Consider the following 72,089-nt stretch of genomic DNA (forward strand, 5'->3'; position numbering starts at 1 on the left):
ATCTATAGTTTCCCATTATTGTTTCATAATTTCCCCATATTATTTCCTTTCAGAAGAAGGAAACAGGCTGCAGATGGGACACCTATTCACCCCTAATGCAAGTATGACTGTGAGTTGAAGGCATTTCTCCCAAATGTAGCTTGCTGGGCATCTGGTGGGCACTGGGAAGGATATATAAGGCTGTATGAGTGTGTCCTGCACAAAGGTGTCTGGTGACGGGCAAGTTAGGGCTGAGATCCAGCCAGAGTTCTGCTCATAAGACACACTCCTCTGGCCTGGGGTGGTGTCCAACCAGAGGAAGGGACACTTTTTTCTAATGCACACACAGGTGTCCCAAGGTCTAGCAGCAGACAAGAGGAGGTGGGTGGAGTGGGTGATAAAATAAGGGAAAATGCCAACCCAGGAATATAGGAGCTGGGAAGGGTGACTTTTATCTGGCCTTTTCCTGAAGGCTTGTATGCTTCAGGCCTCCCCGGGAAGACAGAGCACAGGACTGACTCAGACCCAGTGCCTTCGTGTAAGAGCTCTAGTCCAACACAGGAAACAGACACCCAACCAACCTTGAGGAAAAGCTGTGGGAGCTGGGGGTCAAGGGGTGATCTCCAGATGCTCCCCAGCTCCAGGTTGTGAAGGATCAATAGGAGGACATCAGGTAGGAGGGCTGGGGTGGGGTGGGAGGCCTAGGCAGCATGGTGACACTGGAGAGTAGAGAGTGATTCTCAGCTCCCATGCAGGGCTCAGGGTGAGGAAGGCCTTTAGCACCCATTTGATACACGAGTAAGTACTGAATGCAGGTACAAGGGTGCTGTGGGGGAACTGGAGAAAGGTGAAGCTGGGGAGGTGGGCAAGGCCTGGATCTGCAGGGTCCCCTGGGCTCTATGTGAAGACGCTCAAATGTTTCTCTTATTGGTGATGGAGAGCGATTGAGTGACTGATGAGATCTGTTGGAACGATCATTCTGGCAAAGGTGTGGAGATGGCTCAGAGGGTTGAACTGGGAGCAGGGTGGCCTCAGCCACATGTGCTGCCATGGCTCTGAGCAGGGTGAGTAGGCCTGGGCAGAGTTTGGTGCAAAGCCCTCAGAAGGCTGAGGAAGAGAGGGCTGCATGGATGCAGAGGGACTGTGCGTGTTCCCCAAGCCTGGCTCTCACAGGTGTGCGGCTCCTTCTCTACCAGCAGCAGTGTTTCTTGCCTGGACCCTGAGCCTGACAGTCAGAAGCAGCATCTGGTATCTCTCCCAGGTTGGACATGAGCTTGGAATGCAGGGACCACCTGAGTCAAATCAGCAGCTCTGACCCCAATTTCAGGCAGGGGGTGACGTCACACCTCTTGGGTTCTGTGGAGGAGGAGCTGGAGGTGATGGGGTGAACATAGAACAGAGAGCAGACAGTAGGGCAAGGCAGTGGGGGGCACTGGGGTCTGAAGAATAAGAAAGCCTGGGAGAAGAGGATGCTGTTTGAGCCCAGCTCTGCCAGGTGACTGTCCAGGTCACCACTCCCAATCCTGCCCGTGGAGAGAACTCATAGAACATCAACCCAAGAAAGGGGTACAAGAACCTCTGCAGCCCCTTCGTTTTTCTGATGGGGACCCTGATGCCCAGGGTTTTCTAGCCTGCTTTGAAGAGGCATGTTTAGAAAAGGAGAGACTCTGACACCCATAGAGGGCCGTGGGGTGGGGGTGTACTGCAAGTGACTGGGGGTACGCAGTGCGCGCAGGAGACTGGGGCTAAAGCTGAATGATTGTTCTTTCCTCCGTATTTCCTGTGGCTTGGCATTCAAGACCCTTTCTGTTGAGTCCTCTCCTGTTTCTGTGTCTGCTTCTCTACCTTAAACTCCTCCTCCCCACACCCCCTGGATCCCGGCTCCTCGTTCTTCTCCAAGCAACTCCCTCCCTCTTCTGCCTCCACCTGCTGCACATCCTGTGTCCCCGCAGCATCCTTTCCCATCTGCCCTCAGCTCAGGTGCCTCTGTCCTGGCTGGCCTCCCTTGCCCCGTTGCTGCCCTCTCTTCCTGCTTCAACTTCCAGCCTGAGCCAGGTCTCACCCGCTTCTTTTAGAAAACATTGTTTCACCTTGAATTGTCATTGTGTTTGAAGCCCAGCTCTGAAGAGTGGTGTAAATTTGGGTGTGGTCCTTAACCTCCTCATGACTCTATTTTCTCATTTCTAAAATAAGAATATGGGCCTCATAGACAGGGTGTCCATCTGTCATGGCTTGCCTGAGACGTCCCAGTTTCCGCCTGTTGTCTCTGTGTAATTATTAATAGTGCACCCTTTTACTCCCAGAAGTGTCTCAGTTTGTATGATAAATTATATGTTCACTCTACTCCTAAAGCTCTTATGAAGATCAAATTAGATGATACCATGAGATAATCCATGTAAAGTTTCTCAGCAGAGTGCCTGGCATAGAGTAAGTGCTCATTAAATCTTTACTTTTGTTATTTCTCTCTCCAGCAGACTGAGCTTGTTGAGGGAGGGACTATGTCTGATTCAGTTACAATTACCAGATGAGAATGGCCAATTATGAGAGAATTCAGAGTACAATCAAGCCCAATAAATGCCACAGTGATGCTGAGGGTGATTTTGTCTCTCTTTCATGACTGAAAAGCATTACAGCAACTTTATTACCCACCTCCTCTTTGCACTGTGCTGTGGCCCAGGAGCACTGAGCAAGAGAGTCACATATCTTGTGTACCTACTGTGTGCAAAGCTTTCTTCTTTCTGTCATTGAGTCCTCACATTCAGCCAGAGAGGCAGGTCTGGTGCTAAGAACTTTATGGCCATTAAAGAGCAGTTCTTTTTAGGATTATAAGAAATAGGACTGGGAGTGGTGAGAGGTGAACCTGGGGAGTTTGCAGGGAGCACATGGCTCACGGCTTGTGAACCACAAGAAAGGAGCATGTGCTGTTCTTTGAGGACAAAAGCCATGGAAAGGTCTTAATCCAGCAGTGACATGGCATAGTCAGATCTGTATTTCAGAAAGATCTTTGGGCCGAGTGTAGGGGCGCGTGCCTGTAATTCCATAATTTTGAGAGGCCGAGGCCAGGGGGATTGCTTGAGACCAGTAGTTTTGAGACCAGCCTGGGTAACACAGTGAGACTCCGTCTCTACAGAAATTTTAAAAATCAGCCAGGTGTGATGGCGTGTGCCTGTAGTCTCAGCTACTCGGAAGGCAGGGGTGGGAGGATCACTTGAGCCCAGGAATTTCAGGCTTCAGTGAGCTATGCTTGTGCCACCACACCCCAGCCTGAGCAACACAGTGAGACCCCATCTCTAAAATAAAGAAAGAAAAATCTGGTGTGGGATGAACTGGAGAGGTGTGAGGCCAGATGGGAGATGACCATCATAGTAATCTAAATGGGAGATAATAGGGGTGAGGCAAGTGAGCCAGAGAATTGTTTAAGATATTGGCTCTCATAGAGCTTACCACCATGCCTGGCACACATGTTGTTAATATTGATTAATAATATTCATTATGAAAACAACAGTAAGAAGAATACTTACGCCTATTTATTGAGTCTTATAACACGTGGTATAAAGTACTTTATCCACACTATTTTGTTTAGTCTTTGTAAGTATCCTATCAGGTAGATGCTTTACTATCCCTATTTTACAAATGAGGAAACTGAGGCCCAGATAAGTTAGGTGCTATGCCAAAGGATTCATACACAACTGGAGAGAAAGAAAGGCACAACTGTCCAACTCAGAGCTTATGCTCTAATGAAGTCACCACACCAGCCTTCTTGGAGGTATTTCTTGGGTAGTCCTGGACACTGAGGAGAGACCCAGCAGGAGAAGCCTGTGTCAGGCTGGCTTTAGAGGAGAGAAGGAAGGGGTAAATTTATTGTGTAATGGGGTCTCTGAGTGAGAAGAGCTCCTGTGGAATTTCCAGGGCAGTTTCTGTACCTGGAAGTTTCCTCCCACTGATACAAGCCAAAGCAGACCTAGGGGAGGGAGAAACAGGCAGGGGAGGGATCCGGCAACCTCCCCCCACCCCAACAGGTGTTGGTTCCCTGGTGCTTCTAGGATCATCTCTCTTCTGGTACCAGCTCCTTGCACAGGAGCCATCTTGTTTCCTCCAGAGACCACCATCTCTCTCCTAATTGGTGGAAAATTGGTTGCTAACTGTCAGGAAATTGCCGATTTTCCATCCATTACTGGGAGGACCAGGGCTGTGTAGCTGTGGGGGACTCTGGGTGGGAAGCAGACGTTGATTAGGCCTTGCAGTTAACGATTAGGTTCGTGGACCTCCTCAGGCAGTCCTCCCAGGCTGCTTATTAACTCCCTGTGAAGACCCATTGGGCAGGAGATATTGGTTAAATGGAACGCAGAGCCACAAAAGAGTTACTATTCATTAGGCCTTGGTTGTGGGGAGAGGGGAGACCGGGGAACAAACTGTGGCCTCAATCCAGGAATGTTAAACAGCCCCATAAGCTGGCAGAGAACTTTATAATTGCTTCTATTAAAATATATGTATTTATATAGGTGATTTGTTGGAGGAAAGAATTTCAGCATTCGGGTGAGATCCCTGCTACGATTTTACTGAGGATTAAGTTGTTAGGGACTAGATATTAATTAAGGCTGAGGGCCCCAATCCTTTCCTAATTAGCTCATGGAGTGTAATTTGCCTGCAAATGCTACTGTTACAATCACCTTGAATTTGTCTGGAGCTCTCCTCCAGCTGCATGGGGTGGGCTTTACCCCATTACGTGAGCAGAAGGGGGGGGGGTCAGGAGACCTGGGCTCCACTCCCAGCCCCTGCTCCTGACTCATGAGGAAGGGGTCTTTTTCTGGCTTGTCGCCTACAACGAAGAAGTACTTAAGGGAAGGAATAGGATATGTCTGAGTAGCCCTTCTCAGCCGGGACACTCTGAGACCCACGGTGTTGGTGAACAGTCAACAGAGGACTGAGGATGAAAATACCTTAATGCCCACGCTCTTCTGAGTTCTCCACAACCTGAGATATCTAAAGGACTTGCCTAAGGGAAGTCAGAGAGTTCTTCTATGGGGCTTTAACTTCAATTGTCCACAGGGCTCCTTTCTGAACAGCAGGAAATGAGGGCTTTTGTCAGTTTCTGTGACAGGTAGAACTGTGCACCCGGCAGTTCTCACCTGCTAGTAAACCCCAGGTGGGCTCCTCTGTCCTCTGACCAGTCCATCTCTATTTCCTGAAAACCATGTGGCCATCAATATTGGTTCATGCTCTACCTGCTCTAGAAATTCTTCTCTTCTGCTCACCACCTTTTCTGCCTAGCAAATTCCTACCCATCCGTTAGCACCTGATTCAAATGTCCCTTCTTTATTAATCCTTTCCAGATTGTCCCAGGCAGGGCTAGTTAGGCCCCTCCCTGACTCTGCTTTTCATGAATCCTCTATTTAAGCCTTTAGCTAACCTTGCTCTGCAAGACAACTGTTAATGCCTTGGTCTCGCCTATTAGACAATGAACTTCTTGAAGGCAGGGGCCTGACAGTATCTAATTCAACTTGAAATCTGCACAGCCCAGAGCAGAGTAGGTGTCAACAATGGTTGAGCTTAGTTTATGTTTGGCTTGTACAGTGTCTTCAGGAAAGGGCCCCTGGTCCTTTGCCTCTGGTATGAAGAAGAAAACAGACTTTGAGAAAAGGTGGTGCCCTGGTCCTTGGGTGTTCTCTGGGGTTGTGAGGTCTGGATGCTGTTCTCAGCCCTGGCATAGGTGGTTAAGAGGGGGTCTAATATCCCCACCTTACCCTAGGCTTCTGAGTCTGGGGAAGGGGTGGGTTGAGAAGTCAAAGCCTGTATCTTTCTCTCTTTCTTTCTGAGATCCCTAACACAGACCTGGGCATACAAATGGGGTTTGGGAGGAGGAAATGAGGCTGCATTGCACTGTATCACTTGGCCATGATGCAACCCACAAAAAAGACTGAGAACAGTTGTTCAAACACAGGCCTATAGGCCAGTGAGCTTGCCTGCAGCTCCCTGGGCTGGAGACTGGGGATCAAAAGCAAGGGAGGTGCTGCTGACTGCGAATATAAACAGGTTCAAGAAGGGCTTAAAGAAATTCCTAGATGACAGATCCCTAGCAGGTAACAGGTCATTAATAACCATGAAAGATGAGGATGGTAATAATAATAATAATAATTAATAATAATACCTTCAAGGGAGCTTTTATACTTTTAAAAGCCTTTTTCCTGCCAGTATCTCATTAGATACTCACCACTGCTTTGGGGAGGGTGTAGATGCGCAGAAAGGTGAAGGGACTTGCCAGAGGCCACACAGCTTGTTCAGGTTGTTCAGGGCAGAGCTGGCGTTAGATTCAAGGGGCGTTCCTGACTCCTTCCCCAGGATTTTCTTTGAGGGTGGGGTACACTATTGAAAGGAGATATTGGGTGTGTCCTGAGCCTACAGCCTCATTCCTGTCCTCCTCTTCCCATTTCAGTGGCCCCAGTTCTGCATCATCATATGGCTCCCGTAAACTCTTCATTCTAAAGTGTGCACAGTGGACAGCAGAAATCAGCATCCTAGCCCTGTCACTGATTTGCTGTGTGACACTGAGCAACAGTCTTCTGCTGTCTTCAGTTTTCCCATTTGTGCAAGGTGATGGTTGGGTATTCTGGGAAGTTAACCTTTCAGATCCACTGATTCCTCTTTGTAAAGTGGGATGGTGGAAGTACCTGTCATGAGACGTAATTGACACATGCATGTAACCAGCCTAGCAATGTGCCTGGCACAGAGTGAGCACTCAACATATATAAGTTTTGGGCAACGTCTGAGAGAGTAACCCCCAAGGTGAGGCACTCCAGGTTGTTGCAGAACAGGCTGGGGAGAGAACTGTGTTGTCTTTGAGTGGTTGGTCTGCTGTTCCCCTGCTCAAGGGTTTTCAAGTTTCCTCTTTGCAATGGTTCCTTAAAAATTTTTTTGGTCATCTGTATTATCTTACTAGAATCTGGAAGGGGCTATTGTGTAAGTGGAGTGAGGCTTTGGAAGTTTTGTGAGTTCACCAGATGCATCCCATCTTAACTGTGTGAGAACATTTTTTCTGAAGCTAGTTTATCTTATTCTATCCTCGCATTGTCCTGTAATTTGCTCTTGAGAGGAGCACTTGTTCTAAATGACAATCAAGGTTCCCCTTGGAGAGTGAAAGGGGCCAGTGCTGCCACCTACAGACAGAAAAGTGATTAGATTTATTTTGTAAAGAGCCTGGTTAAAGAGCAGCAGAAAAAGTGAGGAGAGCTTTCGTCATCAGCCCCAAAAGTCTCCCTCACCTTATTATCCTACTATTAAAAAAAATCTATCATCGTTTGCCACTTTTATCTTCAGACATCGCATCTTAACAGAAATCGCTGATTGCAAACCAGGATGCACATAGTGCCATTTCCATTGGCGTCGGGGCGGGGGGCGGGGTACCATTGGAGCCCTGAAATCACCATGGTACCTCGTATAAGATATGAGATGATTCTGTATCCATTTATTGATTGGTTCAGTACATATTGTATCATGTCTTTGGTACTGGATCAAAATTGTGAATATCTTTCCAGAATTTGCAAAACTTTGGCTTAACAGATGCCATTGGGATAGGATAATGTAAATGTAAGTACCAGGAATTGACCAAATGGGGAATTCTTACTCTTGAGGTTTAGTAAGCTCACAGAGTTTCCTCCAGAGTTTTCTTAGGCCAGTGTGCAGATGCAATCAGTCCAGTGTGGGGAGCCAGAAAGAGAGATCTGATCTCTGCAATTCGGGCTCATGGTGAATTTAAGATTTACTGCCAATTCTCCTTGGCCGCAGAGATTGTGAACAGGAAGTGAAACTTGCGCCAGACAGCCTGGGGGTGCAGAGCTAGTATAGACTGAGGAAGGCAAACATGTGTAGATCATTCGCAGGGCAACCCATGCTACAGCATCACTACAAATCCACTTATCAAATGTTTTCTCCATTCGTCAAAGGAAAAAACAGGAGCTCAGAGTGGGGAACTGCCCTGTGCAAGGCCCCCAGCAGATGGAGAATGGAGTCAGAATCCAGGCCTTTGACTCCTCACCACAGGCTTTCCAGGGAGACTGGCCTCCTAACTTTCCATTCCCTGTAGACAACCTGACCTTGCAGGTCCTTCTTTACTTCAGAGTTTATAGCTAATTCCCTTGAAGACCCACCTGAAGTAGCAATCGTGGATACAGACACAGGACAAAGGTTTAGGAGCCCCCAGAGTTCTCTCAATCATTGTCTCTACTCAGATGCTCCTGATGCCTCCTGTTCACAGTAGGTGACCTCCTGGAATAGGACCTGGCTCCCTACCCAAAGCTCCCCTTCCCTGAGGGCTATGGAGATGAAGCTTAATCTTTAATGAACTGGTTTTCAGTTTAACTGTCCCTTGGCAATGATTAATACCAAGTGACCTAGTCTGACATCTAGTGAACCTGACCAGGCCTGACCCAGGAGAGTGTTGGTGGCCCCCAGGTCCAGGTGTGGGCTCCTATGCAGATGGATGAGGCTTGACAAGTGCTGGAATGGCCTCCTACCTAAGAATATCTTCTCTGTCCTGTGCCTGAAATTCTGTTATTTAGATGGTCATTCCTCAGAAGTAGGGTATCACAAATGTCCCTGGCAAGGGGAGCTAGTAACATAAGTTGTGTTTCAAATAGTTCCTTGAGCTGTCGTTTGACAGTTCTGGTGTCCAACAGCTCAGAAGAATTACAGGATTCATGACTTTTAATCCCAGGTTAGCAAGCTGATGAAATATCACTGGATCTGCAGTGAAATTAGACTGTAAGCTTCTTGTGGGCAAAGACAAGGGTCCGGAGATGTATGGGGAGAGAACACAGATTTGGAGCTGGAAAGGCCTTGTTGCAAAGTCCAGCTCTGAGAGTCACTAACCGTGAAAACTTGGGTAAGCCTTCCTAAGCCTCAGTTTATTTGTCTACCAAATGGAGAAAATAATACCTCTCTCTAGACTCTGAGAATGAAATGAGAAAGTGTATGTTAAGTGTCTGGTTATTACAAAGGCACAGGCTTAAGCCAGGCACAGATGCTGGTCCTTCCTTCATTTTCTCTCCTCTTAAATTTGATTTAGCTGACCCTTTGTAGTGAGGAAGAGAAGATCCCTGGTTCATCTGGGGAGGAGAATTTTTCTTATGTGCTTTGGGATTTTTACAAGGATGGCCTCTCCCTGTGAGACTGGACAGTTAACCAGATATCAGGGCTCCATGCTATCCTACCTGTTGAAGCATCTGGAACCATTGAGCAGGGCTGAGTCTGTCGCCCTCAGTATCTCCTTGCCTCTTCTGATGATTATAAACATTGTGAACTGAGAAACTGCGTTGGTCAGAGTCTGTCACAGTCTCCTGCCTCTGTTTTGTGTCTTGATACCAGTCTGCATCAACCATGAGTCTGGCAGCATCTCCCTCCCTCTGCTGCCTGATGGATGCTCTCACACATTGGCACCTCTGGCATGGTGTGGAGATGTGGCATTTCAGTTCCCGGCCTAGGCCACTGCAGAGTTTGTATCCTTCATCTTGAGAGGCATGGCCAGGAGGGACACCAAATGGAAAGGTGCTATTCTTCCCTCTATGCTTCAGTGCCAGGTGGCACTATCCCTGACTGCCTGAACATGCCATCCTTTTTCATATTCCTGTGTCTTCCTCTTCCTCTTCCCTCTGCCTGGAATGCCTTTCCTAGCAGCTCTGTCCGGAGAACAGCTCATCATTCAGCTCAGGGACATCTGATGGGAAAGGACAAGGGTTGGATGGGAGAGATGTGTGGGGAAAGAACACAGATTTGGGCCGGGCGCGGTGGCTCAAGCCTGTAATCCCAGCACTTTGGGAGGCCGAGACGGGCGGATCACAAGGTCAGGAGATCGAGACCATCCTGGCGAACCCGGTGAAACCCCGTCTCTACTAAAAAATACAAAAAACTAGCCGGGCGAGGTGGCGGGCGCCTGTAGTCCCAGCTACTCGGGAGGCTGAGGCAGGAGAATGGCGTGAACCCGGGAGGCGGAGCTTGCAGTGAGCTGAGATCCGGCCACTGCACTCCAGCCTGGGTGACAGAGCGAGACCCCGTCTCAAAAAAAAAAAGGAAAGAACGAGAAAAAAAAAAAAAAAAAGAACACAGATTTGGAGCTGGAAAGACTTCAGTGCAAAGTCTGGCTCCAATAGTCACTACTTTCCACTGCTCTGTGTGTATCTATTTACCTGCCCATCCCTCTTACAGTCTGAAGGCTCCATGAGGAGTCCCCAAGTCTTGGTCTGGAGCTCAGTGCCCATGACTATGTTCCTGGGACCACTGGGATGAAGTCATGATGAAGAAAGGAAAGTAGCTTCTGTGGCCTGCCTCATGCAGACAGATCGGGAGCCAGGGTTGGAGGTCAGGCAGGCTGAAGCAGGGGACCACAAAGCCCCCAGCGGAAGTCGTGGCCCCTTCTCTGTTTTGATTTTGCTTTTGTGGGCTTTTCACTTCAGAAGTTAATCTAGTTAATGCCAACAATGTCATTTAGGCAAGCCAGCAATTTCCTTTTGCCCTTTATTTAACAAGCCCTCACCCCACCCCAATCTCTATCATAAAGGCATGCAGGTGGGTAATTACAGAGGTGTAAAGTGAGGGTGCTGGGCCAGGGCCAGCTGAGCATTCTGGAGCATCTGCTGGGGAAGGTCCTGGGAAACTCCACAGCTCTGCTATTCAGTTTCAGGTAGGGACAAGGGGTCTTAGAGAGGGTGAGGCACTTATACAAGGCTACATAGCAAGTAGCAGGCAGAACCAGGACAGGATTCAGGTCCTTTACCCTTAGCTGAGGTCCTTTTCACTCCTTAGTGCCAGCACTGTCACCTTACATGTGTCCTGTGGAGCATCCCGCAGATGTGCCTGCTGTCTGTCCATCAGTCTGTCCATCCGTCAGCCCGTCTCTCCATCCACCCATCCATCTATCCATCCATCCATCCATCCATCCATCCATCCATCCACTCATCCACTCATCCATCCATCCATCCACCCATGTATTCTATAGATACTTACTGAGGGCCTACGACATGCTAGGCATGGTGAATATACCAGTGACCAAGACTGCCACAGCTCTGTCCTCACAGAGGTGATGATCTCAGGTCACAGTCTCACACTTAACCTGATGGAGGCACAACATGTGCACTGATGATTTTAATAGAGAGTGGCAGGTGCTATGTCAGATGCAAGCATTATGTCTCTGTGGGAACACACACAACTTCTCATAGGAGAGAATATGGCAGTGTCATGAGTCTTGAAGGACAAATAGTAGTTTGCAAAATGTGGTGTGTGAGGGCAGGGAAAGTTTTTTAAAGAACCTGAGAGGATATTTATCCAAATGTTAACAGAGCTCACCCCTGGGGACTGGAATTTGCAGGGAAGTGGCTGGGAGGAGGTGTAGGACAAATTTTACTTTCTATTTTCTACCTTTGGTACTGTTTGAATTAGAGTGTGTATATTAGCATTTTAATAAAAAGATTTCTATTTTGAAAACAATAGTATAGGGTATTTAGAGAATAAAAAATGTGACAAGTACAGACTGCTGGAAGGGAAAGGAGAATATAGGGTCAGCTGGGCTTTATCTAAGAAGACCCTGAAATGCTGGGCTGAGGAGTTTGGGCTTTAACCATGGCTGTGAGGGTACAGGCCACATCCACAAAGCCTAGATATGTCTGCACAGAGTAGATGCTCAATTAATCTATACCTGATGTTGAATGAAAGAGGAAGGCCACATAATGTGGAGTCATCTAAGGTCAAAGAAGAGGAACGTAAAGGTGTGGTGCTTTGCCGCCATGTGTTGGTGGCGGTGGGGAACCCACTATGGGAAAATATGAATCTGCAGAAGTGGGTAGAGTGGTATGGAGAATTCTATAATGTGAAGAGAGAAAAGAATGCTGTGGCTTCTTCTTAGATCAGAGGAGTGTGGAATAGGTCAGATTCAGGGACCTTGGCATCAGTTGGCAACCATAGGACATACTTTTTTATAATAAGGAAATTCCCCACGCAGAGGCTTTTCCAGACTAGATAAAAGTTTCTGGTGTCCTTTGTGGCTAAAACCTGATCCAAGCAGGCTACTACCATCTTTTGCCTCCCAGATAGTGTCTTCTTCATTTCCTCAAAGACATCTTCAACACAGCAGAGGAGGGCACATCCTAAAAAGCAGTTCTGACCCTGCTGCCTTCTTGCTTGAATCCTTCAGGGTAAATTCCGTCCCCTTGCCCCAGCTTAGGAGGCTTCAGTGTCCTGTTCCTTGCATATTTCTCCAGCCTCATCTCCCATACTTTCTTACTCAAACCCTACTCTGCAGCCAAAAGTGCGCTATACTATTAAATGTATTTACTATTAAATATGCCAAATATACTTACCTCACTGATTGCATACCTATCTCTTCCCTGCCACACCACCCATCTCCTCCTCATCCCTGATTATAAGCTTCTTGATGCCAGGGACTATTTTTTGCTATTCCCAGCACTTTGCACAGCAGCTAGAGCATACTGGGTGTTCAGTATTTGTTGAAACAGTGTGTGAACAAATAAAAGGGTCCTTCTGCAATGGTTTCTCTTGTGAAATAAAATATCTTATCACACTTCTACCTTCTCTTTCCTCAAGATGCCAAGAGGGTCTAACATCCCTGAAAGAGATAGCGTCTTGCCCTGGAAAGATGCCAGAAAGGGAAGCAGGAGACCTGAGTTCTGATCTGGATCCCTCTGCCGTTGGGCAATCCCCTGCCCTCCTCTGGACCTCAGTTTCCCCATATCTACAGTGAGGATAATAATCCTAGTGCTATTTCCCCATAGAAATGTTGTGAAGCTTAAAGGTGAGACCAAAATCACTCATTGGACAAACTCCAGGCAGAGTGGGAGTGTTGGCTGGGTAGATGTGGTTGTCTGCTAAGTGGCCATACTGAGGCTTTGGCGGCTCTACTCCCAGCACCAATGGGGTCTTTCTCAGAGACTTGCTCCCTCTTCTTCCAGCTCACTCATACTGTGGGGCTCAGAGAATGTTAATTATTAGGCCCCAGCCCACCTGGAGGGCTTAAGATGAAAGCAAGCTCAGAGTGTAAAGTCTAATCGATGCCCCACACTTGGCGTCAGGGCCTCGACTCAGTCTGCCTGGAGATGGATCATTAATCTGGACACTCTGACCTGGAACACTGGGCCCAGGAAGTCCTGAAACATTCCTGACCACCCACGGCTCAGTCTGTCAGCCCCATGAGGCAGCCAGTCCTGCCACTGACTTGTAGAATTTTATCATCCCAAAGTCAGATCAGACTCAAAGAGCAGCTGGTCTAGACTCCAGCCCAGGGAAGAAGTCCAGGCTCTGTTTGTACACTCGCCACTGTCCAAGAGCTCATTATCTGGAGATGTGTGCTTGAGGAGTGGTGCTGGACTTAGAGTGGACGGATGCATGTGACTTGAAGCCCTGCCTTCCCCTTTTGTAAAAGTGGGATGAGGTTATTGACTTCACAGGACCAATGTTAGAAATAAATTAATTTTCTTGAAAGTGTTTTATTTCAAGATTTATAAGAATGATATTCACATGTGAGTTGCTATTATCATTCTTGACATTATAAGTTCCTATCCCTGGGATATATTAATTTCTTCATCCCCAGAGTCATCTTGTACAAGGTGTCGCTTCTCTAGTTGAACACTTTATGATCCCCAGGGTGTTAAATTTAAAGTAAGGACTCCCTTGCCTTGCACCCAAAGTCCTTCTCTTCCTCATCAACTGAATCTCTTGCTTCTCCCCACCCATCAAATGCCCCCTGAGACACAGCAAACTGATCTTTTATATCTGTTAGCTTGGTGCATTGGAGCTCCTGTCCCCTTTTCTCTGAGAGAAACTTGCTTCAAATGTTCTGTCTTCTGAAAAGCCTTTCCAGTTCCGTATCAAAAACCTCTGGTGAAGTTATTTGTTGCTTTCCCTGGCTTCTCATGACATGTTGTAGCTCTTACTACTATGGTACCAGAGTATAGTATTTAGGTTTTAGCTATTTTTCTTCTTGAATGAATAAATAATATTAAAATGCAACTTTCCTGGGAGACTGGCATTTTAATTATGGTCATTGGTTCCTTGACATGATTTTTTTAAACAGCCGAGTACCTGGGCTCTGGAAAAAATAAGTCTAGAATCTAAGAGATCTGGGTATGAATCTATACTCAATCACTTCAAAGCCGTGTGATCTTGGATGTCATTTTATCCCTCTCAGTCTGTTTCCTTGTTTGAACAAAGAGGAATTTAACAAAGCCTACTTCTTAGGGTTCTTGTGAGGATTATAAGAGGTATCTACACTGAATAGTAGAATGTCTCGTCCTGAGGCTCAGGACTATCAGTCATGCTATCTGGGTCTCAGCTCTGCCTCTCTGGCTCTCTGTAAGATAACATGATCCGACTATCTCTTCAAGATAACATTTCTCAAGCTGTGATCCTTGGTCACAGAGCTCTACCATACAGGGCATGGCCTTCTGGGGGAGGCCGTTCCTGGCCTGCATCACACAGCTTCATTCTTACTGATTTCTTAGGTGGTCTGGTTTCTAAAGGCCCTTTGCCTCTGATCTCTCATGATGCCATAATTTTGTGAGTGAGGCAAGTAACTAGAAAGAATTGTGATGAGGGGACAAGGAATGAGAGACTGGCCTGGTCATGTCCTAGGCCATGGTTTGAGGATCCCAGGCCCTTGGGGAAGTAGAGAGGACAGAGCTTTGTCTGTCTTTGTGTATTGCCTTACTCATGCCTTGCACGATGTCTAGCAAATAATAGGCATTAAGTGCTGAATGGAGACAAGGAGAGTCCACAGGAATAGTTCTTCAGACTAGATAAACTGAGAAGATACCCAAGCCCAACCAGGCCTGTCCTGATGACTGTCTTGGGAAAAGACCCATTGAATTCATTCACTCAGCCTAGAAGACTCAAATTCCAACCTCAGTGGCCACTATAGCAGATCACATTTTCACATTGGGATACAGAGACTTCCTAGAGAGGTGCAGGTCCGAGGAGAGAGAAGGGCCAGAAGAGTTTCCTGCTCAGGGAAACTGAGGTAGGCAGTAAGTCCTGAGATGACACTGAGCATCTCAGAGGGGGCATCAGGAGCATCTGAGCAGAGACAATGATTGAGAGAACTCTGGGGGCTCCCGAACCTTTGTCCTGTGTCTGTATCCACGATTGCTACTTCAGGTGAGTCTTCAAGGGAATTAGCCATAAACTCTGAAGTGGAGAAGGACCTGCAAGATCAGGTTGTCTACAAGGAATGGAGAGTTGGGAGGCCAGAACTCCTCCCAGAAAGGAGCCCAGGATGATCATTGATGAGGACAGAATTCCAGAACCGAGGAGGGCAGCAGGCAGAGATCCTGGGGTTTACAAGAAAGAAGAAACATGAAGAGCATTGGGGAATAAAATGAGCCTTGTGGGCCACCCTCATCACTGACATTGTAATCATCACTGACATTGTAAGCTCATAGAGAACAGGACCAGGGCTCCCTGTGGTTTAGAGGACAAAACATGGGGACACTCCGCCACCAGCATGGGCTCCGCATTGTGCTTTGCAATTAGTGGATGCCTGAGAAACATTCCTTGAACTCAATTTCCTCTCTTCCATTTTACCCCTTTATTTTAAGCTCAGATCTTCCTCCTCCAGATGGAGTTCTCCCATCTGGTTACAGAAACTGGAACAGTGAATAGAGAAATCCTAGGATGTTGGAATTTTAAGAACGTTCCACAACGCCAAGAAAAATACGTCTGTGATGAACCAATGGCATCATGATGGCAGATCTGGAAAATACATTTGACTCTGTCTGAGTCACAATCTCATAGGATCACAGAGACCTTGAGTTCATCCAGTCTACTCGATGGAGGAGCTGAGGCCCTGGGAGGGGCAGAACTATTTGGTAGCAGAGACAAGTCTGGAACCAAGGACTGGCTGCTCACCCTGCTCTGATCGGATGCCAGGCCTTGGCTGTCGGGCTCTTCTAAGAGCTGTCTGACATGTGTAGCTTTACCTTATCAGGAGGAAGGAAAGATGACAGGGGGCAGTCATTCCTGGCCAAGCATCCATCAAGACCCACATAAATATTTTCCCAGTGTCTGCATGGCCGGCATCTAGTTGGCTAGGTTCCAGGTGACAGTAAATAATTTGGATGACTGGTTGCTTCCTGGCCACTTTCTTGGGTGTGTTTTCTGACAACTATGTTTTCTTGGAATGAACGTTGATGAAACCTTGATGAGGGCAGTATGCCAAGCCCTTCCTGGACTTTCTGATGGCATTTCTGGTCAGGAAAAAAGTACCCATGGGGACTTGATGTGTCAGTGTGCTTGGGGTAGAAGATTACTTTCACTCAGTCTGAAAGGCCTTTCAAGTGGGGCCAGGAATTAGTTTCAGGAATTAGGGTGGAGTGAGGTTAGAGACTCCGGGACCAAAAAGTCAGAAGAAATAAACTCAACTGAGGTAAAATGGGTAAGTTTGACCAAAGGCATGTTGGGGTCTTGGCAGAGAAGTTGGTAGGGGAAGACAAAGGTAGTATTGGAGCTGGCATAGCCTCAGGCTATCAGAGTGACCAGTTTTGGATATCAAAGTTCAGGAGGGGGTGTGGTATTTAGGCCCTATCCATTTTGATGCCTCATCCAGGGCCTCTGACTAGGGTTGGCAGTGGGTATCTCAGGGACATACATGGCAGTCTTGGAAGACAAGTTCTCCACGTCCTGTCTGGTTTATAGTAGGATGCCAGTCAGCGATTTGAGGAAACGGGAATGGAGTAGAAAGCAGGAAACATCTGAAAGAGTGGCAGGGCTGGAGAGTCTCAGTGCAGTTGAACCTGAGACAGGCCTTAGGAAAATCAGACAAATTCTAGATCTCAGCCTCCAGTGGGAGGTGCTCATTATCTTCTCTGCATTAGACAGGGTGGGCTCAGGATCTGAGGAAGCAGGTCTGAGTGTGCGACATGAAAGCCTTTAGTGCCTATACTTGCTCAGAGTGAGGGAACCAGGCTGGCACTGATGCAAAGACCAAGGCTTCTGTCACTGAAGGAAAAGCACACTGTGTCTGTGAGTGGATGAGGACGTAGAATCCCAGATGGCGGGAGCTGGAAGGACCCATACCCACAAGGTCTTGCCTGAGCCTCACAATGAAATTATTGGGACCCTGTGTCCTGTATGTCTTGATTTCCAGCCTCCAACCCTGTATGGTTGCTCTTGGGACCCAGTAGAGACCACAGTTCCTCTACCTCTGAGAAAGGCAGGCAATGGGATTTAGGAGGCCCAATCTGACTTCCTGTATGTGGTTTTTGATGATTAGGAATAGGACTCTTTAATCTGCAGCATGGATTATCACCCAGGCATTTGATAAAACTGTTTTGAATCAGCCCATAATCTAAGACTGTACATTCTGTAGGGTTGGGAATTCCTAAATTCACTTCGTCCTAAACTATGGCATGTACATGTGTCCTGATTTTGAAAGAAAATGCAAAATCGTTGAGAATGATGGGCATTGGAATCAGATGACTTGGGTTCAGGTACAGGTTGAACCAACTGTGTACTCTTGGTCATACCCCTGAATCTCATTTTCTTCACTGGAAAAATGGAGAAAAGGTCATTGGAAGGCTGACATGAAGTAGCATTCCTAAAGTGCCAAGTACAGTTCCTGGCACAAAGTAGATGCTTAATAAGTGATTGCTGACTTATTCAATATTTTGTTAAGCAAATAAGACCTGGGTTCTTATTTTAGATCCTCCAAAATCAGACTGTGTGTCTTTGGGCAGCTGCCTCTCACTCTGAGCCACAATTGTCTTCAGTGACATGAGGAAAATAATGGCCACCTCACAAGACTATTGAGAAGTTTTAATGAGATGCTTGTAAAATCTCCCAGGCTCCTCCTGGTTTTCAGGTTTAGGGGAAACTGCCTTATTGTGTAAACGATTGCAATGTATGAGCTCACTTTCCACATCCTAATGGATATAAAAGCCTCTGATTCTAGGCTCAAAGCATTCCCCTGTCCATCTCATCCTTTATTCCCCTCTCCCTAATTCAGGTGTTGTACCCTCTCACCTGGACGGCTCCACCTGCTCTCTCACAATCTCTCCCCTGCAGTGTCTCTTGCTCCAGCTGATTTTCTCCACAGCAGAAGGGCACCTAGAAGGCAGAAGCCTGACCACTGTGCCTTCCTGCTCAAATCCTCCTGGCATGGCATTCAGGGTTCTCCATATTCGAGCCAGGCGAACCTTTCCATTTCATCTCCCAGATTCTTCCTTGCAGATGCACAGTTTACATTCGCATTTACACACATCCCCATTAGGAAAAGATGCCTGGGCTCAAAAGCTGTGGGTGTACATTCTGGCCCTTGTTTGGCCATTGGGTCACCTTATACACACTGTTTCCTTTCTCTGGTTCCTTATCTGGAATGTTAAGGATGAACTAGATGATATCTCAGTCTGCTATGGTTTGAATGTTTGTGTTCCCTCCAAAATCCATGCTGAAACAGAATCCCCGATGCAACAGTACTAAGAGGTGTGGCCTATGGGAGGCGATTAAGTCATGAGGGTTCTACTCTTATGAATGGGATTTTCCCCCTTATGAAAGAGCTGAGGTTAAAGGGAGCAGTGTCTCGCCTTCTGCCTTCCACCTTGTGAAGATACAGTGTTCCTTCCCTCCGGAAGACACAGCAACAAGGCATCATCTCAGAGGCAGAGAGCAACCCTTACCAGAGACCAATGGCAGTGCTTTGATCTAGGACTCCCCAGACTCCAGAACTATATAATAAATAAATTTCTGTTCTCTGATACTTTGTTATAGCAGCACAAATGAACTAAGACAGGGTCTTTCAGCTCTAAGGTATTTTAACAAAGTTTGATGCCCTATAGAGTGACCAGGGATTGTTTCTCTTTTTTTCTCTCACCACACATAGGTACAAATACACGGATTCTCAAACACTCACATGCAAATTCTTATGCAAGTACATACTTCCTAATACATAAGGACATGTGTTTTCACACATACATTCTCACATATGCACTTGATACTCCATACACTTAAGAACTCATGTTTTCTTGTAAACACTCTTATAAACACTCTTACATACATGCAAATGCTAGTCTGTCTTGTTCTCCACTGAATCTCCAGCATCTAGAGAGCAGAGTAAATCCTCAAAACTCATTTGTGGAATGAATGAATGACCCTCCCTGCCCACCATATTGACACAGGCATTCACACACACCACTTTTGTGTATACAAGCAATAAGATGTGCACACTCAAAGGTGTGAGTGCATGCTGACATACATTAAATGTGCCCAGCACAATCACTCCCACCCACAGATTCACATTTTATATCTCCTTCTAGGAGCTGAGCTAAGGGAGACCCTTTTCTCAGTCATGCTGAAAGTTTCCTTGTTGTCAAATTTGACTTCAGGAACATCCAAGGACCTCGCTTCAGATGTCAGAGATAACACCACAGACTTCTATTTGGACAGTGCTTTGTAAAAGTCAAATCACTTTATCAGATGATTTCCCACTTGATCCTCTCAGCAGACCTGAGGGAGGCCTTTGAGCTGGGGTTATCCTCTCCATGTTACAGACAGGGTAACAGAGACCTGGACAGATTAGGTCATTTGTCCAAGGTCAGAAAGCCGGCTAGTAAGTGAATCACCCAACCAGAACCTACCCCGCCTGCTCCCCACCCCCACTTCCCCTGTCTAGGGCTCTCCCAGTGACTGGTTTAAGAGGATTATTTATTCTTCAGTTGTTTTCGGCTCCTAATTTCTTTCTTTCTTTATCCTTTTTTTATCCCCTGTTTCCGCCTGCAAAGAGTAGAGTTTCAGTAGGGAGTAAGGGAGGCCAAGTTCACCATCAGAAGAAAAATCTAAAAGTAACTTTTCCTTGCAAACCTCAGCCAAAATTCCTGCCAAATAAAATGAGAACTTACCACACTCGCACGTGCCCACCTTCACAAAGAACCAACTCAACTTGCAAAAGGAACAAAGTTAATAAAGTTAATATCTACTTCAGAGAACAGAGTAAGGCCCTTCTGGCCATGTAATTTGCCAACTAATTAAAAGTTATTCAGCTTTATAATTTTAAAAATTTGCATCACTTTTAGTTGCTTGGAAGGAATTGGTAATGTGCAAACCTATTCTGGTCATTTTGGCTTTGGGTGAGCATGTGGGCCAATCTGCAGTGTTTCTTTTCCACAAAGACGACACTGTGGGAAGGCTGGGGGCTCCCTTTGGGGCTTTGAGGACCCACGTATAGCCTTGCTGGCACCACTCTTTCCTGGCTCCAGCAGCTCTCAGGAGAGATGGTAAGTCAGTGTAACAAGATCACTGGCTTTGGAGTCAGGCTGACTGGTTTGAATCCCAGCTTTACCCTTAATGACCATATGACCATGGACAAGTCATTTAACCTCATGGACTTCAATTTCCTCATCTGTGAAAAACCTGCTGATACCACTACCTTGCAAGGTTATTATTAGAATTAGGGCTAGCTTATATAAGAAACCTGGCACATAGTAGATGCTCAATAAATGGTAGATACCATCAGATTGGTCAACCCAGCACTTGATTCTACCCTGTCTTAGGTTTCCAGGTGGAGGTTGTGTGGAGGGAGTAATAGGATAGCTAGGGAAGAGGGATAGAGGAGAACCAGGCTCCATGCCTGACTGTACAATGAATTTGGGAAACTAACCCCTCTCTGGTCTCTGCCACCCCATCCGTACATCTTTAAGGGGCTTTCCAACCCAGTGAACTGCATGTTGGCCAAGGATTAAGACTGAGTCTTCTCCTATCTCTACCCTTGGGTTAGAGAAAAGGCCAGATCCGCAGTAGCTGCTCGAAGACAACTTAGCTGTTTGACTTTGTCCACTGCTGGTCAACCAAGTCCAGAGACATGGTAGATGAAAACTCAGATATACTCAGGCCAACTGTGTTCAAGGAAGGGATGACAATGTTATCTCATGTAACTGTTACATTGAATAAGCCAGACTCATGGGGGAATAATCAAGAAACAACTTTCATCAGTCATTCTGCCCATCTGAGTCTCTTTTTGTCCTTTTTGTTGAAATCTGACTCTTCTGTTTTCTCTTAGGTAACACAAATTTCCCCATTTGTCTTAAATCACAAAATATTGTTTCTGCTCAGTAATTAACATGTCTAGGATATTACTATTACTCATCTTAGTCCATTTTGTGCTGTTGTAGCAGAATAACTGAGACTGGGTAATGTAGAAGGAACAGAAATTTATTTCTTATAGTTCTGGAGGATAGGAAGTCCAAGATCAAGGATCTGGCATCTGGCGAGAGCCCTCCTGCTGCATCATCCCATAGCGGAAAGGCAAAGAGAGGGCAAGAGATTGAACTCCTAGCCTCACACCCTTTTATAATTGGCATTAATCCATTCATGAGTGTGGAGCCCTCATGGCCTAATTACCTCTCATTAAGCCCCACCTCCCAACACTGTTGCATTGGGGATTAAGTTTCTAACACACGCTTTTCAGGGAACACATTTAAACCGTAGCACTACTGTTAACCTGTTAATAATAATAGCAGTAATAAACTTCAAACTTCCTTTAAAAGCAAGATTTTTTTTTCCTCACTACTTGCTTGAACCTGGCACTGCTGCTGGCCTGCAGTGAGAAAGGGGCTCAATCTCCTGCAGTGAGAAAGGGGCTGTTTCTTCTTTCTCCTTCTCTGTCTACATCTTGCTAACCATTGTGGATTTTTTTTATATCTCTATTGTCAGGAATGGGAAGAGAAAAAGAAGGAAGAGGAACAGGAGAATTCTTACTGGACGAGTATAGAACTGGAGTCAGGGTCTCTCTGAGCTTGGCAGGCATTAACCTTACTTCTTCTTTCATTGGGTATTTTTATGGGTTCTTTGGAGAATCCCCACCCCCAACTCATGCAGGTGATCCCTGATGTGGGTAAATGCATTTTGATTCCAGCTGGCTCCTTCAGATTCCTTCCCCAGCCCCTAGGCATCTTCCAGCACCACCAGCCTCTTTATGCTGAGGTCCTTCATCCCACTAGATGGTCCACTGACAGGGTTTAAGAAGACTTAGAGCATCTCTCTCTCATGTGTTCCAGATCTGGTTCAAGAGAACACATCTGCATTCTCTACCTTGATAAAATGAGAATTTAGGTTGTCCCTAGTGCAGCAACCTCCCTTTATTCTTCTGTTGGGCAGCTGGTCAGTCGGCATCTAACCTTTTACATTTAGCAGTGGGAATCAGATTCCAATTTATAGTATCCCCCAAATATAGGGAAAACATCACGTTCTCCAACTATCCCATTAAAGTCACTTTCCCCAGGCTTGAGTTAATGGAAGGAGTGGACAAAGACACATGATGTACTTACAGTTCTTTCCAGAAAAACCCTATCTAATCCCCCACTTTGTTCTTGGCTTCTCCCACCTCTCTTATATGCCAGAGTTGAGTAGTGAGCAAGGAACCTCAAAAGTAGCTTTTAATACCATCTTTTTAAGTTCTTACAGGTTGGTTCTGCACTGCGCTTGCAGAAGTGGTATCCATTATCTTGGGGCCTCACATGAAATATGGACTAATATAGTTTATATTTGTTTCCAAAGCAAAACTCTGAGGTATACATTGCTATCTGTATTTAATGGTTGAGAAAACAGATTGGGAGAGGCTAAGCAACTAGCTCTAAGCATACAGCTAGTGGGGATTAAAAACCAGGTTAATCAGATTCCAAAACCTGAATTCTTTTCATCCTACATGAAGATTGGGCTTTACCTCTATAGCAGCTGGTGGATATAAAAATGCTTGAGGGCCTGCCACACAGCCAAGTTAAGCATTCACATCACAATCGAGTGTGACTGTCAGCTGCTTATTAATCTTGAAGCATGTTCCTATCCATGAACTCATTTGCTGGGACATCATCCAGGACAAGAAACTTCCCGATGCCCATTGAATTGCTTCAGAAGAACCCAGCAAATAATCTTTCTTGTGCTTGACCCAAGCATTGATTACTGCTCTCATTTTCTCTCTAAGGCTTTTAGTTAATTTTTTCTGCTTTTCGGTTCTGCTGATTATTATATTGGAGAGAGACCCTCAATTAACATAATCTTTATAATCACCAACAACATGTATTTAAAAAGTACTCATTTGTTTGTAATATCTGCCTTTATCTTGTTCATCTCTGTGTCTGCAGCAGTCTTAGTACATATTATTACTCCATAAAGACTAGTTGAATTAATTCATTGGCTAAACAGAGTTAATTTAAGAGTGGGTTAGAGTTGGGGAAGGAGAATGAGAAGGAGGGAAATGCATACCTATGGGAGCTGTAACGTCAATCATCAATGGCTCATACTCCCAATTCCCTGGGCAGGCCTGGATAAGGGTCTTTTAGCTTCAACTTTCTCACCTGACCAGCAGGGATAAGGGTCTCCATCTTGTCAGCCTCACTGGGAGTGTAAGATGAACCTCCAACAAATCATCGAAGTGGAAAGAAATAAAAAAGTATCACACATGTGGGTTTAGTCTGGGAAAACAAAACTCCTGACTCAGCCTGGGTCTCCTCAGACAGTCGGCTAGGAGGACCCAGAAAACCACTCTGGCCTGTGTAAGTTGCAAACAGAGGCTTCTACTTTCTGGGATAAATTATCCATGAGGCAGAGGCGTCAGGGCTGTCTGCTCCCTGTCTGGCCTCCTTTGCCATCTCACTTCATGAGGCATAAATCCCCAAGACTCCCCAGTCATTTCTTATCTGCATCAGTGTTTATTTTTTAAAATTGTGTTCCCCCCTCTTTTCTCTGCTTGCTATTTTATAGGGATATGGGCCAGGAGGGCAGAATCCAACTACAAATCTCACAGCTCTCCCTGCTGAGACGTTGGGACAGAGGGAGTGAGCTATGGTGGTCTGAAGCATAGATGTCATAGATGTCCCAGCAAGGGCCAGAGAAAGTGCCTTGGGGTATTTCCTGAGAAGGTGGGGCTCTGAGATTTGCTTTCCTGGTGTGTCCAGACCTCAGGATGCAGGATCCAGAGAGAACAAAGAGTGTGTTCATATGAAAAGGACACCAGGTGTGGTGTTGGACGCTTCTCCGTCGCACCTAGCTGGGTGACATTGACTAAGCTACTGTAGCCTCATTTTAGTCGTTAATGGTCATGACAATAACTCTTAAGGTGATTGTGAGGATCAACTGGGATGACCCAGGCCACTGTGTCTAGCATACCACCTGCCATGGGAGGTGTGCAGTGCACATCATTTCCTCTTATCTTTAGCTGTGATTGTGAAGTAACATGTTTATCATCTAATCTTCCTCAAGACTCTTGAATGTAAGCTCCTTTGAGGCAGGGACTTTGTCTGGCCTGTTCACCCCAGGATCCCCATCACCCAGTAGAATGCCTGACATATTATCTGTGCTCAATCAACATTGGCTGAATAATGAATGAAACCAAATTCTCTGTATGATTTCCATAGGCACAGAGTAATTTCAATATGAGAGCATTGCTACAGAGACCTATAGACATTCAGAATCAGAAAGGGCTTTTGAACAACATGCAACTTGAGGTCTTCTTTGTTGAGAGGAAGACACTTAGGTTCAGAGAGGGAAGACATTCGACCAGGATTCCACCAGAAGTTAGGGCTGGAACCCAGGTCTTCTGACTCCCCATCTGATGTTCTTTATACTACATTATGCTGTTAGTCATGTCTTTAAGGTAGAAGAGAAGGGTAGAGAATTATGAAACAGAAAAACCTAAGAAAAGGAAAGTGAAGGGAAAGAAAACATTTCCACTCAAGTTGAGAGAGAGAGACAGATAGTCAGAGAGACAGATGGACACAGACTTAGAGAAAGACAGAGAGACACAGGGCTGGGACCTAAAAGGAATTAAATCCAAAACATACTATGTTACATGACAGACAGCCTGAGTATTACTTTAGAACACTGAGAACTCTCCCCTCACTGTGGCCTCAGCAGTGCCCTTGACCTTTATCCATGTGGGTCACAGCATGAGTAACCTTGGTGAAAGTGGGGAAGCCTCAATTTCTGCTAGAAGCCAACCTCTATTGCCTATTTCAACCTGGCTAGCAAGGCTTTGTTTTCCTCATAACCTACACAATGATGCCACTACTACCACCACTACCCTTTCCAACAGTTCAATTACTACTATAAAAGTTCATATCTTTCTAATGTTTATTATGTGCCAGGCACTGTCCTAGTATTTTACACACATGAACTCAGTTAATTCTCACAGCCACCATCATTTTACAGACGAGGTTAAGTAATCTGCCTGTGATCATCCCATTGGTAAAGAGAGGAGCAGCAGCACAAAGGCCAGACATCTCTCTGGGGTTAAAGTCCAGCACAAACTGTCCTCATGTCTCACTCAGGCCTTTCTCCTGCTATCTTTTCAGAGGTCACCTTGTTTTCACTGAATCGAAACAGATTCTTCCATTTTATTCTGACATGCTTTAACCACACTTCCTACTCCTCCATGTCTGCAAATATCCAAATAAAATACCATTCCAGGCCCTGTGCTAGGGGCCCGGAATGCAGATATGAGAAATGGTGCAGTCTAATAGGGAGGCTGACATTTAAATGGAACATTACAAAGTAGTTCTTTAAGTACTAAAGAGAAGCATGACCCCAGCACCTAGGGAGTTAGAATAGAATTCATAGAGGAGAAGGAAATATTTCATCTGCATCTGAGTTGAGTAAATGACCACCAGAAGAGGGAGGGAACAGAGTGCAGGCTGAGACGTGCTGGTGCGAAGCAGGATTTTGGGGGAACCAGTGGGGTTTACAATGGAGAGGGCCAGAACGTGAGACTGGAAAGGGCTTGAGATCAAGATGTAAAAGATTTGAAGACCAAGCTAAGGGCTGGCTTTATGTCAGTGATAATGCTTTATTGATAATGATCATGAATGACAGACCTGGCTGACCCTCATACTGACTGACACACAGAGGAGTTGATTGGCTGATAGAGGTATGTGTCAAAACTTCTCCATAGCACCAGGGAGTATATTGGAGCCATTTCTGTTGAAGGCCCAGCCCTGCTACAATAGAGAAAATTCTCTTTCTGCCCTCAGTTTCCTCCAAGCTGAGACTTACTTGCTTCTGGCTGCAGATGATGCTCCTGGCTCTGGGATGTGTTGGGCCAAGAATTTCTGCCAGCCTTCTGCGCTTCTTACGAAATCAGATATTTGAACAGGGCCCCAGTTTCCCAACACAAGCCTAAATCACTTCCACTGTTCTGAAACCTACTCCATGTATCCACCACTCATCACAGCTAGAGGGGTCTGCAGCCAAGCTGGGAAGAATCAGACCTCCAAAACTCTGAACCCTGGGAGATGTTGGGCTAGGACCAAGCCTGCAAGAGGCCAGGCCGTCCCACCCTTAGCCTTGGGAGGAGAACTTCCTAAATGTACAGCCACTAGCAGTTTAATAGCTCTGGGCCCAGTTCATGTACATAAACTCTCAGTTTTATTTTGATATTTATAGTCACTTGTAAAATAAATAACACACTTGATTGGAGGTTGTTAAGTTGGTGCTCACAGTTTGCCAAGGGCCTGGGAAGCCTGCTGGGGTGTGACCACTCTGGGCATTCTACAGAGAAGCTTGATTGCTCTTCCTTCCACCCTGAGTCCACAGCACTCTTTCCATGTGGTGGTGTTCCCACCTTAGACCTATTACTCCCTCTCACAGGCTCTCTCAGAGCTGGCTAAGGCCTCTCTGACTTCCTTGATTCCAGAGTCTCTGAGAGGGAGTAGGAGATACTCTGGCATCTCCCACTGAATTAGAAGCGTAGTGTTTTAGAATCTAAACATCTTTCAAGCTGAGATTATTAATGTCCAAGAATAGTCAGATTATAAATTGTGAGAAATTTGGAATTCTAAACTATGTGAAACAGAAATACAGGGCACCGAGATATCGAATGATAAGAATTTCAGAGTGAGGAGCTTAGTTTGAGTCTAGGCCTCTGTCTTCCATTGGGTTTAGATGAGACTAAACAGATGTAGCTAACTGGTGTGTGTGTGTGGTGGAGGTAGGGGTGGGAAATGGCCAGGTAACACTTGGCGGTAGACAGGTAGACCTGGCTGAAGAGTGGGGAAAGGTGGAAGTTGCAGAGAGGAACAGAAGGTACTGCATTCTCACTGACCAAATGTGTTCATAAGGACATGAAAGATACCTATGAGGAATTTGGGACCTTTGGGGGCAGGAGCCAGTGAAAATTTGAGCTATTACTATTATGTAACCTCATTTAACTCAAGTTAGTTAGAAGTCTGGACTTTTAGGGCTTTAGAATTAAGACTCGAAGAGCCGTGAATGGACTCATGCCTGTAATCCCAGCACTTTGGGAGGCTGAGGCAGGTGGATTGCTTGAGCCCAGGAGCTTGAGGCCAGCCGGCCATCTAAAAAAATAGACAGGCATGGTAGCACAAGCTTCTAGTTCCAGCTACTTGGTGGCTGAAGTGGGAAGATCCCTTGAGCCTAGGAGTTTGAGGCTGGAGTGAGCTATGATCATGTCACTGCACTCCAGCCTGGGCAACAGAGCAAGACCTTGTCTTAAAAAAAAAGCAAGAATTAAGGCTCAAAGCTTTTTAGGCTACCAGATATTTAGACTAGAATCTAGAATAGTAAAGACGTAGATGAGAATCTTAGAATCCTAGAATTCTAGGATAATATAACTTAAGGGTCCTAAGAATGTATCTAGTCTTTTTCCTAGTGAATTAGGCTGGGGTTTGGAGACAGTCTGAGATAAAGAAGACCAATCGTGGGCTATTGCAGCTTTATGAGTTTCACAACATCCAAAGTTGAACTGGACCTGAGGAGCGATGAGGGAGGGAAAAGCAGCAGCACGTGGTTACCATTAATGGTAGATGTAAGACAGGATCTTGATTTAATACTTCTTAGTGCAGTTAAAATAAAGTTAAAAGAGATGCCCAACCTAATATTCCTACTTTATGTCGAGGGAACGGAGGTCCAGAGAAGCAAAGTAATATGTCCAGTTTGGAATCATCAGTTAGTGGCAGATCAGATCTGGATGTGGATCCATGTTGCTTGGCTTCCAGTCAGTTATTTCCTTTTCACTGGTCTGCTTCTCCTGGACTGAGGTCACTCATTGCATTCTCTTGACAGCTTTATGGGAAGCAGTTAGTATGTCACTGGCCTATTTAGTAAATGGAAATATAAAGGACAATGAAGAAAGGAAATGGATTGTGTGATGGGAACGCTGGGCAAAATTCATAAGTTAATTCAGGATGAGGCTATGAGTTTTACCCTTCTCCAGCCCAGTTCTGTTTTCCTGTCACAGACCAACTCCTGTCCTTGATGGCCTGAATCTGGCTAGTCCCAAAGTGAGGCTTCAGTCTAGTCACAGACGGACCCTCGACCTTGGCCGAAGACTGAGCCTTGACTTCGATAACAAAATAAGATAAAGCATTTAATGAGAAAATGAGAACACAGGCCATATTGCATACTGAGCAGAATACAGGTCATTTTCTGTACTGAGTCAGATCTTCTGGTGCAGGGGAAAGACAGTAGGCTCTAGGGTCTCCTGGAACAGAGCCTCCTGGTTTCATGAAGAGGGAGTTTCTGAGAAGCCTTTTTCATTCTGCACATTTCAGATTTGTCTGCCCCTGTAGATGAGAAGTGACATCTGATTGGTGAATTTGGGAAGAACTTTAGGGCATATAAAGCTCAGTTCTGCTACTTTCTTTATCTTGAGAACTGTCTGTCTAAGAGAAGCACACTTTCTGCTCTTGCTCTTGGGCCTTGTCCTTATAGCCAAGGATGGCCTCGCATAGGACTGCTCTGCTTAGTTGGGCAAGTCTGCCTACTTAGGGGGATGATTTAGCTGTACTATGTCATTCAGGATACCTTTGGAACCAACATCTCCCAAACTGTGGTAAAAGTTATTTTATTTTTCTTTTCTTTTCTTTTTTTCTTTTTTCTTTTTTTTTTTTCTTTTTGAGACAGGGTTTACTCTGTCACCCAGGCTGGAGTGTAGTAGCAAAATCACGCTCACTGCACCCTCGACCTCTTGGGTTCATGTGATCCTCCCACCTCAGTATCCCAAGTAGCTGGAACCATAGGCACATGCCACCACACCAGGCTAACTTTTGTATACATATATATATTTTTTGTAGAGATGGAGTTTCACCATGTTGCCCATGAAACCACCATGGGCAAAGAGATCTATCTGCCCATTTTGGCCTCTCAAAGTGCTGGGATTACAGGCATGAGCCACCATGCCCAGCCTAAAAGTTAATTTCTCGCTCATGTCACTGAAAGATGTGAAAAGGGTGCTCTGCCTCATGCAGTCGTTCATGACCCAAGTTCCCTCTGTTGTGTGGCTCTGGCATCTTCTAGAACAGTGGTTCTCAACTGGGGATGATTTTGCCACAGATGGGGCATTTGGAAATGTCTAGAAACATTTTGGTTGTCACAACTGGAGAGTGGGAAATGCTACTGGCATCTGGTCGGTAGACACCAGAGATGCTGCTAAATATCCTACAGTGTACAGGACAATCTCTAATAAAGAATTTTCTGGCCTAAATGCCAGTAGTGCTAAAGTTGAAAAATCTTGTTCTAGGGCCTTCTTGGATCATTCAACCAGCAGATGAAGAAAAAGAGGGAGAATGGAGAATTATATGTTGGAGAATTTTATGGATCTTACTGGTAAGTGATGTGTAACACTTCTGCCCACGTTCTACTGGCCAGAAGTAAGTCACATGACCACATACAAGGAACAAGGCTGGGAACTGTGGTCTAACGATGGCCAGCAAGAAGAGGAAGCAGGTTTGCTGAGCATCTATTCACTCTCTGCCAGAAGACCCATTTGTCTCCAACTATAACCTGTAAAGGTGCTGTTTTGGCCTCCATCTCTATTCTCTTTTATTTCTTAAATCATTCAAATTTAATCACCCATGGATTCAAATACTGAGTAGGGCAAACTGCTTTAACTCTTTGATCTTTCCTTTGCTAATCTACAACACGGAGTTAATACAAATGACCTCCCAGGGATTGTTGGAAGGGTTTCTCCTGCTCTATCGCTCTATCTGCATTCTTAAAGGTGATCCCTCCTTCTTCCAACCAAAATAAGATTCTGAGGTACCCCATTCCAGAAAAGGAAGTTTCATCCTGATCATGAAACTCAGTTCTCAAAGAAAGAAAAATGAATACGTTTGCAGGATTCTGAGACATCTTGCAGTTACTCAGAAATTTTCTCTGAAAATAAAAATGGCTACAGAAAAGAATCCTTGGCTGAAGGGTAGAGGGGCCCTTGACTTCTAGTTCCAGTCCTGCTTCTGAATGGCATGTGTAGGCTCAGACACATTCCTTCCCTGGATCTTAGGGCCCTTGTTACAGAGTGGGCAAGGTGATTTTTCTGTAGCTCTAAGATCCAATGTAAGTTTTTGCTTGAATTTCCCTCTCCTCCACCAAACTAATCTCTTTCTTGGCATCAGCACACACTTAAAGAATAAGATCTTGTTTGTAAGGGAAGGGCACAGTGGAGGTGGGTGGTTTAATGACCACCTCCTCTCCTGGGGAACTAGTTCACAGAGAGAAGCCTTCAGGAGGTTGTCATAAATAACTAGACCCTTATTCTGACTTCCTCAGAAGGCAGTCAGACCGATGATTGATTTAGCCCATTTGGGCAAGGTTGGAAACCCAGAAGAATGCTCACTGGCAGATCTGCTTGTAAAGTTTCACATTAACCACAACTGGGCTGGGTGTCAGGGTCTCAGACATCCTTGTAAGGCTTGCTCAAGAGCCTCAAGGACGAGGCAGAGAATTTCATGCCAGGTTAGAAGTGAGAGGTCAGTTTATGGGAACAAAGAGTAAATGATAAACTCTAGATAACAGTTCAGAGAGAGAACCTTCTACAGCAGGGGTGTCCAGTCTTTTTGCTTCCCTGAGCCATATCAGAAAAAGAAGAATTGTCTTGGGCCAAATATAAAATACGTATAAAATACTAATGATAGTTGATGAGCTAAAAAAGAAAAACTGAAAAAAATCTCATAATGTTTTAAGAAAGTTTAAAAATTTGTGTCGGGCTGCATCAAAGCCATCCTGGGCTGCATGCGGCCCATGCAAGCCCATCGGTTGTACAAACTTGTTCTAGAGTTTCCTATGCGACCTTTACAAGGATATTTTTTCTCCCATCTCTCAGGACCTCCAGAATATAGCAGGCATCATTAAAACCTAATCTAATTGACATGATGTGTGCATGATTTAAATATTTAATTACTTTTGGTCAAGAGTAAACAGTTGTATGTTACAAATTACATTCATAGTAGAAAAATATTAGACAAAAAAGAGTTTTCTATGTCTCCTTCATCAGCAACACTGAGTGCTGAAAAGAGGAGCAAAAAAAGGGAAAAAGAGTGTAGGGGAGGAAAGCCTGAGACAAAACTCTGCTGCCTTCCCGATCTGGTTGCCCCAACTCTTAATTCTCCCAAAAGAGAAGTCATTAACGATTTACTTTCTTAGCTTGATAGGCAGCTTGAAGCTTTCTGGACCCACGGTTGCCCCTACCCACTTCCCACTTAGAAAGCCTCCTCATCTCGCAAGGCCTGAACCAGTCAGCAAGTCTCCCTTTCTCCCGAGTTTTCTGTCTGAGCAGGAGGTTGTTCTCCTGAGTTTTCCATCTGAGCAGGAGGTTGCCCTGCAACTGCTAACAATCGGGGTCAGAAATCACCTTTGGAGGCAAATAAACATCCCAGGTATGCCTAATCTTCACTGAAGCTTTGAAGAACCACCCACTCCCTGCCCCCCACCAGTCTGCACAAGAAGATAGGTCAGGAGAGGGACAGAAATTTGTTATAGTCATTTCAGAAAGTGCAATGTTTATAGAGGGGATACTCCCTTCTCACCCGCATCCCCCCACTTCTCTCCTAACTTAATCTAAGTCAGGGAGGAGGTTCCAAGAGAGAGCCCTGTAGAGACTGGGAGCACCTACAGGAAGTGAGGACAGGGAGAGTTTCATTTCCTGGTTAGAAGTTTGCTGATGTGCAGAATTTGCAGGCACATCCCTATTAGAGCACAGTGGAACTTAGAGGGAAAGTTCTAGGAAGAGCTTAGCTTCCTCAAAATTCACTGCAATTTGAGGGTACATATGAACCAGAGATCAAGATTTGCTGTTGCTGCTTTTTTAAAAAACAACTTTATTGAGGTGTAATAGACATATTACACATATTCAAAGTGTGCAGTTTTACAAGTATTGACACATATATACACACCTAAAGCCCTCACTACAGTGAAGGTAGTGAATAGACCCATCATCCTCACTTTTATTTGGTAAAAGTTTGCCCCTTTGTGATTACTCCCCCATCTCATCCCCCACCCACCCTTCCCAGGCAACCATTGATCTGTTTTCTGTTGTTATAGATTAGTTTGCATTTTCTAGAGTTTCATATAAATAGAATCATACAGTATGCACTCTTTTCTCTCTGACTTCTCTCACTTAGTACAAATATTTTGAGATTTGTTCATATTGCTGCTGTATGGCTTCTTCATTCCTTTTTACTGCAGAGTAGCATTCCATGGTATGTAAATACACTCATGTATTTATCCACTCACGTGTTGATGGACCCTTGAGTTGTTTTCAGTTTGGGGCTATTACAAATAAACCTGTCATTCGCATTTATGTCAAGTCTAGTATGAACGTATGTACTCGTATATTTTTAGTTGGAATGGTTAGATCATATGGTAGCTGTAGATCTTGAGACTGCCAAACTATTTTTTCTGAGGTGGTTCTATCATTTTACATTCCCATTAGAAGAGTATCAAGTTGAGATCCTCGCCAACACTTGACATGATCAGTCTTTTAGATTATAGCCATCTTCATAGGTGTGTAGTGGTTTTGTGGTTTTAAAATTGCTAAGGATCATGAGCACCTTTTCATGCATTTATTTGCCATGCATATATATTCTTTGGTAAAATGTCTCTTCAAATATTTTGTCTATTTTTTAATTGGATTACTTGTTTTCTTTTTATTGAATTTGAGAGCTCTTTATAGATTCTGAATACAAGTCCCTTGTCAAATATATGCTTTGCAAATATTTCCACCCATTCTGTAGCTTGTCTTCATTTTCTTAATAGTGTCTTTTGAAGTATGAAGTTTTAAATTTTGATAATGTCCAATTTATCAAAATTTTCTTTTATGGATTGTACTTTGATGTTGAATCTAAAAGACTTTGCCTATCCTGTGGTCACAAAGATTTTCTCCTGAAACATGTTATAAATGTATGATTTACATTTAGATCTACAACATAGTTTGAGTTAATCTTTTACATATGGTGTGCATTATGAATTGGACCCTCTCTTTCTGTTTTGTTTTGTTTGCTTACATACATCCAGTTGTTTTAACAACATTTACTGAAAAGTCTGTCCTTCCTCCCTTGAATTGCTTTTAAATCTTTGTCAAACATCAGTTGTCCATACATGTGTGGATCCATTTATGGACTCTGTATTCTGTTCCATTGATCTATTTGTCTAGTTTGATTCTAATGTCACATTTTGGTTACTTTATAGTAAGTCCTGAAATCAAGTAGAGTTATCCCATCAACATTGTTCTTTTTCAGAATTGTTTTAGTTATTCTAGGTCTTTTTTATGATTGCATGAATTTTATTTATTTATTTATTTATTTATTTATTTATTTATTTATATTATACTTTAAGTTCTAGGGTACATGTGCACAACGTGCAGGTTTGTTACATATCTATACATGTGCCAATATTATAAACACATCTATGCAAATAAACTAGAAAATCTAGAAGAAATGGATAAATTCCTGGACACATACACTCTCCCAAGACTAAACCAGGAAGAAGTTGAATCCCTGAATAGACCAATAGCAGGCTCTGAAATTGAGGCAATAATTAATAGCATACCAACCAAAAAAAGTCCAGTACCAGAATTCACAGCTGAATTCTACCAGAGGTACAAGGAGGAGCTGGTACCATTGCTTCTGAAACTATTCCAATCAATAGAAAAAGAGGGAATCCTCCCTAACTCATTTTATGAGGCCAACATCATCCTGATACCAAAGCCTGGCAGAGACACAACAAAAAAAGAGAATTTTAGACCAATATCCCTGATGAACATCAATGCAAAAATCCTCAATAAAATACTGGCAAATCGAATCCAGCAGCACATCAAAAAGCTTATCCACCATGATCAAGTGGGCTTCATCCCTGGGATGCAAGGCTGGTTCAACATATGCAAATCAATAAACATAATCCAGCATATACACAGAACCAACGATAAAAACCACATGATTATCTCCATAGATGCAGAAAAGACCTTTGACAAAATTGAACAACGCTTCATGCTAAAAACGCTCAATAAATTCGGTATTGATGGAATGTATGTCAAAATAATAAGAGCTATTTATGACAAACCCACAGCCAATATCATACTGAATGGGCAAAAACTGGAAGCATTCCCTTTGAAAACTGGCACAAGACAGGGATGCCCTCTCTCACCACTCCTATTCAACTAGTGTTGGAGGTCCTGGCTAGGGCAATCAGGCAAGAGAAAGAAATAAAGGGTGTTCAATTAGGAAAAGAAAAAGTCAAATTGTCCCTGTTTGCAGATGACATGATTGTATATTTAGAAAACCCCATCGTCTCAGCCCAAAATCTCCTTAAGCTGATAAGAAACTTCAGCAAAGTCTCAGGATACAAAATCAATGTGCAAATATCACAAGCATTCTTATACACCAATAACACACAAACAGAGAGCCAAATCATGAATGAACTCCCATTCACAATTGCTTCAAAGAGAATAAAATACCTAGGAATCCAACTTGCAAGGGATATAAAGGACCTCTTCAAGGAGAACTACAAACCACTGCTCAGTGAAATAGAAGAGAACACAAACAAATGGAAGAACATACCATGCTCATGGAGAGGAAGAATCAGTATCGTGAAAATGGCCATACTGCCCAAGGTAATTTATAGATTCAATGCCATCCCCGTTAAGCTACCAATGGCTTTCTTCACAGAATTGGAAATAACTGCTTTAAAGTTCGTATGGAACCAAAAAAGAGCCTGCATTGCCAAGACAATCCTAAGCCAAAAGAACAAAGCTGGAGGCATCACACTACCTGACTTCAAACTATACTACAAGGCTACAGTAACCAAAACAGCATGGTACTGGTACCAAAACAGAGATATAGACCAATGGAACAGAACAGAGCCCTCAGAAATAATACCACACATCTACAGCCATCTGATCTTTGACAAACCTGACAAAAACAAGAAATGGGGAAAGGATTCCCTATTTAATAAATGGTGCTGGGAAAATTGGCTAGTCACAAGCAGAAAGTTGAAACTGGATCCTTTCCTTACTCCTTATATGAAAATTGATTCAAGATGGATTAGAGACTTAAATGTTAGACCTAAAACCATAAAAACTCTAGAAGAAAGCCTAAGTAATACCATTCAGGACATAGGCATGGGCAAGGACTTCATGTCTAAAACACCAAAAGCAATGGCAACAAAAGCCAAAATGGACAAATGGGATCTAATTAAACTAAAGAGCTTCTGTACAGCAAAAGAAACTACCATCAGAGTGAACAGGCAACCTACAGAATGGGCGAAAATTTTTGTAATCTACTCATCTGACAAAGGGCTAATATCCAGAACCTACGAAGAAGTCAAATTAAATTTACAAGAAAAAAACAAACAACCCCATCAAAAAGTGGGCAAAGGATATGAGCAGACATTGCTCAAAAGAAGACATTTATACAGCCAACAGACACATGAAAAAATGGTCATCATCACTGGTCATCAGAGAAATGCAATTCAAAACCACAATGAGATACCATCTCACACCAGTTAGAATGGCAATCATTAAAAAGTCAGGAAACAGCAGGTGCTAGAGAGGATGTGGAGAAATAGGAACACTTTTACACTGTTGTTGGGACTATAAACTAGTTCAACCATTGTGGAAGACAGTGTGGTGATTCCTCAAGGATCTAGAACTAGAAATACCATCTGACCCAGCCATCCCATTACTGGGTATATACCCAAAGGATTATAAATCATGCTGCTATAAAGACACATGCACATGTATGTTTATTGCGGCACTATTCACAATAGCAAAGACTTGGAATCAACTCAAATGTCCATCAGTGACAGACTGGATTAAGAAAATGTGGCACATATACACCATGGAATACAATGCAGCCATAAAAAAGGATGAATTCCTGTCCTTTGTAGGGACATGGATGCAGCTGGAAACCATCATTCTCAGCAAACTATCGCAAGAACAGAAAATCAAACGCCGCATATTCTCACTTATAGGTGGGAATTGAACAATGAATCACTTGGACACAGGAAGGGGAACATCACATACCGGGGCCTATTTTGGGGAGAGGGGAGTGAGGGATAGCATTAGGAGATATACCTAATGTAAATGACGAGTTAATGGATGCAGCACACCAACATGGCACATGTATACATATGATTGCATGAATTCTAGAATCAACTTATCAATTTATGCCATAAGCCTGCTGGGATTTTGATTGGGAATGCACTAATGTATAGATCAATTTGGGAAGAAGTAAAATCTTAACCATGGTGAGTTTTCTGATCCATAAACAAAGAATGTCTCCATTTATTTAGTTCTTCTTTGCTTTCTCTCAGTGATGGTTTGTAGTTCTCAGTGTATAGATCTTTCATACCTTCTGTCTGATTTACCCCTAATTGTTTAATGTGTTTTTTTTTTTTGTGGATGGTATTGTAAATATATTTTTCAATATTTTATTTCTGATATTTTGTATATCTGATATGGAAATACAATAGCTTTTTATATATTGACCTTATATCTTGCAATCTTGTTAAACTTATTAGTTCTAATTGATTTTTGCATATGCCATTATTTTCTACATAGACAGTTACATCGTCTGAGAATGAAAAATGATTTTATTCTCTCCTTTCCAACCTGGATTCTTTCTATTCTTTTCTTTCCTGATTGCGCGCATGGCTAAAACATCCAGAACAATGTTGAAAAAAGTGCTGAAAGTAGACATCTTTTTCTTATTCTTGATATTAGAAGGAAAACATTTAGTCTTTACCATTAAATAAAATGTTAGCTGTAGATATTTTTGTTGACTTTCCTTTTTAAATTGAGGAAGTTTTCTTCTATTCCTAGTTGATTGAGAGTTTTTATCCAGATTAGTTGGATTTTGTAAGGTTGTTGGATTTTGCTAAATGCTTTTTCTTGTCTCTGTTGATATAATCATGTGGGGTTTTTTTTCTTTTCAATGTGTTAAAATGGTGAATTACATGGCTTTTTCTTAAAAAATTTAATTATGATAAAAGCCTTGCATAACAAACATTTTCTGTCTGAACCATTTTTAACTGTACAGTTTACTAAGTATGTTCACATTGTTGTGCAAAAGATCTCCAGAACTGGCAGTGATTTTTGTATGTTAAACTTACCCTGCATTCCTTGGAAAAACTTCACTTGGCCGTAACACATTATCCTTTTTATCTATTGGATTTAATTTGTTAAATTTTAATATGGATTTGATTTGCTAAAATTTTGTTTAGAACTTTGTATCTGTGTTTTTGAAAGATGTTGGCTTGTAGTTTTCTGGTAGTTTTCTGGTAATGTCATTATCCGGGTTCAGTGTCAGGGTAATGCTGGCATCACATAATGAGTTGGCGGGCATTCCTTCTTCAGTTTTCTGGAAGAGTTTGGGTAGAATTAGTGTTATTTCTTCTTTTAATGTTTGAGAGAATTCATTAGTGAAGAAACTAGAGTGTTCTTCATTAGTGGGAAAGTTTTTTTGTCTGTAAGTTCTATTTTATTAGTAGAGACCCGCTGACTTTCAACCTCGATTGGTTTGGCCCCGGAGCACCCAAGCCACGGTTCACCTACTTCCCCTTCCCGCTGGGCCACCGCTCCTGCATCGGGCAGCAGTTTGCTCAGATGGAGGCGAAGGTGATCATGGCAAAGCTGCTGCAGAGGCTGGAGCTCCGGCTGGTGCCCGGGCAGTGCTTCGGGCTGCAGGAGCAGGCCACGCTCAAACCACTGGACCCAGGGCTGTGCACCCTGCGGCCCCGAGGCTGGCAGCCCACACCCCTGCCTCCCCGCTGCTGAGGAGGCCTCCAGGCAGGACAAGACTCCCCGGGCAAGGGCCATGCCCGTCCACCTCTGCTGTCCCCGCCCCCCACCCTTCTCCTTTGCCCTATCCCCTGAGCCGCCCTTCACACTGGCTTTCAGCGGGCCCTCTGCCGACCACCTGCTTCAAACCCCTCAGTGCTCCCTGTCGTCTGTGGACTCCACAGCCCTTCCTGGACTGGCCCTTGCTCAACTTCCAGCCACCACCATTGTCCCTACCACTGAGGCCTTGCACAGGCCACTTCCTCAGACGAGACATCCTAACTCTTGTTCACTCCCTAAAGCCCTTCCAGGTGTCACCTCCTCTAGGAAGCCCTCCTTGCCACCCCCAGACAGGTCAGGGGCCCTTCCTCTCTGCTCCCTCGGTCACCTGTGCTACCTCTAACACCACACTGACCACACTGTACCGTGAGTGTCCATTGACGTGACCAATTGCCCTGCCAGGCTGTGAGGGCCTCAATGGTAGGGTCTGCATGTGATTCCTCTCTGAGCCCCCTGTGCCCACCCAGGGCCCGGCACAGAGTCGATGCTCAATAAATGTGTGTTTACTGCAGAAACAAACAAACAACAACAACAAAAAAAACAAGTATATACAGAGATGCTAAGGTATTTCTTTTTGACTGTGCTTTCATAATTTGTGTTTTTTAGAGAATTGTTTTGTTGAGTTGTCAAATTTATAGGTATAAAGTTGCTCATAATATTCTCCTATTTTTTTCTGTAAGGGAATGTGTGGTGATGGCACCTGTCTCATTCTTAATTTTGCAATTTGTGTCTTTTTTCATATTTTCCCTGATCAACTTGGCTGGAGGTTGGTCAATTTCATTGATCTTAAAAAAATCACCTCTTGGTTTCATTGACTTTTTTCCCTACTGTTGTACTGTTTTCTATTCCATTGATTTCTGCACTGAATTTTATTTATTTTTTCTTCTGATGTTTATTTTGCCATTATTTTTAATTGCTATGGCTTCGAGTTAGCCAATCTTTTCTTCTGCCATGTTTAATACATCCTGAATCCTACTAAGAGTATTTTTCATCTAAGACATTGTAGTTTTCATCTCTAGTTTCTATTTGAGTATTTTTGAGATCATCCATGTCTCTACTTAACTTTTGAACATATAGAGAACAATTAGAATAATTATTTTGACATCTTAGGCTGGCAATTTTAAATCTGTTTCAGTTCTTGGATGGTTTTGATTGATTGATTATTCTCTCTGTGTTTTCTTGCTTCTTTGTATGCTTGGTTATCTTTGATTAGATGCCAGAAATGGTGACTTTTACCTTATTGGGTGGGGGATCTTTTTGATTCTTATAAATCTTCTTGAGCTTTGTTCTGGGATGTGTTAAGTTACCTGGAAATTTTTTGATCTTCTTGGGCCTTACCTTTATGATTTATTTGGCATATCTGAGCAGTCTAGGGCTAATTATTCTCCACTACTAAGCAAGATTTTCTGGAATACTGTACCCAATGCTCATAAAGTATGATTTCTTTCAATTGTCAGGGGGAAATATGCAATATTCCCAGTCCTGTGTGAGCATCAGACAATGTTCTTTAATCTTTTCAAATTATTTTTCCTCCATCCTCAAGTGTTACTTCACATACATGTGCTAATCAGGAGTCTGTTGAATATCAGATGGAGATGCTCTGCAGATCATCAGGGCTCTTTCTTGGCACATCTCTTTCCTTTTATTACTTTGTCCATCCATGAACTCTATCCCACTTGGTTTCCCTAACTCGCAGCCTTATCACCTCTGTTCAAGGATCCTACTGGGCTCCACTCAGACTTTCTTCTTTGTCCCCGTAGCCTGGATATTCTCTGAAGGCAGCAAGCTGGGGCAGTCATAGGGCTTACCTAGTTTGTTTCTTGTCTTTTAGGGAGTAACTATCCTTTGTTGCCTTAGGTCTAGTGTCTTGAAAATGGCTGTTTCTGACATTTTATCTTTTTTATTTTGAAAGCAGGAGGGTAAATTCAATCCTGGTAACTTAATCATGGGCAAAAGTGCAAATCTCCTGGCATCCAATTCTTACCATAGATTTCTGACGTCTGGAAGCATGGTGGAGCAACACACTTCTGAAGGAAGAGCAGGTACTCTAGTGAAGTTTTCCACAAAAGAAGAAAATGCTGTGCTCTTTGTCCACCTCACCAACTTCCCTTCAGCCCTTGGGGAGTGTAGAAGACCTCCATGTTCATCAGTGCTCCATTTTAAGGAGAGAACAGAAGTTGGAGGATAAGGTGGAAGTTCTGATTGACGTGGACCACATAAGGTGACATCCGGCCAAAAAGGAAGCTGGGAGCCACAGACTGCTAATAAGATGAAGGGAGACACAGCTACCCCTCTGTGGGATCATCAGTGATGGAGGGGGCTTGCATAAAGATGAACATCTGCCTCCAAAACCATATAACTCCATACACCACATCATCTAATAGGAGACCAACATATTGTCAGAGGCCACCAGCAACAGAGGGAAGCAGGTAAAGTCAGTGTAAGATCAGGAGCCTTTCTCCACCAATGACAAACAGCCACTTATTTAGAGTGGCCTGTGTTATTCCTCTTATTTTTCCTTCTTCCCTCAACATGAAAGGCCCTAGACCCAGAAAAGAAAGGAGGAGAAAATAGAAGACAAGACCACAACCCCTTACCACTCTTTGTTTGTTTGTTTGTTCTGAGACAGTCTCACTCTGTTGCCCAGGTGCTGGAGTGCAGTTGCATGATCTCGGCTAATTGCAAACTCCATCTCCCAGGTTCAAGTGATTCTTGTGCCTCAGTCTCCCGAGTAGCTGGGACTACAGGCATGCACCATGACGCCCGGCTAATTTTGTATTTTTTTTGTAGTGACGGGGTTTCTCCATATTCCCTTCCCACTCTCGTAACTTGAGGTACAAGTCTGGCAAACACTGAAGCGAGACGAGGAAATGCTATTGAAACTGGATACGAGATGGGAGTTGTGAACTAGACCAGATGGGACTTTTGGTAACTGATATCGATGGGAAAGCAATGGGATCTACCTGAAGATATCATTAGAAAATGAGACTGGCAGATATTACAAATCACATTTAACCGCTGTGCCTAGAGTAAATAAGCAGAACTGTTTATACCTATATCCCAATGGATTGAGGCTCCTCAATAAACTGGTTACATCACATCTGCTAACAACAGCTGCTAAACATTGAAAGGGATACTGTGCTGAGTGCCATACACATGCTATGTCATTTGCTCTTCACAACCTATAGGATAGGCAATCGTTTTCCCCCTTTTGCAGATGACAGAAACCGAGGCACAACCAATTTGTCTAAATATAGATTATAGAAATTTCACATATAGCTCTCTAGTTCACACGAAGCGTCATTCTCCTTAAGCACTTTGCTCATACCCTTGATGTTCTTCCAAACATTTTTGCTTACATTCAGTGTTTTCCATTTCTCTAAGCTGTGTTGTGTCAGTCCATCTCCTGATGAAGCAAAGGCAGTTTGAATGCTGGAATGGAGGTGAATGAGGAAGGGGAACACTATGGGAAAATATTTGTTTTACGCAGATAAAATGTTGGATTGGAACGCATGGAACTACATCCGGGTGAGAGGCATCGAATAAATCACTTAACCTCTTTGTACTTTAGTTTCCTTATATGATTTTATGGGCATCATGATATGCCTACTTCACTGGGCTGGCACTGGGAACGAAGTGTGAGTATAGATGAAGCCGTTAATCAGTGTCTGGCACACGGTCTGCTCTATCCGAGGATTAACCATGGTTATTATCTGTCCTTTATTACTAATTAAGCTCTTTTCACCACTGAAAGCAAAAGTCCAAATGAACCTAAACATACGCGTTTCTTTTCTCCTCCACATCTTCGCTGCACCTCCTTCGTTACTCTACCTCCATCACCACCCCAAGAAATTAGATCTTTGCATAGCAGAAAACACTTTTCCCATTCATAAGAGAAAGAATGGGACTTTTTTTTTTGTTGTTGTTGTTGTTGCTATTCCAAGACAGAACCCAAATTTGACACCCAGTTTTTCTAAGTACACCTCTGGTACATTGCTGGAGGTGTCAGTGTGAGGATTTAAGCTTAGGTGTATCTGACAGCTGGTTACCCAGATGAGAAACCCAGAGTCCTCTTCGGTCCTTTGCAGTGAGCTGCCTGGACCTGCAGCGTTCCTGGAGTACCTTCTATGTGCACCAGGTGGCAGGTGCTGCTTGGGAAATGCAGGTGCGGCAGCTGCACAACTGGTTCTACGCGTGGATCTGAGCACCGGGCTCACCTGGGAGATTTCTAATAACACAAATGCCCAGCCTCCGCCCCCGAGATTTTGACGCCGTGAGTTTGGTGTGGCGGCCTGGCATGTGTGTTTTTATAAAGCCCTACAGGTAACTATGATTCAGCTTGGTGCAGGGCCTGCGTTTGGAAGCGTCTGCTTCAGAGTGTTCCAGAGAATGGCAGCCTCACACAAGCATGAAGCGTTTAACTGTGCAACACAAATCAATAACTTGGGCTCCTAGAATTCAGGGTGAGGTTTCACAGAGTGTCAGAGTTGAAAAGGATCTTGGGGCTCACTGATGAAGCATTAACGACGAGGAGCCTGAGGCCAGAGAGAATGTGCGACGGACAGCCTGAGCTACAGTGCCGGTCTCCTCCCTCCTCCGCAGCCCTGCTGACCGCAGCTCTCCGTGGTTATAATACTGTCACTTCCCCGCTAGCCCAAGGATCTGAAAATACTTTTTGGTAAGCCACGGGAAGGACCCTCCTCCCTAAGTCAGTACCTTTAGCTGCTGTTGGAACAACTCCAAGCCTCAAATAATTCAAAACTGTGTGAAACGCGTTTTTGCCTGAATTAGGTGGGTGGCCTTTGTCCAGAGGCCATGTTTTAATGACTCTGCAGCGTGGCCCCCCTGCCATCCATGCCTGCGGGGATGCTCAACCCTGTCTCCCAGCCCTGGTGCATCCCCAGCCCGGTGCTCAAGTCTTCTCACGGTCCTTGGGCATATCAAAACCTCTCTGAGCCTCCGTTTCTTCTCTGTAAGACAAGGGTGAGGATCACATGAGAAAATGTTCAGCATTTCTGTGTGTAACTGTCGAAAAAAAAAAAAACAAAAAAAAAAAACCTAGAGCTTAGTTTTCCTCTGTACTCTATCTTTGAACACTTTTAAGTTGGATTCTAGCTTCGCAGAGGCAAAGGTCCTTAGAAAATCTGTAACTGAAACCGCTACCTTTATACTAGGGCAAACTGGGTCCAGAAAGCTGAATGATTTACACGGGGACTTGCTGTGAGAGGAGGATTGGCATGTAGGTGTCCCGATGTCCAGCCTTCCGTCCTTTCTTCGGTATCACAACCACGCAGCCCTGGGGCCTCTCGGGTGGAGCCTCTTACTATTATTATTCTGAATAGCTCTGATGCTAACTGGTGTCTTCCCCTTTCTCCTTTCCTTTCATCAACACTTAGTGAGCACCTGTTTTATCTTGTGCCCTATACTTGGTTTCTGTTAGAGAACCTTGCCTTGCCTACAATAAGTACTAAATAAATCTTTGACAGTGGTTTAATTATCCACATTTATTCATATATTTAGTGATAAGCACTTGCTTTGTGCTAAATCCTCTTTAGGGAGGCTGCGAGGAACCCAAGAGGGGCAGATAATGACATGGTCCACAATGCACTTAAGGAGTTGGCAGAGTTTGGGATTAGGGGAGTCTGCACGTGTGTGGATAATTAGCATTCAGGAGAAAGTAGAGGGCACGTAAGTACAGCTGTGTGCACCGTAGTGGCAGGAGGTCACTTTGCTTTGGGGCTGGAAGTCTGGAAAGTCAGACCCTGTACTTTTTCAGCGTAAACCCTTGATCCCCTTCTCCTTTAGCCTCTCTTGTGACTGCTTCTGCAGGCTTCTCTCCTAGACTTTCTCTTCTCACTCTATGTGGTCTTTCTGGAACATCATCCATCTTCCTGCCTCAATGATCATCTAATTCTTGATGACTTTTAAATCTATATCTCCAGAGGAAAGTGTTTCTCTGAGTCTCAGACCTTTACATCCTACTGTTCCCCAAATGTCACTGATTGCATAACTTGTCACTTGTACAGAACTGATCTCCTCTCCCCTCCAGTCTGCTTCTCCTCAGTGAGCTCAGAAACCTGGAAGTGGTCCTTAACTCCCTACTCTTTTCTTTACTCTTCCACCACCCCAGTAATATCGAGGTTCCTTAAACCCCAGAATCCTGGAAATCTAAACAGCCCTGTCACAGTTTCCTTTCTCTCCAACCCACTTTTCCCTATCACAGATTTCTTTCTCTCCAACCCACCTTTTCTGCCACTGTCAATCTCTGTGTACAATCAAGATTCACCTGCAGTTTTGTGACAACTTTTTACCCAAATGGTCTTCCTATTTTGAGTCATGCTCACCTATCAGTCCTCCAAATTGGACCCAGAGAAGTCTTCTTATATAAAATAAAACAAACAAATGAAGTCCCTCCATCACTTACAGCTCTTAGAGTGTATTCCCTCTGTTCCCAAACTTCATACTCTTGTAAGTGGCCTCTGCAACCTGTGCTATGGATTGAATTGTGTCCTCCAGAAGCATACGTTCAAGCCCTCACTCCTCGTACCCCAGAATGTGAGCTTAATTGGGAATGGAGTTGTTGACATGTAATTAGTAAGATGAAGTCATGCTGGAGTAGGGTGGGCTCTTAATCCTGTATGACTGGAATCTGTATAAGAAGAGGGAAATTTGGACACAGACATAGGCATAGAGGGAGGACGGCCATGGGAAGTGAAGGCAGAGATTGGAGTTATGCTGCCAAAGCCAAGGAACACCTGGCTGCTGCTTCCAGAATCTGGAAGAGGCAAGGAAAGGATTTCTCTTTCCAAAAAGGCTTTGGAGGGAGCATGGCCTTGCCAATACCTTGATTTTGGATCTCCAGCCTCCAGAACTGCGAGACAATACATTTCTGTTGTTTTAAGCCACCCAGTTTGTGGTAATTTGTTATGGCAGCCCTAGTAAATGAACATAAACTGTCAGGATCCAAATTCCAAGTATCTTTCCAGCCTTCTCTGCAGTCACGTGCCTCAATTCACCCTGTTATCTCAGGCACACTGGATTACATACAGCTCTTGAAACACACTGTGCACCTGCACACCTTTGCTCACACTGGTCTCTGGTGGAAGGCTCTTCCTCTTCTCCGCTTGCCCACCTTCTCCACAACTTCTTCCTTCTGTTCCTTTGGCACCAGACATGTGAACAACGATGACTTTTCCTGGCCCCCTTGAGAGCAGGGACTCTGCTTCCCTCGTCTCTATCTCTGGTTCTTTAGCACTGAGCTGGCCTAGCACAATGCTGCAAGAATTGATTTGAGCTGGGTCACATGTTGGCCCACAGTTTATGAGTTGGTGGGTGGTGGGATTCAAAACCCTCATTCCTCCCTCCTCACTGGATTTCCAAAGAGAGGTTCACCCTGATTTCATCACCCACTAAAAGCTAATTAACTACAGGGCATGGATTCTTCTTGGAAACCCCCAAACTGCCAACTTCTTCTCCCTCATGCTGTTGCCAAGGCTCTCGAGCGGGCTTGGAGGAAGGAAACATGGACAAAAAGATTTTGTTCGTTTCTTTGAGGCCAACACCTAATCACTGTCCCTTTTCAAGTGAAAAATGGGGAAAACGCTAGCTAACTGTTGTTTAGTGACCCCAACCCCCCATCCCTTTAAAATAAACACTCTTTTCAATTAGGAAGATTTGTCACTGGGGACAGTAATTCCGTGTCCTACCAAAACAAACACAGTTGTAATTAGTTTTATCCAGGAAGAAAATTAACTCTGTTTATCTTAGCATAATTAATCACTGACCTTTTTCCGTCCCGGCAGCTTGGGGGAGGGCATGGGAGTGGGGGGTTGTGATCTACAGCACAGGGGCGTTCCGGGCTCCATCTATCTCTCATCTTGGTTACACAGCTGTCTGCGTGAGTAATTTGAATTAATATTCCTAGCCAAAAGTTGTGGAGCTGCCTCAGAGCTGGACTTGGAGAGACCACTAAATAAGGCTATGATTTTATGGCTTCAGTCTGTGGAGAATTTTAGATGAGTACGTATCAGATGGGCATGAAGGCACTTGGCTGACACTGAAGTTTGCTTGGCTCCTTTCATGCCCTTCACCTTGACCTCAACAAGTCTTGAGAAACGGGAAGGATCCTCAGGCAAAGGCGTTTGTCCTTGGTTGTGGAAGAGAGGCTGTTGCTGCAGTGGAGAGGGACAGGCTTTGGAGCTACGGTTTGGGTGTCAGTCTTGACTCTGATATCCTCTAGCTATATGACTTTGGGCAAAATACCTCATCTTTCTGAACCATAGTAACCTCTTAAGTGAAAAAAAAACAACAAAAAAACAACAAAAAAAAAACCAGAAAAAAACCAGGACATGTGTGCATGTGTGTGGTGGGGACAGGGTTAGTAATATATATCCACAGGGATGAATAAGGATTAGAAGTGAGGTATGCTATGTCCCTAGCACAGGGCCTGGTACTAAATAGTAATTCAGTGAACACAGGTAGGTTTTGTTATTTTTGTATGAACTAACTGAGATTACAGGGGTGGAAGGACACAATGAATGTCCTCTCTTTATTTCAATAGACCCACAACTCATGGAGACCCTACTGTGTGCTGGGCTCTTCTGCATTAGGCCCTGGAAATAAAAAGAGGGTTTAATCCTGGCTCCTGTCCTTGAGGAGCTCACAGCCTATTGCAGAGAGAGATATACCCAGATGTTCTCAATGTGTTGCAACAAATGCTAAGCTGGAGACATGGGTATGAGATCCCCTGGTAGAGAGGGAAGCAGAGACTGCAGGGAGTCTGATTTCACTTGTTCTGAGCCATTTAGTCAATGTATAATTCCTCACTTAATCCTCATGATAACTCTAAAAATAGGCATGAGGGAGGGGTCCCAGAAAAAGGTAACTGAGGCTTACAGATGGGAAGTCATTAGACCCCAACTACACAGCTAGAAAATGGTGCAGCTGGGATGTGAATCAGATTTGTTTGACACGGGAGCCTGTGCTTTGTCAGTTTTCACCTTGGAGGTCCTGGCTGGGTTTTAATGACTGGTGTCCTTCCCCAGGACCTTTAGTCAGGAGCGTTAAAGCAGCAAGGCCCTGAAGGCTGGTGTCAGGAGACCCCAGGGTTAACAATGCAGCTTCTTGAGCCTCACCTCAGGCTCTTCCATGTTAAAATCTCTTGCAGGAGGATAATTTTAGCAACTATAATACCTAAGGTGATTCTTATGTTCTCACCATCTGTTATAGTTTTAAAAACCTACCTTTTGCTCATGATGTTCAGATGGCTACTCCCACATGTGTTTGCAGGTGGGTGGGGAGAGCGTGTCCTCTAGGTAACAGGAAAAGAGAACTATGAAATCAAGGAGGCCCACATTCTGAACTGAGAGGGATGAAGAGGGGAGGTGAGATGGGCCAGGACCTCTTGAGAGTGGCCTAAATAGCTCACACTGGGGTGAGCGTCTCTGGCTGCCAGAGGCAGAGTGGTGGACCGGGCATCTGCTGTGAGCACAGGCCACTCACTCCCTGTCCATAGGCTTGTAACAGTGGGTTCAGAAGCTGCATAGGTCCTTTCTTGAAGCAGGAGAGGCCTTCAGCCTGGGAGGCACATACTGCCCACTGCAGACAGGGAGCAAGGCAACCTTTATTGATGCATGGGTTGCTGGGAAGATGTGGGGCTTTTGTCCTCTCAGATCTAGAAGAGAACTGGAGGCAGGAAGAGTCAGTTTCTGGTGCCACAAAGGACTCCAGGGAAGGAGCAACCACAGATACTGAGGGCACTGAGGCTGGTTTTGCCAGGCCATGGTGATTCCTGGCCCTGCAAGAGAGGTCACTCAGATGGCAGGGGACTCCACACATTCTGAGCTGGAGAGAGAAAGTGAGATGGGCTATCAGCAGAGGCTGAAGAATCAGGCAGAATTGTATTCTATGTCCCAACTCTGCCTCTGCCAGTGACAAGCTGTGCAAACTTGGAAACCTTTTTTGTTTTTTGTTTTTTTTTGAGTCTGAGTCTTGCACTGTTGCCCAGGCTGGAGAGCAGTGGTGTGATCTTGGCTCACTGCAGTCTCAACCTCCCGGATTCAAGCGATTCTCCTGCCTCAGCCTCCCAAGTAGCTGGGATTATAGGTGCCCGCCACTGTGCCTGACTAATTTTTGTAATTTTAGTAGAGATGGGATTTTTGTCATGTTGGTGAGGCCGGTCTCAAACTCTTGACCTCAACTGAACTGCCCCCCTCGGGCTTTCAAACTGTTGGGATTAGAGGTCCCAGCCACTGGGCCCGGGCAAATTTGGAAACCCTTTTTTCCCTCCTAGTGCCTCAGCTTTCTCAAATGTAAAATGGGAATAACAATATCTACCTTGTAAGACTTTTGTGAGGGTCTAATAACTATCTTATACACATTATTTCATTTAATCTTCACAACAACCTTTAAAATAGGGATATGATCATTCTCAAATTTATACTTGAGCAAGAGTAGGCAGTTCAGATGGCTTGGCCGAGGTTACCTGGCATTTGAGTGGCAGAGCCAAGAATTAAACCCAGCTCTGTCTGACGCTAGACCCTTTGCTTCAACCATATTCTGTAATGTCTCTTTTCTAGGAATGAATGAAGGAATGTTCTCGCATGTCATCATCCAGCCTCTGAGGTGCCTCTGACAACCATAATCGCCTCCTCATGAAACCGCGCCCAGTTCCTCCTGTGACTCTTCCTGCTGCAGCCATGGGCCTTGCTGTCCTGGCTGGGAACGCTGTTTTCATCTTATCTGGGGATTCTCATTGCTGACGGTGCTGGAGGCTGTGGGGCACAGTGGTTTCAAGCACAGGTTCTGGAGTCGGGCAAACCTGGGTTTCAGTATTGCTCAGGAAGCTCTTGGGCAGGAGGACTGTTGGTGAGCAGGCACTGTCTAATAATGGGGTTTCCCAGGATCCCAGATTTCTTGGGGGCACACAAGTAGGCCAAAGATAATCTGGGAACCTCCCGGAGAAGAATTGCCTGAGACTGTACTCTCCCCAAGAGGCTGTAGCCAAGAGAATAGGGGCCACGTCACGGGGGCTCATGATGGAGTCTGGGCTTTGTGGGAAAGGAAGTGGGGAGGGTCTCAGAAATGTTTTTACAATACGAAATCTTCCAGTTAGAAATTTATATGCAGGATTTAATCACAAGGAAATTTGGACAGGACTCATTTTTCTCATTGCTGCTCTAAGCAGCTGCTCTAAGCAGCCTGGACTGTCTTCCCTGTGGCTTTGTTGAGTTCAGCAAACATTTATTGTGCACATACTGTGTGCAGGCACTTTGCTGGGGATACAGGGATGAAATGGGGACAGTGCCTATGCCTGAGGGCATTGCCCTGAAGCTGGATGCTAAGGCCATCTGTGTGTGTGTCTGTGTCTGCATGTATCTCTGTGTCTGTGTGTGTCTCTGTGTCTGTGCTTCTGTATCTGTGTGATATCTGTGTGTCTCTCTTCGTGTGTTTGTGTATCTTTTTGGGTGTCTGTGTGTGTGTTCTCTGTGTGCCTGTATGTGTCTTTGTATGTGTGTTTCTCTATGTGTCTCTCTGTGTGTGTCTATATGTGTGTGTCTGTGTCTATTTTGTTTGTTTCTGGGTGTGTCTACCTCTGCGTGTCTCTGTATACCTGTATCTCTGTGTGTGTCTGTGTGTGTGTATTTGTGTGTCTCCGTATGTGTGTCCCTGGGTGTGTGTCTGTGTGTGTGTGTATTGAGAGGGAGGGAGAAATGAAGGGAGTGACAGATGGGTCAGCGTGGAAGGTGTATCCTCATTCACAGCTCTGGGAGGAATCAGTCAATCCACCTACTGGTCAAGACCAACTCTGGTGGTACCCAGCTGACAGTAGGAACGCGACTTTTCATTTAAGAATGGGTTTGCATTTCCTAGGAAAAGAATCTAGGAGTTGGAGTCTCAAGTGTTTTTTTTTTTCTTTTTTTTTCCTTTTTTTTTTTTGTGATTGAGAGCTGAGCCTTGTGTGTGTTGGCTAATAGATAGATACCAATCTGCATGTTGGGACAGCCACAGAGAAGAGGGAGAGGGAACCACAGACAGCGAGCAGGGGGCTGGTGGAACCAGTCTGCCTTTGTGCCCAAACCCCCAACTATAAATACCTCATCTTGGGGAGCTCAGTCTTTGGTTTGTTCATAAAAAACCAATCTGGGAACCAGAGGTGGACAGGAAAGAGGAGGCTGACCTGCCGCTCCCAGGTTGATGTGATCTTGGCTGGTGTTACAAGTGTATTATGGTTCATAGCATAGAACAAACCCTTAGAGACTCCCCTTGTCCTCACCGGGGCCACCACACCAAACCAGGTATCTTCAGGTGTGAGGACCACAAAAAATTGGAGATCTCACCAGGGTGGGCAGGGATTTCTTGGTTAAAGTCTGAAGGAGAGAAGACTCAGGGGCATCTTTCTGGCTCCAAATCTCTGAAGGGCCAAAGGCAGAAGTGCTGGGGGAGAGTCAAGTTTTCATTTAGAACAGGGACAGCCTGACAGTGGCTGCCTTATGTGGCAGTGAGTTTCAGTTACCAGTCAACAGAGGCCCAAGGACTACTCACCAATGGGGCCAGGAGGCCAAAGAGGGCTGGGGAGGGCAGAGCAAGGACCCTGCAGGTCACCACAGGCTCCTGCCTCAGATCCTCTGACTGAGGGATGATCTGATGAAGGATTGGTGACAGACAAGGTCATTTGAGGCAGTGTTCATCATATCCTTGGAACATGTAAAGGCTACAACTTAACATTTATAGGATGGTCTCCGCAGGACAGGCTCCATCATGAATTGCTACCCAGAGGGCTGAATGCTCTGCAGCTCAGGCCTTCCCTGTGCTATGTGGCTTCTCAGGAAAAGGAAAGAGAATAGGACGAGGATGAAAGAAAACAGGGAGAAAAGGAAGGGGAGGGGCTCTCAGAAGATGGAAGTCTCTGTTGATTGGGCACTTGCTGTGTTCCAGCAGTTATATACTTGGCCACACTGGATCTTTGTACAGCTTTCTCTGGTTGTTTTACAAGTGATGGTCCAGGCGAACTCTCAGCCAGTGAAGTTCTAGGTGTGCCTGCCTGTGAAGACTGTTGTATTTGGGGTACCCCATGGCCTTCTTCAGGTGGGCAGCACGGTGGCTCAAGCCTGAAAGGTCACTCGGAGGTCATTTCTTACAGCCCTTACCCACTCCCTGCAGGCCCTGCCTCCTGTGATCCACTTGCCCTCTGCTTGATTTTTCTGATCTGTGGATTTATAGAAAAAAGAGTGGAGTGCTTGGCTCCCTCCTGTGGTTAGAGCAGTCAGAAACTGTTGCTTGAAGGAGGCCTTGCCTTTTAGGAGTGCTAAGAAGATCACCACAATGGAAAAGATTTGGCAGAGCTAAGACATAGGGGAATATTCCAGGAATGGTGTTATCTGGCACATAGTAGGTGCTCCACACAAGTCTAATGAATTAGTGAATGAGGTAGAAACCTGGGCCATTGAGGGAAAAAGGAACCAAAGCAAAGAGATGCGAAGGCACAGTATCCAATCAGGAAGGGGGCCAGCTGGGGCCACAGGCTCTGGACCCGACTCTCCAGCCATCCCTGGGAATCCTGCACCAGCGATCTCCCCTGTGGGGCTAAAGCCCCCTTGTGCAATCATGGGGTTGATGTATATGGGTGGTGCTCCTTATAGGCTGCAATTATTAATCACCTGGGAGGTTTTTAAAAATGATTACTGGGCCCTATCATTACCGATTTTGACTTAATAGGTCTGAGGTGGGGCCTGTGCAATGCATTTTTTGAAAGCTCCCCAGGTGATTCTGGGGTCCTTCTGAGGCTAAGAGCCAGGCGTGAGTTATTTTTCTGAATGCTTCCAGCTCATATGGCTTGTGATTCAGAGCTTTTCTTTTTTTAAAGATATTTCACTAAATTAAATTCGTATCCTGTGCTAGTAGATGATGTTATTTCACCATTAAGACAATGGGCTGATATTTGTCACTAATAAATCTAAAGATAGATCTTGATATTTGCATCCATAAGGTGATCCCCACCATAGGCAAGGGGAATATGATTTATTCCCCATGCCTCTAATGTAATTAAGCATACATTTTAAAGAAAGATGCACTATTGAGATACAAACTAGAAATGTCAGTTTAACCTTCAAATTGCTGTTTTGTTAAGGTTACCATTGTATTGCTTCAGTACTTAACAGTGCATTATTCGTGTAGCAAACATGGAAAATCCATTGGGAGAGAAAGTGTAACACACTCAAGAGATGATTTGAGGCCTCTGGACTTTGTCACATCCCTAAGAACTATTACTTCATTCCCTTCTCTGTTTGTTCTCCTCTATTCTGTGCAAGAAATTTAGCACTGATGGGGGAACAGAAAAAGGAAAAATAATCTACAGCATGGGTAGCTACACTTTAGATACATCACTTAGAGCAAGTTGCTCCTGTTAGACAAGTCCAAAGGGCAGGCATTACATTGAGGCATTTCTCAGATCTCTCCTTGCTGGGGAACATATTTTAGAATTCTGAATTGTGTCTGTGCTGGCAGCCTTGGCTGGCCACGCTTCCCTGCCATCTCTCCCTCCATCCTAACAGGCTCTGGCCTACCACTGTGTGAGCTAGAAAGGTTGTTAACAGGGATAGCTCATAGAGAAGTTGCCAACTGGGCCCAGATGAGACTGTTGCCAGATGACACGAGCTCTGGGTTGGATTAGCAAGAAACCACTTGGAACAATATCAGTAATAAAAACCACCATTGATTGAGTGCTACCGCATACCAGATGTGATGCTGCACATGAATAGTTGGACTGATTTTCTTTATCAGCCCAAGGCATAAAAATAGGTTATATCACTTTTGCTTTTCATTTAATTGCTTAAGGCCTATCTGCCGATCATGTCCATCTTCCTTGACTTTTTCAAGAACATTGTGTAGTGTAAAGCATATGGTGATGTTTCCAAATGTACTCAATCTATCAGAGAGAATCTAACCTCGATTGTTAGGGAGAAGATATTGGCTTGACTCTGTGGAAATTTATTTATTTATTTTTGAGAGAGGGTCTTGCTCTGTTGCCCAGGCTGGAATGCAGTGGTGCAACCTTGGCTCACTGCAACCTCCGCCTCCCAGGTTCAAGCGATTCTCCTGTCTCAGCTTCCTGAGTAGCTGGGATTACCAGTGTACACCACTACACTGGGCTAATTTTTGTATTTTTGGTAGAGACAGGGTTCCACCATGTTGGCCAGGCTGGTCTTGAACTCCTGACCTAGGTGATCTGCCCGCCTTGACCTTCCAAAGTGCTGGGATTATAGGCATGAGCCACCGTGCCTGGCCACGCTGTGCAAATTTAGCTCCCTCTCCCAAGTAGCCAAATCTTGGGACATTTTGCAAAGGATAATCTTTGTGAGCCTTAAAGAATCCTGTTACAGCTGTTCCACATCTGTATTAGTCTGTTTTCACACTGCTATGAAGATACTACCTGAGACTGGGTAATTCATAAACAAAAGAGGTTTAGTTGACTCACAGTTCCACATGGTTGGGGAAGCCTCAGGAAACTTAGAATCATGACAGAAGGCAAAGGGGAAGCAAGGACCTTCTTCACAAGGTGGCAGGAGAGAGAGAGAGAGAGCGAGAGAGCCAGGAAGTGCCACACTTTAAAACCATCAGTTCTTGTGAGAACTGACTCACTTATCAAGAGAACAGCATGGGTGAAATTGCCTTCACAATCCAATCACCTCCCACCAGGTCCTTCCCCTAACACATGGGGATTACAATTTGAGATGAGATCTGGGTGGGGACACAGAGCCAAACTATATTAATATCTTAGTGTGTACCTTGTGGTCTTCTGTTTGCAGTATCTCAGAGATGCAACTGAAGTGTTCAGAGAAAAATAAAACATCTATTTCATTGTGATAAAACTTATAGTGTTGTCAGATAGAAGCCACTGGTGGGTTCTCTCTCTTTTTTTTTTTTTTTGAGACAGAGTCTCACTCTGTTGTCCACTCTGGAGTGTAGTGGTGCAATCTTGGCTCACTGCAACCTCTGTCTTCTGGGTTCAAGTGATCCTCCTGCCTCAGCCTCCCAAGTAGCTGGTACTACAGGCATGCACCACTACACCTGGCTAATTCTTGTATTTTTAGAGGAGATGGGATTTTGCCATGTTGGCCAGGCTGGTCTCAAACTCCTGACCTTAGGTGATCTGCCTGCCTTAGCCTCCCAAAGTGTTGGGATAGTCATGAGCCATCACATCCAGCCAAACCTACTGGCAGGTTCTCTTGACGAAAAAATTCTAAGTTCTGTTTTGCCTGGCAGTCTATCATACCTGTGTACATAATTTAATCTTCACAACAACTTTGCAAAGTAGGTGACTTAATCTCATAGAATTTTTCTTATCATAATGTTAGTGAAAGTTTATATTTTCTTACCACTTTTTCTTTGTTCCAGGTTGTGCCAGGTTGTAGATAAATAATAAATAATGAGCTGGGTGCAGTGACTCACACCTGTAATCCCAGAACTTTGGGAGGCCAAGGTGGGTGGATCACTTGAGGTCAGGAGTTCAAGGGCAGTCTGACCAACATGGTGAAACCCCATCTCTACTAAAAATACAAAATTAGCTGGGCGTGGTGGCGCACGCTTGTAATCCCAGTTACTTGGGACGCTGAGGCAGGTGAATCGCTCGAACCTGGGAGGCGGAGGTTGCAGTGAGCCAAGATCGTGCCATTGCACTCCAGCCTGGACAACAAGAGCGAAACTGTCTCAAATAAATAAATACATAAATAAATGGACTATTGCTAACTCTTACCATAAGACCATAGGTAGGTATTGTCATTCAATTTAACAACTAGGAAAGCGAGTCTCAGAGACGTTAAGTCCTTTGCCCAAGTTTTGGTAGTTCACAGATTTCACGAATCACAGAGGTAGGATTCAATACTACATGTCCCCAACTTCCAAACCCATGATGTTCACTGCGGGAAGTTATATGCCTACAAATTTTTACCTGTCCTAGAGCAGGTGGGATGTGCTTTCCTGAAGGATCCAGTTCTAAAAAGGTTAGGAAATGCATTTCAGAGATGTTATGCAGGGTATTCCTGTCACAGGAAGGGAGGGGATGGACAATGTCCCTCCAGCTCAGGAAGAGACTTGTAAACCAGCAGACAGTCCCATTGCTGAGCTCAGAGTCTGGTTCAAAGAATACATGAAGAAAGATGTTTGTTGAAGAGAGAATGTGTTCTGACTTGGGACTGATTAAACATTAAAGAAAATATACTAGGATCTGTCAGAGGAGGTGAAGTTACTGTGGTCTGCAGCAGTCAGGAAAGGCGGAGGCAAATTTTGACTCAGGATATGAAAAACTTGCTTACTACCAGTCATAGATGATAGGGCAGGATCCATCAGGTTGTTATGACAAGTTTTCACTTCACTTAGGGGTTTCCAGGAGCAAATTTCTCTTTCCTCCTTAGTATGAACAGCCTTTAACAACCCTGCAGTACTAGTTTTGCCTTTAGATGGCACTCATGTACTTTTACAGCTTTTACTGCTTAACTTCCAAAGGAACACAGCACTGGTTCTCTCCAACGTTTTCCTAATCTCTTTTTGTTGTATTTCTCTAGGTCATGGTGTCCACTTATGGTGAATGAGATGCCAGAGGACAGACGTATGTTTATTTTATTGATTATTAATTCATGCATGTGTACCTTCTCTGAAGATAAAAAGAACTTGAGGCTGAAAGACCAGTCTAGCATCCTGTATTATACATATTGGAGGCAGACAGCACAGGTGCCCTTGAGACAGTCCTTCTGATGCAAGAGCAACTTTCATTCTCTTTGCACCCTTGCACAGAGAGTCAAGCAACTATGAGCTGGACTATGAGTCTATGAAGGGACAAGATCCTGAAACAGAACCGCCCTGGGGGAAAGAGCCAGTTTTGTCTCAAGTGACAGAGAGGTGGAGGAAATTTGTTTTCTTCAATTCCATATTTATTACTTTTTGTTTGTTCTTAACTATTCTATTATTCTGAGACACATCTAGGTAGACAGGATGGAGGTAAGGCACAGTCAAAAGCATTGTATTTAGGGAGGTAATGAGAAACTGTGAATTTGAAATTACCAGACAGATGTAACAATCAATAAACTAGGAACATAGGAATTGGAGGCGAGGCAAGGATGGGTAAAAGATAAATGATATCATCCCAGGTTTTCTAAGCTTGGATAGGGGAGAATGAATTTGAGTTTGGAATGAGAATTTCTGGGAATGGGGCTGAGCCTGGGCTAGTTGAATTTTGAGATGGAGCAGAAGCATCTCTCCTTCTTCTGACCTTGCCCTGTATCTTATGACTATGTCTTTATTTAATAAATATCTGAGCACCACTCATGTTACAGGTGCTGGTAAAGCCACTGAGGAAGTAGCTATAGATAAGGCAAACAAAACTTCTTCCCATGAGCTTACATGTTAGTAGGGGAAGTAAAAAACCAATAACAAAATCATTTCAGATGATGATGGATGCTATGAGGATGACAAGATAGAAAACCATAATAGAGAGTGATTGAGATAAGGTTTATTTAGATAGAGAAGTCACGGTAGACTTTTCTGGGGTGATGTTGGAGCTGAAACCTGAACAAAGAGAAAGAACCAGCTCTCTATTGATATTTGTAATTCCAAGGAAACTACAGCTAAAGACAGTCAACTCCCCTGGTAATATCCTAGAAAGGCTTGAGACTGTATGCATAACAAAGAATGAGAATTAAAAGGGGGGACCCAGACAGGAGGACACGTTGGAGCTTCGTACACGCAAGTTGACTTGCACCCTATCCCCGTGTACAGAATGACCTTCAGGCAGTATTTACACCCTGGCAAAAGCAAACCAAACAGGCCATAACTTTGATTACATCAGACAAACAAAATAAAATAGAAGTTCCTTTTAAGAAATATTAAAGAAGCCATCTAGGAGAGCGGGTGTAGCTACTGCCTACCTATGTAAAGTTTTCCGTAATCTGGCACTGTTTTGAGGAAGAGGTGTGCTAGAAAAATGACTGGTTTCCTGGTAGCTGATAAAGTTTGATTATCTGTAAGTCTCACTCTGACTTCCTCTTTCTTTTTCTTCAGTCTTAAATATATATTGGTAAAAATGATTCAAGATACTCCAGAAAAGTGTGCAATGTTCAGCAAAGAAATTTAAGTTAAAAAAAATGGAAAAAAATAAAGATACATGTAGCGAATAGGAGTCCAAACAGAAGCAAACCCCAAATACCCACCTTCTCTGCCAATCACATAAAAAAGGCAACACAGTAATAAAGATTAAGAAATTACAACAAATTACCGGAAATTAAAATTTGGATTATAAAAAATTTAATAGGAAATTGAGAAGATAAAATAAAGTCTCCTTCACACAGTGAACAGGTAGCCATCTGCAAGCACGAAGGGAGTCCCCACCAGAACCAGAACCAGACCATGCTGGCACCCTGATCTCAGACTTCCAGCCTCCTCAGAGCTGCAGTGAAATAAATTGCTATTGTTGAAGCCATCCCGTCTATGGTTTTTGTTATGGCAGCCCAAGCTAACACAGATGAATAAATGCAAAGTTTAATAGGTAATTGGAATTTATAAGAAAAATAAGTGGTACTTAAAAACTGAAAACAAAATCTGAAATTAAGTCAACTGAGCACAGCAAAACACCAGAAAGACAAGTAAATCCAAACAGAAGCACAGAGAAAGAATGCAAAACTCATAGAGGAATGTAAAAGACATGAGGGTCGGTGTCAAAGGGGCTAAAGTAAGTATTATAATGATCACAGAAGGAGACGAATCAGGGGATGGTGGAGAGGCAATATGTGAAGAGATAATGGCTAAGAATTTTCCAATACTTTATATAAACGGAATCATATAATATGAACTTTTTTGTGTTTGACTTCCTTCACTCAACATAATTATTTTGAGATTTATCTCTGTTGTTTTGTGTACCATTTATTTCTTTCTATTGCTGAGTAGTATACCGTCGTATGTATATTCCATAGTTTATTTAATCATTCACTCATTGATGGACTTTTGGGTTATTTCTACTTTATGTCAATTATAAATAAAACTAATATAAATATTTGTCTACGCAAATATTTGTATAAATGTATCCTTTGCTTTCTCTTGGTTAAAAACCTAGGAGCAGCATGGCTAGATCATATAGTAGGTATAAGTTTAACTTTTAAAGACACTGCTAAACTGTTTTGCAAAGCAACTGTACCATTTTACATTACCGTCAGTGGCTCAGGGATCTTCCACTTTCTTGCCAAACCTTGGTACAGTCAGTCTTTTTGATTTTAGCCATTTTAATAGGCTTGTAGTGGTATCTCATTTGTGGTTTTAATCAACATTTCTGTAAAGACTAATGATGTTGAGCATATTCTACATTGCTTTGGTTAAGTGTCTGTTTAAATCTTTTGTACATTTTTTATTAGGTGTTCTTATTATTGAGTTTTGAGAGTTCTTTACACATTTTGTCCTTTATGAATGATATTATTGGCAAATATTTCCTCTCAGTCTGTAGTTTGTCTTTTTACTTTTTAAACAGTGTCTTTTAAAGAGAAGTTTTTATGAAGTCCAAATTATAAATATACTCTTTTTTGGATTATACTTTTGGTTTCACATCTAAGAAGTTTTTTGCCTCATCCTAAGTTACAAAGCTTTTCCCCTGTTTTCTTCAAGAAGTTTCATTGTTTTACATTTTTAAAATTGTGGTAAAAACTAACAATATGAAATCAATCCTCTTAACAAAATTTTAAGTGTGTACTATAGCACAATATTGTACAGTAGATCTCTAGAGCTTTTTCATCTTGTGTAACTGAAACACTATGTTCACTGAACACTGAACACCAACTCTCCATCACCTCACCTGGCTCTCCTGTGGAAGCCATCATTCTACCTTCTGCTTCTATGAGTTTGATTACATTTGATACCTCATAGTCATGGAATCATACACTATCTGTTCTTCTCTGACTAGCTTACTTCACTTAGAATAATGTCTTCAAGATTCATCCATATTGTTTCATATGACAGGATTTCCTTCTATTTAAAGGATGAATAATAACATTCCATTGTATGAATATACCACGTTTTCCTTATCTAATCATCGGTCAATGAACATTTAGGTTGTTTCCACATTTTGGCTACTGTGATTAATGCTGCAATGAATATGGGAGTGTAAATATCTCTTTGAAATCCTATTTTCACTGAGCTTCTGTGGAAAACTGGACACGGTTAGAGATTTGGGGTTCCATGGCTGACATTTGGAACATGACACAGCAAGCTTTGGATAGGGGGTGCCACAAAACCCAAGGAATGCCCACTTTCTGGCTGACCCATAGCATCTACGATGGATGGAACTGGGTAGTGGGAGAACACATGGTGCCCCCACAACAGGTACCATGATGTATAGAGCAACATTGGGATAACATCACCGTGGGGTGGTTGCCTACCATAGTCTACACAAATACAATATGTCACCACACCTTTGTGGAATAGGTAGCCTCATCAAGGTCAGGCTCCCATGTGCTTTGTGCCCCCAGGAAGTTCGTGTCTGTGGTGACACAGGATGGTCATGTTTGTCAGCAAACTGGACTGGCTACTGTACCTGGGGGTGGACTGATATGCTTGCCAGTGTCATTCCCATGTTGCTTAGAGGCCCACGTAAGTGGGAGATGCTATGTTCCCAGTTTTTGTGAGTGTGATGAGCCCCCTGGTGACTCTACCTCTTAGCCTTAACCATCCCTGGAGCAGGTGTCATAACTGTAGAAATGCAAGTTATGGCCCTTGTGGAGCACATTGCTTGAGCTTTGAGTTACACCCAAGTTGCCATCCTTCTGTTGACAGATGAGGTTGATCAAATCCCGAAGGTGGTACTGCAGAACCAGATGGCTCTAAACATATTAACTGCTGCCCAAGGTGGCACCTGTGCTCTTTTAGGAACGCAGTGTTGTACCTTCATCCCTGACAATCAACAAAACATAACAGCTTTTCAAGAAGTTTCCCAGGAAATCAAGGCAGTTGAGAGCCTTACTGATGACCCCCTACTGACATGGTGGGCATCTCTGGACTCTGGCCTATGCTGGACCCTAATAATTATGGGCAGCATAGTGGGAACATTAGTAGTAAGTTGTTGCTCCCTGTATTGCTGCCATGGCCTTTGGTTCCAGAGTTCTGCCCTGTGGGCACGTCTCCCCATTAGAAGGACTTCCTCAGCCTAGCGGGTGGAGTGTAAGAAAAATGGCTGTGATTCAGTCAGGAACAGGCTGAGGTAGACATCATTACAGAGGGTCTGGAGCACAGGCTCATAACCCTGTGCAGTATGTAATCAAATTTATGCAGCCATTTTAATGTAACCTGTTTGTGTGAGGTCATACTGCTCCAGTAGCATTGTGAAATGGGCCCACACCTTCGCTGAGATGACCAGTGTTTGTAACTTGGATCTGCACTGCCCTTCCAGCAGCAGCTCTGGATGGTTTGCACTGGTACATACATTCTTTAAGCCATATTGTCTGTGAGTAATATAATGGCACTGCTGACTCTGTAGGAGACAGAATAAAGCCACGTCCCAGCTGCCTACGGTCCCTCGAGTATTATTTCAGTTACCTGCCACACATCCACCAACTCCCCTCGAACCCCAGCTTGGGTTGGAACCTGACACGTGGTTGTACTAATTTACATTCTTACTAACAGTGTGTGAGGGTTCCCTTTTTTCCATATCCTTGCCAGCATTTGTTAGTGCATGTCTTTTGGATAGAAGCCATTTTAAGTGCGATGAATCTCATTGTAGTTTTGATTTGCATTACTCTGGTGATCAATAATCTTGAACACATTTTTATATGTCTGTTTGCCATTTGTATGTCTTCATTTGAGAAATGCTTATTTACATATTTTCTTCATTTAATTTTAAAAAAAATTTATTTTAATATTAACTTTTATTTTAAATTCAGGGGTACATGTGCACATTTGTTACATCAGTAAACATGTGTCGTGGGAGTTTGTTGTGAAGATTATTTCATCTGCCAGGTATTAAGCCTAGTATTCATCAGTTATTTTTCCTGATTCACTCCCTCCTTCCACCCTCCACCTTTTGATAGGTCCCAGTGTCTCCTGTTTCCCTTTATGTGTCCGTGTGTTCTCATCATTTAGCTCCCACTTATAAGTGAAAACATGTGATGTTTGATTTTCTGTTCCTGTGTTAGTTTGCTAAGGATAATGGCCTCCAGCTCCATCTATGTTCCTGCAAAGGAAAGGATCTCATTCTTTTTTATAGCTGCATAGCATTCCATGGTGTATATGGATCACATTTTTTATCCAGTCTATCACTGATGGGCATTTAGGTTTATTCTGTGTCTTTGCTATTATGAATAGTTCTCTATGAACATATGTGTGCATGTATCTTTATGATGAAACAATTTATATTCCTCTGGTTACATACCCAGTAATGGAATTGCTAGGTTATAGTTCTGTTTTTAGATTTTTGGGGAATCACCACACTGTTTTCCACAATGGTTGAACTATACAATAGTGTATAAGTGTTCCCCTTTCTTCACAACCTCACCAGCATCTTATCTTTTGACTTTTTGATAATAGCCATTTTGACTGATGTGAGATGGTATCTCAATTTGGATTCAATTTGCGTGTCTCTAATCAGTGACATTGAGCTTTTTTTCCTATGCTTATTGGCTGCATGTATGTGCAGCTCTTCTGGTATCAGACAAAATAGATCATAAGGCAAAAAACTTTAGTAGAGATAAAGAGAAGCATTTTGTAATAATACATAATGATAAATGCATATATGTAGTACAATGTATCAAATTCACAATACATATAGGTATATGCACAAATCTTTTGCCTCTCATTCCTATTTTACTATCCTTGTGTGTATCAAGGACACACACTAAGGTCAAATTGTATGTCCTTCTGTCTGAGATCCTATCCTTGTTACCTCTATAATTCTTATTCTTCTTTCACAAAACTTTGTCAAGTTTTTCCAAGTTTTATTGAGTCCATAGTTTGGTTTTTGCATTCTGGTCCCTTTTGCTGAGCACTCTGTAGCCTGACTTTCTGTCTGCCTCTATCTGTGACCCTACAAAGCTCTCAGCCTCCTGTTACTGTGACCTAAGTAATAGTATGAACATATTCCTAGTAGACTTTCTGGAGAGGAAGGATGGTCTGGTAGGCAGTCGTCTGCTTCCAGAAATAATGCATAATGGTCATTGCCATGTATTTTGGAAATTAAGCTCAGCCTGTCTGAGCTTGCATAGTTTACTTTGTTTGTGTCAGCATTGCTGCCTCACCCAGGGATTGGTTCCCCTTATCAACTTCCAGTTTTATTGCATATGACCTAGCCAAATTCAGTTCAAATTTTGTGTAAGTCACAAATATCCTTTTCAGGAAAGATTGCTGCAAGTCAGTATAAAAGATAAATATTAATTCTATTCTCAATATTGGATGTATTAAATGGGATTCCGGGCAGGGCCAGCAGGAATGTGAACTGCAATAATAAAGAGTATATCTAAAAATGGAATGAAAGTGCAAGGAAAGGTAGATGCTAATGTCAATCATTCATTTTACTTTCCCTCCAGTTACCAGAATTTAATCCAGATATGGCCTGAGTTCTTTCCTAGGTTCTCTGTACTCTCTTCAGTCTAAGCTCTTAACCACCCCAAGCTCCTACCTCTTAAATGGAATCCCATTTTCTCTGGACTGGGTTACTGCTTGGTTCAAAATGGTCCTCCATACTTCTTATCTTTGTCATCACACCACTTCAACACCTAAACGAAGTTTCTGCAATGCTCATTAAAATTACTCACAATCCCATCCCATATGCTATTTCAGTTAGAAAAAGGCTTACTGAAGTAAATACACAATTTTACACATATTATACCTGCCCATTGTTGAGAAAAATGTAACTCCTGTTCTTCTAGTTTATTGGTTGTCTGCCTATCATTGGCATCTACTAAGAAGGAAATGTGTTGGACAGTGGGTGAGAAGAAATGTGTCTTTTATTCTTCGCTCTCTTTTCTTCTTGAATATTCAGGATATGTTTCCTTTTCTGACTCTCAGAGAAATAAGAACTCAGCTGAGATAATGGAGTGGGCATAGGAGTAACAAGAATAAAAATTCAGTTTCTCCAGCTTGCTTTAGAATCAGCTGTTTTGACATATATTTAACATTTCATAGTATATAATTGCAAGTGGAAGAACTTGCAGTTTAAAGAAATCTTTTGAAAAGTAAATGGTATAATCCCTCTATGTTTACATATTCTACAGTATTATGTTTGATGCTATAAATACTATGATTTTCTGGCTGATTAGTGAGCAGAATCAAGGTTCTTAACTTTCTCTTGTACCAGAAAATGCAAGTAGGATGTCAAAGTCCTATTTCTGTTCATTCATATTTACATTTAACAGACTCAACGTTGATCTTTTGCTGAGTAGTCTGGTAGTCTGGCTTCATTAACATGAGACTAGTTCCATCTAATACATAGAATATTGAGAACATAATTAATATTTATCTTTTATACTGACTTGCTGCAATCACACAGCCAGCAAATAGCATGCAATATTATAATTTAGAGCAGTCTGATTCAATTCATTACGTCACTACTTTCTCAGGGTGTGTGTGGGTTGTCACATGGACCATGAAGATATCAGATTTGGAGCCCTTCCTCCTCTTCTTCTTCTTTTTTTTTTTTTTGGAGCCCTTCTAATAGGGGATTTTGGAAGTCAGTAAGATACTAATCTAGGATCTGGTAGAATGAAACAAACTGTCTGGGCAGTTAGTCTTATTTAGCAGGCTGTCTGGGTCCAGGACATAGGAGGTCAGAATCAGCTAAAATAGCCCCTCAGAGCAGATTGGGCAGATAGGCTTTGTTATTGTTGTTTTGTTTTTGTTTCGTTATGTATGAGCCTTGATAAACCTATTGTCAGAAATATTTTCAGAAAGGGCTTTGAGTGTGCTTTATTGTGGCGCTATGGGAAAGACTATTTGGAACCAAGTTGCATTGGGTCAAGGCAGGGAGTAGTGTTGAGGGGTCATTCTCAGGAATTTAGGAGAAGAGTGCATGGCAGAAGCAGTGGCCACACATGAGACACCAGAAAGATACAAAGATAACAAGCAGACCAAATTCCAGCAGGAGGACAGCCTCCGTAAACTGGTTCTGACTTGGGATAATTGGACTGGGTAAGCCTCAAAAATGTAAAATAGTGAAGTGGAGTGTCACATGCACTTGGATATCTCATAAATATCTCCAATTAGATAGTGGAAATATTAAAGGTGTGGGTGGAGAATTGAGAAAAGTCTGAGTTAGCTGGTAGATTTAACTGAAGCAATATGGGAAAAAAATCTACTCTTTCTCAGGTCTACTTCCAGAGCTTAGGGCTTTCTGACCACAAGTGAGGGACCGATATTGATGAGTTGCTGCTAAGGTGATTAGTCCCTTTCTGCTTCTAAAAGAACTGCTCCAAGAAATTAGAATGGTGCCCTACAATATTTCATTTCAATAATGAGAAAGACTCAGTCTACTCATCTGCTCAGGCCTCCAATAGTACAGGACTTCGCTAGATTAGCTTTGGTCCTCCCTTTAGGAAATGTCCTTTTTACCATGCTTCTTATCTTTCTCATCATAGGGCACTCCAAAATGCAATTCCTGTAGTCTCTCATTTCATGGATCCTTTTATGCTTTTAGTCTTTCATTTATTTTTTCTACCCATTCTATCTGTTGACCCAGGACATTCATCTGATTTCAGTTTACTCTACCCAATATTTCTGCCTTATTTATATAATTATCTACTTTCTTCCTTCCTGTGATAGTTAATTTTACTTTCCAATTTGGCTAGGCTATGATATCCAGTTGTTGATCAAATAGCAGTTTAGATGTTGTTGTGAAGACATTTTTTAGATGTGATTAACATTTAAATTCATAGACTTTGACTAAAGCAGATTACCTTCAATAATCTAAGTAAGCCTTATACAATGAGTTGAAGGCCTTCAGGAAAAAAACAAAAAACAAAAAACTGAAGTCTTCTGAGGAAGAAGAAATTCTGTTCCAGACCCCCCTTGGACTCAAGGCTACATCAGCAACCCTTCCCTAGGTTTCCAGATTGCTGGCCTGCCCTGCAGATTTTGGATTTGCCATACTCCGCAATCATGTGAGGCAGTCTTTTCAAACAAGTCTCTCTCTCCATATATACATCTTATTGGTTTTCCTTCTCTGGAGAACCTTTCCTAACACATTCCCTTAAAGAAAACTTGACACTGCCCCATGGAAACCACCTACTTTGTATGTGTCACTAATTGTTACTGCTTTTCCTCTCCCACCCTAGACCAAAGAGCCAGGGGGCAGTGTCAGCATTTTGAAGCTCCCTTTTATTTCCTTGGAAGACATGTTATTTTCTTCAGGTAAGATAAGAAAATATCTTATCTTTGTTACTGAGGCTATCCAACCAAAACAGTACACACTACTTTTATGCTTCTTGATTTAACAAAAGCAACCAACTTTCCTATCCCTTCCACGAATTCTTTCCAGATAATGTCTGGCTTTAGCCTATACATCTGGGACAGTGATATCTATCTTGAAGGGTAATTGTCAGAATTAGAGCCAATGTGTGTAAAATATTTAGTACTGTGAGACCATTAGCAGGCCCTCAATACATAGGAGTCAGCAATTATTATATTTGTATTCAGTATAGGTTCTTATATAATCACACGAGGCTTTGGTGACCAAAGGAAAAGCAATCCAACACCCCAGTTTCAAGATTGTTTGACCCTCATTCCAAAACCCTTCATCTGAACTCCTCTTTGGCCACTCATTACCATGGCAATGTCCTATAACACAGTAGTTTAAGAAGAGCACATGCTCCTTAAAGCTCTCCACCCACTCACCACAAACACATTTTATACATTTCAGTTAGAAAAATGGCTTATTGAAGAAAAACATTGCTTGCCTATTTTTATTTTTGTTCCAACTGTTTTTGAGGAATTTATCATGAAATTTTTTCCAAATGGTACTTCATAAGTTTTCTTCTAGGATTTTTACAGTTTTAGGTCTTATATTTAAGGCTTTAATCCACCTTGAGTTGATTTTCATATATGATATTTCATACATGGTGAAAGAGAAGGGTCAATTTTCAGTTTTCTGCATATGACTATCTGGTTATCCTAGCACCATTGAATGAATAGGGAATCCTTTTCCCATTGCTTGTTTTTGTCAACATTGTCGAAGATCAGACTATTTTGACAAAGTCTCCAAAAGCAAGTGCAACAAAAACAAAAATACACAAGTGAGACCTAATTCAACTAAATAACTGCTGCACAGCCAAAGAAACTATCAACAGAGTAAACAGACAAACTACAGAATGGGAGAAAGTGTTTGCAAGCCGTGTATCCAATAAAGGTGTAATATCCAGAATCTATAAGGAACTTAAACAAGTCAATAAGCAAAAACCAAACAACCCCATTAAAAAATGGGCAAAGGAGATGGACAGGTACTTATCAAAAGAAGATATACACACAGCCAACAAACATATGAAAAAATGCTCAACGTCGCTAATCATTAGAGCAATGAAAATCAAAACCACAATGAGATAACATCTCCCACCAGTCAGAATATGATTATTAAAAAGTAAAAAAATGGACCAGGTGTGGTGGCTCATACCTGTAATCCCAACACTTTGGGAGGCCAAGCTGGGTGGGTCACTTGAGGTCAGGAGTTCGAGACCAGCCTGGCCAACGTAGTGAAATCCCTCTCTACTAAAAATACAAAAATTAACTGCGCATGGTAGTGGGCACCTGTAGTCCCAGCTACTCAGGAGACTGAGGCAGGAGAATCACTAGAACCTGGGAGGCAGAGGTTGCAGTGAGCCAAGATCTCACCACTGTACTCCAGCCTGGGTGACACAGCAAGACTCCATCTCAAACACAAAAACTCAAAACAAGTAAGTAAATGGATAGCAGGTACTGGAAGCCAGTTTCTCTCAGAAAGAGGGAAGTTACAGACACACAAGTATAGAAGGCTAAAGTAAACTACATCATGTTGGAGTAATGTTAGAAAAAACAGTAAAAAAATAACAGATGCTGATGAGGTTGCAGAGAAAAGGGAATGATTATACACTACTGATGGGAATGTAAATTAATTCAGACACTGTGAATGCAGTTTGGAGATTTGTCAAAGAACTTCAAATGAGCTACCATTCAACCCAGCAATCCCAGTACTGGGTATATACCCAAAGGAATGTAAATAATTCTATAATAAAGATACATGCATATATTTATCTCAGCACTATTCACAATAGCAAAGACATAGAATCAACCTAGATGCCCATCAGTGGTAGCTAGATAAAGGTAATGTAGTACATATACACCATGGAATGCTACACAGTCATAAAAAAGAATGAAATCATGCCCTTTGCAGCAACATAGATGCAGTTGGAGGCCAGTGTTCTAAGAGAATTAATGTATGAACAGAAAACCAAATATGGCATGTTCTCACTTATAACGGGTGGCTAAACATTGGGTACTCATGGACATAAGGATGGCAACAAAACACACTGGGGACTGCTGAAGTGGAGAGGAAGGAAGGAAGGCAAGGGTTGAAAAGTTATTGAATACTTTGCTCACTACCTGGGTAGCAGGATAATTCATATTCTGAACCTTAGCATTACCCAATATATCCATGTGACAAACCTTTTTTCAGCATATTAATAAAGGTCCCAGCCAGAGCTATTAGGCAGGAAAAAGAAATGAAAGACACCTAAATTGGAAAGAATGAAGCAAAATTATCTGTTTGTAGGTGACCTAATCATATATGTAAAAACCCTAATGACTAGTAAAAAAACTTTTAGAATTAATACATTTATTTAAGTTGCAGGATTCAGATTTGACATACAAAACACACTTGTGCTTCTATACATAGACAAAAATTGACACATAAAAGAAATTATGAAATAAAAGCCCATTTGAAATAACATTAAAAGGAATAAAATACTTAGGAATAAAAGTGACTCAGGAGGTAAAATACTTACACATTAAAAAGTATAAAGCATTGATATGAAAAATTAAAGAAGATCTGAGTAACCAAAGCAATATTTAGCAAGATAAAAGCTGACATCACACTCCCTGATCTACTAAAAATACAAAAAAAAAAACTAGCCGGGCTTGGTGGCGGGCGCCTGTAGTCCCAGCTACTCGGAGGCTGAGGCAGGAGAATGGCGTGAACCTGGGAGGCGGAGCTTGCAGTGAGCCGAGATCGCGCCACTGCACTCCAGCCTGGATGACACAGAGCGAGACTCCGTCTCAAAAAAAAAAAAAAAAATATATATATATATATATATATATTACAAATATATAATAATTAAAACAGTATGGTACCACCGTAAAAACAGAACCTATAGACCAGTGGAACAGAATAGAGACCCCAGAAGTAAATTTACACACTTACTGTCAACTGATGTTTGATAATGATGCCAATAAAAACAATGGGAAATGGAGAGACTCTTCAAAAAATGATGTTGGAAAAACTATTCCTGCATGTGGCAAAAGTAAATTGGACCTTTATCTCTCATCATGTCCAAAGATGAACTAAAAATGGATTGAAGACTTAAATGTAAGAACTGAAACCATAATACTCCTAGAAAATAACATAGGCAAAAAGCCTTTTGACATTGGTCTGGGCAATGATTTTTAGATATGACACCAAACACAAAGCCAACAAAAGCAAAGATAAGTAAGGCTACATCAAATTAAGAAGCTTCTGCGCAGCCAAGGAAATATTCAAGTGAAAAGTCAATATATGGAATGGAAGAAAATATTGGCAAGTCCTATTTCTAATGAGGGATTCATATTCAAAATATATAAGGAACTCATTCAACTCAAGAGCAGAATGCCAAAAAACTCAATTAAAAAATGAGTAAAGAGCCTGAATATACATTTTTCAAAAGAAGACATGCAAGTGGCTAAGAGGCATATGAAAAAGTTCTCAACACCACTAATCATCAGGGAAATGCAAATCAAAGCCACAATAGCATATTATCTTACACATGCTCTAATGGCTATCATAAAAAAGAAATAACAAATGTTGGAGAGAATGTAAAGAAAATGCTTGTATACTGTTGGTGGGAATGTACCTTGGTACAGCTGTTATGGAACAGTAAGGAGGTTCCTCAAGAAATTAACAATACAATTGCCTTATGATCCAGCAATTACACTTCTGACTATATCCAAAGGCAATAATATCAGTATGTTGAAGAGATATTTGCACCCCCATGTTCAATGCATCAGTATTTACAGTGGTGAAGATATGGAAAAAAATCTAAATGTCCAGCAATGAATGAATGGAAAAAGCAAATATGGTGTATATATACAATGAAGTATTATTCAGCCTTAAAACAGAAAAAAATCCTGCCATTTGTGGCAACATGGATGAAACTGGAGGACATTATGCTAAGTGAAATAAGCCAGTCAGAGAAAGACAAATACTGCATAATCACATTTATATGTGTAGTTTCAAATATTCAAGCTTGATATATCAAACTGAATTTTGTAAGGTGATCTTTGAGAGGGGATTTCCTTCACTTAGAAGTTTGACTGATACTTTGGTGTTCATGCTGCTGTTTATTGCTGCAGTGACTTACCTTGTCTTGTCTTGATGCTGCTGATGTGAATCACCCACTGTGAGTGAGCTGGTTGCTACTTCAGCTTTATCTTGCTCTTTCAGAGGCCGAGGGTAGATTGGTGTTTGCCAGGGGCTGGAAAAAGGAGGAAACAGGTTGATGTTGAACAAAGGGCACAAATTTTCAGTGGTGCAAGATGAGTAAGATTTAGAGCAATGTAACTATAGTTAGCAATACTGTATTGTATACTTGAAATTTGCTGAGAGGGTAGTGCTTATTTGTTTTTATTCACCCAAAAGAAAAAGATAACTATGTGAGGGGATTGATTGAGGTGATTTACATGTTAATTAGCTTGATCGTGGTGATTATTCCATAGTATATGTGTATATCAGAATGTCAAGTTGTATGCCTTAAATACACACAGGTTTTGTGTCAATTATACCACAATGAAACTGTAGAAAGAACCAAATTGAATTCTGTAAGGTTATCTTTGAGAGGAGATTTCCTTCACTTAGGAGTTTCACTGATATTTTGATGTTCATGCTACTAGTTTATTGCTGCAGTGACTTGCCTTGGCTTGACTTATACTGATGTGAATCACTCACTGTGAGAGAGCTGGTTGTTACTTCAGTTCTGTCCTGCTCTTTTCTCACCTCATAGCAGCATTGGTTACCAAAGTGGTGTTTCTGAGAAATTGGAGGGAGCAAGGACATGTTAAAAATCTGGATTGATTAAGTCATATTTGGATGATTAGTCAAATACTTCTCTTCCAATTGGGCAGTATCAGTCCCAGGTTCTATTCCGTAATTTTAAAAAATCTTATTTTCCTTTTTATTGGCTCTTTTGTGTCAAGAAGGGAAGTTTGCTACTAGCTTCTTCCCAACTTCTTTGGGAAAGTTCATTAAGACAGACATCTTGAGTCTCATAATTAGTTTACAGGCAGATAGATCCTGGGAAAGGCAGATAAAGAAAATAAGTTTGCTTTCTCTTTTGTCAGCTTGGTTGTAGCTACTAACAGAAATGGAACTTAGGGAAAGTATGTCCACATTCAGGATAAGAGCAAAGGATACTAATTTATCTTTAAGACAATGAGATAATGATTCGTCTTGATTTTTTCTTATGGTCAGCATCATTTAAACTGATCTTCCTCAGATTTATAGTGCTGTCTTCTTCAGAGGCTGTCAATGGACTGCAGGGTGATGATGTGGAGGCAGGTTATTACAGAAAAGACACATTCGTACTCTACTAGGGGACATCTGTCTATATTATAAGGAGTATGTTCCTTAGAATAGCAAAATTTCTGGTCAACTCTGATTACCAGTGTTTCAGCTATACATTTTTATTTTTACTTAGTCCCCCAAGAAGAGATTATGTGGAGGATGCTTGTAATTCCTCCTCAACAAGAGGGAAAATAGGCATAGCTGCTACAGTCCTCTTTTCAGTAAGCTGTAAATAGTAGTTACACTTAATACCTCCTGCTCCAGATTCCCTTTTCCCTCAGCCATTCCTATGTTGGGATTGTTTTTTATCTGGTGGGAAGACTCTAATCTTAATTCCTAAAGCGTCTGAGTCTTTAGTGACCCTGCCTTCATTGCATTCCTGTGGTCTTTAATTAATTACTACTGAACTTGAAGTAATTAGATGTTTCTCAGAGAACTCCTTGGTTTTTAGGCATAATTCTTTCTTCCTTGATGGTGTTTATTTCCCCTTGATAGCTAGAATCAATTCCTTTTTATTGAGCGGTTGATTCAGTGGCACTGGGAGCCTAACTTGTCCAGGTGGCAGTCTCAACTTCCATGTCACCAGGACAGTGTTGCCTACTTACGTGACAGTGTTGCCTACTTACGTGAAGTCACTCGTTTCTTGGGAAGCCTTTTAGACTGACAGACCTCAGGCTCATGGGAGTGAGAAACAAGAGTATATAATAAATAGATTGTTGAATATGATAGTAAAAGAAACCACTCCCACTTTTATCTCTCTAGTCTTGAAATTATGCATTTTGGTCACAAAACTAAAAAGCACCACATATAATCATTGATTCAAATAAAGGACTGCATTTTATGGGGTTTTTTCAGCCTTGCAGATGTTGCTTTTCAAGTAGCAACATGTTTTTAGTAGGATATTCCAATGATCTAGATAGGCAGCTGCTTCTATGTAAAGAAATACTATATATATAGTAATATTGGTCAATTCCCTAAGTAGGAGTTCTTCACTGTACTTTTTTTGTGGTAAAATTAGTTCCTTGATCAGAAACCACTTTGCACAGAACAGCATAATGACAATACAAATGTTGTCATATGTCTGTGCTTGATGATGCTGGCAGAAGCACTGCAGCCAAGGAAGGCATATTCGTATATAGGATAATTGTCCAATCCAGTGGATAAAAAAGCTCTTGTCTCCCTATGGTGGAAGAGGTCCAGTATAATCAATCAGTA

Source organism: Papio anubis, chromosome 1 (assembly GCF_008728515.1).
Source record: "Papio anubis isolate 15944 chromosome 1, Panubis1.0, whole genome shotgun sequence".
NCBI lineage: Eukaryota > Metazoa > Chordata > Mammalia > Primates > Cercopithecidae > Papio > Papio anubis.